Here is a 72,089-nt window from a genome sequence, read left to right as displayed (position 1 = left end):
GGGCGGCACCGTGTGTGACGCGATGTGGCCATGAGTGTGTTTTTCTGTGTGTGTGCGTCGCGGCAACGATGTAAGCATCGACGTGACGGTCTTTCGTTGTCGCGGCGAACGTGTGAATGTTCCCTGGGCGTAGTGTAAATAGAGATTGCCGCGTGCGCGCGCCCAGGGATTTAAATGGCCAATTTCATCGTTCGGTGTCGCCCGCCGAAGTTTTTAGTTCGCCCGCCGGCCGCAGTTTCGGGCAGGTGGCGCGCCGGCGACGGCTTCGCTGCAGGCCGTTCCCACGATAGGCAGGTGTTCCCCTCCGTTGCCCTTTCCCAAGCGCCAGTGACGGAGGGGAGGGAGCGGCCTAATGCCAGGGCAAATGTGTGTGAGTGTTGTGTTAGTGTGAGTGTCTCTCCGCCGCTGCGGCGGAAGTGGGGGAGGAGAAGAATGCGGCGGCCTTCGGCGGCATCCGAGGAATGTCGCCTCACCTCAAGTGCTTACGCCCCTCTTTCCCCCCCGCCCTCCCCGTCCCCGCCGCCCTGCCGACGACGCCAGCAGCAGCCATGCGCAGAGGAGTTGCGCGTGGACCTGGGGACTCTGCGCGCTCTCGGCGACCGGCTGCAGGCAGCGTGGAGCGGTGGCGCGTGGAACTAGGGGGCCTTCCACGCGCCTCCGGACGGGGAAGAGAAGACAGAAGAACGTCGCGGCGGAGAATAATGCGTCCGTGGCCACAGCGTATAAGTGGCCACGGCGCAGGTATGAAAGAGCGGGCGGCCACGGGGTATAAGTGGCCGCCTCGCATGTGTGTTTGGTACGAATGAATGATCTGTAAATAAAACCGAATGGATGAGTTGATTCATTTTTCCCTGAATGAATGATTTTGAGTGAAGAATGAAGAAGTGAAAACAGTGAAGTGGACAATAGACATAAAAACTATTCCCGACCGGCCTCACTTCGAGGCCGGCGGTGAAAAGTGGCCCCTAAGTGAGGGGCCACAAAATAATTGTAATAGCTTCAATGGCATTACTAGGGCGGCCCACACTTTGTGGGTCGCCCTCTTGTATCATCCTCTCCCACGAAAGGTGAGGGGATTTGTCAACTACTCATGTTTTGAGATTCTCATGTATTTGCAGAAATATTCAATAAACGCTTTATTGTGATCAACGCCGCGTGGGAGGAGTTTGGATACGGTGCCTGTGCCATATTGGAATGAGTGTGTGTGTTTTTCCCTGGATATCGCCGTGACGTGCCTGCCCCTGGATTGTGAGTGTTGTACCTTGCCCTGGATTGCCCCGCGACGTGTCTCACTGGCCCCCACCAGTGGTAAGCCCATCCGAGACAGTCGCTCCCCCTATCCCTCCCCTCATGGCCGAGAAGCCAACCCCGCCCGTCGCCCAACGGACTCGTCGGAAGGTGAAGGAGAGGCGCCCTCGCGACGTTCCCTACGCCCCCCCCCCCGACCTCCAGCCCTCTCCGTCGCTGCTTCCCGCAATGGACTCCGCTGGGAGCATTACCCGGTCGTGGCGGAGGACGCTGGAAGAGGAATGGAGTGCCGGGTCGTGGGATCCACGAGCCCTCGCTTCGCCCCCGATCCGATCTCCCGCCTTCCTCGCCTCCCCCCGTCTCCGCCACCCCTCCCCCATAAGTGCTCCCTAGGGATCCGCCCCTGCGTGTGCGTCGTCGGACAACCTTATCGTCGACATTGACAGCGCCCCCGCAGTGCATGACCCAGTGTTGCCCCGCCCCCTCCCCCTGGCCCCTGGTGTCACGGAACGTTGCCCTAGCGTCCGTGCATCATCCCCGGAGATTGTGTTCCTCCCGACAATCTCCCTCCCCCAACCGCGTCTCCCCCACTCCCAAGGCTCCGCAGTCACCCCCAGCTGCGTCTACGGCCTGGCGTCGCCTCGTGCGAGTGAGTGTTAATGTGAGTGTCGTCTCGGAGGACGGTGCGCAGCCGCGCCGAGACGAAGCGCTGGACGGCCCGATGTCGCCGCGTGTTTCCCCTCCCCTGTGTGGTGGCTCCCTGGAGGACGGATCGGTACCGCCCCAGGGGGCGTTGTCGGACGTCCTGGTGTCGCCGACAAGGTATTGTGACGACATGCAGCGGTTTGTGGTGGTGGACAGGTGGCGGTATCGGTCTGTCGGCACACAGAGCGACGAGCCATCTGCCCCCGCAACAGTTGCGTGTGGGGAAAGTGAGTGCTCCGGTGTCGGACACGGACGAAGTGCGTGGCCCGGAGTGCACGATGGCGGATCCCGTAGTGTCCCTCGTACCGTATTCCCCTTCCGTCCCCTCCCCCCTCACCCCCCGCTGCCACGTCAGAGATCTTAGTCCGATCTCTGACATCCCCCTTCCGGAAGAGGAGCGCGGCAGGTCCCACATGCGCGGTGCATCGTGGGAGCAGTTCCGCGTTTCCTCCGAGGAAAGGCGGCGGAGGAATCGGGAGCGGAAGAAGAGGAGGAAGAGACGACGCCGCGAGGAGCAGACGACGAGGGAGCCCGCCAGGCCACTCTCCCCTAGTGTACGCCCCCCACCGCCTCCCATTCGCCGTCCCCCACCCCCACCCATTCATCGTCCTCAACCCCTACCCACCCCTCCTCCCCCCGTCCTTACTCAACGGCGTCCTGACATGCGCCCCTACAGGGAGCTCGCACCCACTGCCCCAGTGCCGCTGTATTCCCCCAGTGAAGTGGCGCAGCTGCGCGCCCTTTTCCGGAACGGCGCAGCTGCGCGCGGTGCTCCCCTCCCGGCCCCTAAAGTGCCCCAGCATTCCCTGCAAAGGGAGCGAAAGCTGCCTCCGCGCTTTCTCCGGCAGGTGGAATCAGGGCATCGTCCGGAGGGGAAGGTAGTGAGGAGGAGAAGAAGGCGGAGAAGGGGGAATGGTGACGTCATTACCCCCTCCATCGGCGCCTTATCCGACGACGCGTGGCCCGCCTCCTGTGCCCGAACACCGTCCTCCAACTCTTGTGCGAGCTCCCGTTCCCCCCCCCCCCCGTGATGCCCCGAGTGGCCTGGCCCCCACACGCCCGGGGCTACTATCCCTGGGGGCCGCAGGAGACCGAGTGGCCGATCCGTTACGGGATGGAGGCCGAACGGATGACGCAGGCGGCCCCCTTCCCCCCTCCGCCAATGTACCAAGACCCCCCCAGCAGTGGGTAGTGAGTCCCCCGGCCCACTGCTGGCCCCCGGTACATGGGTCACCGGCCCCCCAGCCCCGGTGTTGGTGCCCCTACACGCACCCTTAGGCGACGAAGGGGAGGGGGTGTTGAGTGAAAGACAGGAGAAGTGGCTGCGTGACCTCCAGACGGCAAACGACGCGAACTCACTCTTTGCCGTCGTAAGCGAGGTCACAGCGGCAGCCGCTGTGTTCAATTCCCCTCCCAGGCTTCCCACGGTGACCCCCCGGCCCAACCTCCGCCCTTTGCCCGCTGCAGACCTCCAAAAACTCTACCGCAGCGGGAAAGGAAGAGCTTTCCGGCGGATTTGCGCCCCGACCGGAAAGCTATGTGAAATTCCACTGGCTTCCCTCAAGGCCCACTTCACCCGTCCCTCCCCCCCTACGATCCGACGCAGCCATGGCCGGCTTTCATCCCGGAGTTCCCACCAGGACGTCGAGGGAGCGGCCAGCGGGAGATCACCTCTCCGATCACACCGGAAAAGGTGATCGACCGGCTGAAGAGGACGCGGGCGTCGGCTCCGGGACCTGACGGCGTGCCCTACTCTGCATACCGGTTTGTTGACTCTAATGGCGAGGTGCTGGCGGCCATTTTCAACCGGAGTGTGGAGTTGGGGAGGGTGCCCCCGCAGTGGAAGGAGACGCGGGTCACCCTGCTGCACAAGGGGGTGAGTGAGCACGAAGTGCGAAATTGGAGGCCGATCTCATTGGCCAACACGTTGGCCAAAGTGTTCATGGGCGTACTGGCGGACCGGATGCTCCCCTGGGCCCTCCGTGGGAAGCGCCTTTCGTTCCCCACCCAAAAGGGCTTCATCCCCGCCACGGAGGGCTGCATGGAGCACAACTTTGTGCTTCAGTCGGCCATAGAGCACGCGAGGGCGAGTTTTGGACAGGTGGCCGTCGCGTGGCTCGACTTGGCCGACGCTTTTCCGTCGGTGCCCCATGACCACATCCTCCGAGTACTCCGCGAGATCGGCCTCCCGGTGAAGTGCGTCACGGTGATCGAGGACATGCTCCGTGGCTCCACGATGGCGGTAGCCGCTGCGGGATTCGATCACTGTGACGAGTGGTGTTCGTCAGGGGGACCCCCTTTCCCCTCTCCTTTTTAACCTAGCGCTGGAGCCCGTTCTGCGAGCGACATTGGAGGATCGCACTCTCCAAGGCTTTCCCATGGGGACTGCGTACGTCAAAGTCTTGGCGTTCGCGGACGATTTAGTCCTCGTGGGGGAGAGTGCGGAATCGCTCGCGGCGCTCCTGGACGTCGCGGGAAGGGCCGCCGAGTGCTGTGGCTTGACCTTCAATCCGGGGAAGTGTGCATCGCTACACGTGGACTGGCGGTGCACGACGCCACAGCGCTCCAGGGGTGTCCAACGCACCCCCTTTCCCATATGCGGCTCTCCCATCAGGTCACTCGGCGTAGGTGACTCATACACCTACCTGGGGGCACCTATCGGCCTGAAAGTGAACGCGGCGCAAGCCACGGCGCTCGACTCCATCCTCGAGGATCTCCGGCGGCTCGACGAATCGGACTTGGCGCCGTGGCAGAAGATGGACGCGGTGCACGTCTTCCAGACACCGCGTCTCGAATTCCCCCTCAGAATCGTCCCTGTCCCGAAGAAGGCCGTCCACGACTTCGACAAGGAGATGCAGCGCACGGTGAAGAAGTGGATGTGCCTCCCGACCCGCGCGGCGCGGGAAATGATCTCCCTCCCCAGGAGCCGGGGAGGGGGTGGCTACGTCCCGCTGCCGGCCCGAAGGGATGCGCTCACCGTGGTGCACGCGTTCCGGATGCTCACATGTCCGGACGTGTGCGTCGCGGATGTGGCGTGGCACACCTTGCGGGACATCATCAGCAGGCGGACGGGAAGGACGCAACGGACGGCGGTGCTGAGTAGGGAGTCGATGTGCGACTTCCTCAATGGCGCCGCCGACGACGTCGTCGGGACGGGAACGATCGCGGCGTCATCGCACTGGACCAGAGTGCGCGCGGCGACGAGGCAACTGCGGCGCTTCGTGGACATCCGGTGGGCGTGGAGCGCCGCCAGGGCGGAGTTGGCCATCGTCGTCCAGCGAGTGACGCCGTCGAGGGAAGAGATGACCGTGCCGGCCTCTGCCCGGAGGAGGCTGCACGGAATCATCTTGGCGGCCATAGGGGAGGGCTTCAGGCGCTCGCTGGTCGCGAAACCGGATCAAGGCAAGGTGATAGCGGTGAGCTCTCGACACCCGGACTCGAACCACTGGGTGTCGGGAGGTGTGGGGATCCGGTTTTGCAACTGGCACTTCATTCACAGAGCGCGGCTGAACGTTCTCCCCCTGAATGCGGCAAGAAGAGGAGCGGCCAGGAGAGACACTCGGTGACGGATCTGTGGACACCAGGAGGAGACCCTACCGCAAGTGGTGAACCACTGCTTGCCGCATGCGGACGGGTGGACCCGGCGCCACGACGAAATCATCCGTCTGCTGGTCGCTGAGCTACCGCAAGGATGGGAGGTGCGAGTGAATCAGCGGGTACCTGGCGACGAGTCGCTGCTGCGTCCCGACTTGGTCATCTGGGAGGTTCCGAGGGGCGTGATCGACATCACAGTGCCCTTCGAGAACCGACCGGAGGCCATGGCAGCAGCGAAGGCGAAGAAGATAGAGAAATACGCCGCCCTGGTCGATCGAATGCGGGTCCGGTGCGCCTACAAGATGGAGGTCCATCTCGACGCGTTGGTGGTAGGCGCACTGGGGAGCTGGACGTGGGAGAATGACTCTCCTCGCCCGGCTCCACATCCCTAAATCCCGCATTCGCCGCGCCCGACGAAAGATGGTTCTCGCGGCCATCAAGTGGTCGCGGGATATTTACGTCGGGCACATGACCGGGGTCCGCCAGTACCCGCCAGCAGAGACTCCCATCCGGGTTGCCGCACCCACCGCCGGAGGAGGGGCAGGGAGCAGAGGCGCCGCCACGGAGCAGCCTGGAGCGGGAGGCGCCGAGGACGACGCGGCGTCGGGGGAGAGCGGCGTTCCGGACGACGGAGCTCCCATCGTTGGACGAGGGGAGCCGAGTCTAAGGACGCCGAGGGACCGCGACACCCCCCTTGCCCTCCCGTAACCCACTCTGATCCCTGCCCCTGTGTAATGTGCTCCTGAGGACGTCCACTCACCGCCCGAGACGCCAGGAGCCATGTTCACATATGTATATATATTCGTGTTAGGTTAGGGCCCGTGAGATTCCCGTGTGTTTGTGTTGTGTGAATGCAAAAGTACGGTCTGGCATCGGCTTTCCATTTACGGCACCCCCTCCGAGTGTAATTAGTGCGACGGAGAGTGACCGCAATGCGTCGATTCACTCGGAGGCGGGGCAGCGTGCCATGGTGTGAATGTTTCTTGTATATATCGCGTTAAGTGAAGGGAATGCTCACGGGCAGTCAATGTGTGTGTGTGTATTTTGTGTTTTCGCTTCTTCATTGTGTGTATGTTTCCCAGCATCCTCGAGTGTATGTGTTGTGTCGGGGGCGGCACCGTGTGTGACGCGATGTGGCCATGAGTGTGTTTTCTGTGTGTGTGCGTCGCGGCAACGATGTAAGCATTGACGTGACGGTCTTTCGTTGTCGCGGCGAACGTGTTAATGTTCCCTAGGCGTAGTGTAAATAGAGATTGCCGCGTGCGCGCGCGCCCAGGGATTTAAATGGCCAATTTCATCGTGCGGTGTCGCCCGCCGAAGTTTTTAGTTCGCCCGCCGGCCGCAGTCTCGCTTAAGTGGCGCGCCGGCGGCGGCTTCGCTGCAGGCCGTTCCCACGATAGTCAGGCGGTGCCCTCCGTTGCCCTTTCCCCAGCGCCGGCGACGGAGGGGAGGGAACGGCCTAATGCCAGGGCAAATTTGTGACAAGTGTTGTGCTAGTGTGAGTGTCTCCGCCGCTGTGGCGGCAGTGGTGGAAGAGAAGAATGCGGCTACCTTCGGCGGCATCCGAGGAATGTCATCTCTCCTCGAGTGCTTCCGCCCCTCTTTCCCCCCCGCCCTCCCCGTCCCCGCCGCCCTGCCGACGACGCCAGCAGCAGCCATGCGCAGGAGAGCTGCGCGTGGACCTGGAGCTCTTCACGCGCTCGGCGACCGGCTGCAGGCAGGCAACAGCAGGCGTGGAGCGGTGGCGCGTGGAACTAGGGGGCCTTCCACGCGCCGACGGACGGGGAAGACAAGACAGAAGAACGTCGCGGCGGAGAATAATGCGTCCGTGGCCACAGCGTATAAGTGGCCACGGCGCAGGTATGGAAGAGCGGGCGGCCACGGGGTATAAGTGGCCGCCTCGCATGTATGTGTGGTACGAATGAATGCTCTGTAAATAAAACCGAATGAATGAGATGATTTATTTCCTCCCTGAATGAATGATTTTGAGTGAAAATGAAGAAGTGAAAAGTGTGAAGTGGACAATAGACAAAAACTATTCCCGACCGGCCTCACTTCGAGGCCGGCGGTGAAAAGTGGCCCCTAAGTGAGAGGCCACAAAATAATTGTAATAGCATCCATGCCTTTACTAGGGCGGCCCACACTTGGTGGGTCGCCCTCTTGTATCATCCCCCCCCACGAAAGGTGGGGGGATCTGTAAAATTCTCTTGTTTTGAGATACCGTTGTATTTGAAAAGAATATCAATAAACGTCTTATATGGGCACGGGACTCGCATGCCAAGCGTGACATACGTCGTGGGAATGATGTTTTTTAGTTTATTGCACATATTACCCGTTCCGATGGAGGAAGTAATTGTTCAGGTCCCTCTCGGCAACAGTTTTGAATGCAAGCACTGTTTCACTCCTCACAACCATGGTAGACACAGGACCTACGTGATATACAAAAGTCATCATGATCGCAAGAAGCACTATGTTAAGAGCCATCCTAATTTTGCAATGTTCTTTCAGTGTATGTGGTGTCTCCACAAATTTGTTAGTTTAAGATCTTGCAAACTACACGTTAATGCTTGCGTGGGGACACCACCAGATCCCGTAGGCCTGGCCGAGGGGGAGGGAAGGGATGGGAACGACATTGTGGCCACCGTGGCTGATAATAATGAAGGAAATGGGCAAGATATGGGCGTGAATGAGAGAATGAATGAGAGCGTGAGTGTTATAAGTATGAATGAGAGTATGAATGTAGATGTTGGAGATCTATTGGAAATAATAATGGATGAGGAACCCGAGACTAATATGAATATTGTTTTACTGGAAAATAGTGTAACCACGGTGGCCGAAGGTGCTCCCCCTACGTCGATGGATGAGGAGCCACCACCTCCATTAAGAAGATCAACGAGGAAAACTCCGGGTCCGGCAGTTGACGACGGTGCGGCGGCGGCGGCGACGACATCAGTCTCCTCACCCGCATCAAGAAGAGCAGGCCGGCGGCCGGCGCGACGCCAACCCCGTCGAGGGACGGCAAGAGGAGGGAGTGCGCCGGCGCGGAGTCCACCGCCAGAGGAGAGTCCCCCACACAACGCGGCCGCCGTAACTGCGAGCCCGCCCCAAGTTTTAAATATCCCGGGGCGGGTAAGCGAAGAAAGCGGTCGCGGAGAAGAGGTGGGGGCGGAGGAACAGCCCCGCAGTCCACCAGCGGGGCGCAGCGGCAGCCTGTCCGATGACTGCCATCTGCAGGGAGACGGAGATGGGGCGGGCGAGGAGACGACGGATGCAAACAGCCCGCCCCCGACAAGGGCTCCACCCCGAAGGCGACGACGTGCGGGGCCGGCGCGAACTAAAAACCTCGCAAACCGGCCCCAGGGAGGAGACGACGAGCGGGGTGGACAGATGCCTGCAAACATCCATGGCGCTCCCGTAAGACAGGTGGCAGTGGACTATGACGGGCTGCCAGAGGATCAACGGCGGTGGATCCAGAGGATTGAGGCGGCCTGCAAGGAAGGGTGGGGAGAGTTCGAGGAGGCCGTCGCCGCCTGGTGCAAGGGTATAACGGACAAGAAGCCGGCCCGGAGAGAAGGAGGTGGTGGCAGAAGGAGAGAGGGGGGGGAGGAAGAAGAGAGAGTCCCACGACACCCCCCCCTGGAAGAGGAGGAGGGGGAACACCGGGAGCTGAATGGTAACAGGGAAGGGAATGACTTCGGAACGGGTAACGTGCCTGCTCGCCGTGTTTTTAGACCCGGTTTGGAATGGCACGAGGAGGTGAAGGAAAAGGCTCGCAAAATCCAACAATTGTTCAGAAATAATAAGAAACGTGCCATTGATCAGGTTTTGAAGGGCCCCTCTCCGCATTGCCAAATCGACAGATGGTCAAATATTCGATCACTTTAATAATGTTTTTAATAAAGATAATTTTATTGATCTCCCCAAACCAATGAACATGGTGGAAATTAATATGCCCAGCCAAAAAAATGATTTAGAATTCTTATTAAGACCTTTCTCAGCTGGTGAGATATGGAAAAGGCTGGGCAAGATGAGCAATACGGCTCCGGGGAAAGACAACATCACCTACGTCGATTTACGCAATGCGGACCGAGGAAGCCACATCCTTCGGACAATATTTCAATTTTGTTTTGACCTCGGCCGGATCCCAGACATTTGGAAGGACACCCGCACCATTCTTATCCACAAAAAGGGCGCCAGGGATGAAATTGATAACTGGCGCCCACTAACTTTAGGGCCCACCCTAGCTAAATTATATGCTGCAATACTAGCTGATAGATTAAGTGGGTGGGCCGAGAAAACAGGGCGGGTGTCGATGTAACAAAAGGGATTCGGCCCCCGCGAAGGCTGCTATGAACACAATTTTATCTTACAAAATGTTCTAGAAGAAGTCCGAAGGAAACGTGGCGAGGTCTGCGTCTCTTTCCTCGACCTCTCTAATGCATTTGGTTCTGTTCCTCACAACCACATTTTTCGATCGATTGAATCATTAGGCGTGCCTCAAAAATTAATCAACAATATTACTGAAATGTATAACGGGGCACGCACGACAGTGAGGACGGTAGAGGGAGAGACGCAGACAATACCGCTAAAAGCGGGTGTTAAACAAGGTTGTCCGCTTAGCCCTATTCTTTTTAATTTAAGTATGGAATACCTGATCCGCAGCCTGGCTGCACAAAGGGATAATGTAGGCTATCGGGTTAACGGCATACCCATCACAGTTCTTGCCTACGCAGACGACGTTGCTCTGGTGTCCAGGAAGCCAGACGGGATGATGAAGTTGCTGGATCTCGCCGACCGGATCGCGGCATGGAGCGGGTTAAAATTCAACCCCCGCAAGTGTGCCACGCTCCATGTCGCCGGGGGGCGAGTGAGAGCGACGGAGTTTCGTCTGGGGGGCGGGACACCAGCCTCGATGGCAGAGGGCGAAAGTTACGACTATCTTGGGATCCTCACAGGTTTTAATGTAGATCAAACGCCAGGGCGCCTTATCGAAGAAATTATTGAAAACATCGACGCGCTGGACGCGTCGTTGTTGGCGCCCTGGCAAAAAATAGAGGCTCTGAACATGTTTTTATTAACAAAACTTGATTTCATCCTCCGGGGAGGTAGGGTTAGGAAGGGCCCTCTTAAAATTTTGGATAAACGGGTTAAGAGGGCCCTGAAAGATTGGATGTACCTCCCCATAAGAGCCTCGTGGGAGATCTGCCACCTGGATCCGCGGAAGGGGGGCGCGGGCGTCTTCCCGACCGCAGACCAGGTGGACATATTAACAGTTTCTCATGCTTTTCGTCTTCTGTCTTCCAGGGAGCCGTGGGTAAGAGCACTGGTGGACTCAGCAATAACAAAGACCGTAAGGAATAGAACCCGACGGGAACCAGAGGAGAGAGATATCGCAGAGTACCTTTCCGGAAGCATGCGCGCGGAGTTTGGACGATATCGTTTTGACGTGGCTTCTTTGCGGTCAGACGCGAGAATGGCGTCCAGCCGGTTGGCTGTCAAAATTGGAATGTCGTGGAACTGGAGTGACGTGAGGAGGGAGTTTGAGATCGTCATTCCAGCCCACGGCAGAGAGGTTGACGTCATCCGAGTTCCTTCAAACAAAGCGCGCATGTTGGGTAAGCTGTTGCGCGATGCTGTGCGACAACGATACCTTGCCCGTCTTTTGGCCAAACCTGATCAGGGCAAGGTATTCGAATGTATTTCGGCTTCACCTTTCTCAAACCACTTCCTTCGCACGGGCGCAAATACTAGATTTTGTGACTGGCGCTTCGTGCACAGGGCACGTTTAGGCGTGGTCCCTCTGAATGCGGCGACGAGGTGGGGTCCTAGAGATGACCTCCGGTGTAGGAGATGCGGGTGGCAGAGTGAAACCCTGCCGCACGTCTTGGATCACTGTAAGGTGCATTCGAGCGCGTGGCGGGGCAGACACGATGCTATCCTGCATCGACTCGCCGGAGAGGTTCCTCGCGAAGGCGTGGAAATCCGTGTCGATCGCACACCACCTATGATCGATTCTGCCCTCAGGCCCGATCTCGTCGTCGTTGATGAGGGACGTAGAAAAATCGTCATTGTTGACGTCACTGTGCCCTTTGAGAACCGGAAGAATGCCTTGGATGTAGCCAGGCAAACAAAATTTCAAAAGTATTCTGGCATCGCACAACAACTTGCCGATCGCGGGTACACGGTTTCTTTGAGTGCACTCGTGGTCGGGGCGCTGGGAGCTTGGGATCCCCAAAATTGGGTGGTTTTCCGCGACCTCGGAATTGCAAAACTCAACGTCGGCAGGATCACAAAATTTATGATCTCCGACGCAATCCGATGGTCGCGGGAAATTTAAGTTTCGCACGTCACGGGCAAAATTTTATACCCCACTACCCCAGCGCTCCCACCCGGCTTGGGAACGAACTGCTCTCCTCAAAACTCTAGTGAAGACGACGACCCCACCTTTTAATAAAATTTTATAAAACCATGTGTTATTTATTTATTTATTTGTGTATGTCCCTTTTTTCTGTTGTGTTTAGGAGCTTTTATCTTTTTTAGACTGCCGGCTCTATACACCGGTAGTCCGTTTTATTAACTTTTACTCCTAATCATTTCTTGTTATCCCGGCCTTTTACACCGGGATTATACTTTTTAGGCGCTGGCATTTTAAATTTTTTATTGCTCCCGGCCTTTACACCGGGAGTATTTAATTAATTTATTTATTTTCCAAATTTTAACTTTTTTATCAAGCCAGCGTCATACTTTTTAATTAATTGGTGGGCGTCTGAAGAGTGGTTCCCGTCCAGCCTACCTTATCCCAGGGTTAAGCGGAACTGAGGGGCCCTCTGAGTTTTTTTTTCTTCCTACGATCATTTTAAGATCGATTCAGTTTTATTTTTATTTTGTTCTTCCAGCATTCCGGATAGAAATTCAAAATTCAAAATTAATTTCTAGTTTTATTGAAAACTTTTTCGGCCAACCGGAATGTCAAAACCTGATCGCCCATACCGGGAAAATCAAAATTTAGACTTTTTATTTTCGAATTCACCACTCGCGTTTTAATAAATTTTATCTCTCAAACTCTCTTTTTCTAATTATAGAAACGGCGAGCAGGACATGGATAGAAGAAATAAGAAGGAAATGAAATAAAATTTCATAAAAATTGTTCAATCAAAAATATTGTAAAGCAAGATTACTATTTCAAAACAATTGTAAATTCATGAAATCACAATTTTAACAATACTGGCATGTAACTTTTAAAATGTGCAATAAACGTCTTAATATGGGCACGGGACTCGCATGCCAAGCGTGACATACGTCGTGGGAATGATGATGAAATTTTTCACTTTTAAGAAAACCTTCCGGAAAGCTGTCGCAACAGTTTCCCCACACTTTTCACACGGAAATTAGGTGAATGCAAGATTTATAAAATAACTTCCAAATATTCACCGGATCGAGTGAACATGGAAAATGACCGCCAAGCGTAGGTTTCCTCGAGAATTCCAAGTTTTTCTTGCGAATATGACGAGACAAGACGGACGCATCACGCTTCTGGTGAAATACACGCAGCATTCATCCGCGTTACCAAGGAGTCGTCGCTAACAATGAACGCCTTCCTCTGAAAGCGCAGTCGAATTTCGCGGGGGCCGTGCTGCTGGCAGATAGTTCGACCCGGAGGCCGACGATGGCGTCGGCACGCACTCTGTTTACTTCAAGTGTAAAAAAATGAGGGTCGCAAATGATGACAAAAAACAGGTGTCCTATGAAACCGTGAATTGCTTTCTTTCAGAGAGTTGCATTCCATGCCGATATTTTTTGCAAAAACGTCCGAAATTATTGACTGATGCCGATTCTTCCGTCCCGTATTCTAGCCATTGCTGACGATTTTGGAAATTTTTTCCAGTCCCCGGAGAGGACTTTTTAAGCAGCTTTGAATCAGATTCCCCAGAGAGGACTTTTTAAGCAGTTTTAAGTCTGATTCCCCGGAATTTTAGCATTTCGAAAGAAAATACATGACTCGAGTGAGTAGGATAATGCTCTCTCATCGTGTTTATTGACGTTTTCTGGACGATTTTGAGTGACTTTTTCGAGTCCCCGGAAATGGCAATTTTTTTGGGAATTTCCCAGGACGAAAGCATTCCCCCGGGAAGCGAACGCAGGACGGCCCACGAAGGACGCTGCGATCCCACACGACAGATGGCACCGTCGCAAGCCAGGTTGCGGGCTCGTCCCCCCGGGCCTGCCTGCCAAGCGCTCTAGCCGTCCGCCCCAGCTTCGCGCTCGTCGTCGACGGCGCATAAGTTTCCAACATCGGTGGTTCCGCACCCGCAAGTGGCTCTACATCGAAACTTACCCAGTGTTATTGTGTTTGTCCCTTCCCGCTGCAGCCCGAGTTTGGTGCCGAAAGTCCCAAAACTGTACGATTTAGCATTTTGGCGCCAAATCTCGGGTGCGGCCATTATCTCGGGTGCGGCCATTATCTCGGGTGCGGCCATTATCTCAGGTGTGTGTGTCGGCACACCTGTGAAATGTTTTGTGGTAGTTTTTGTGTTTGTTATCAGTGTCTGTGCGTGTGCGTACTTTGCTAAGACGCCCCGGGTGCCGTCCAGCGGCGCCTACCCGCGGCCGACTTTGGCCGCGAAAATATAGTTGGGTGCAAGGTGGTGGTGTGAATTTTTAATAGTGTGTTAGTGTTTGTGTGTTCAACGGCCTGTGCGAGTTTGGTGCTCGTAGTGTGAGCGGTTTGGCTGTTGCTGTTTGCTAACCACGTGGTTGGTGCACACGTGGCGCGGCAACATCAATCATGGCGGCCCCTCAGCCCACGCCGCCGCTTGCCGTTCGCCGAGGCGGCGGAGAGGGAAGGAGGTGAGGATGTACCAGCATCGTGACGCCATTGACCCCCCCCCCCTTCTCCGCCTGCTCAACGCTATCCCTCCCACTCCCCACGCCCCACCCTCCCTCCCCCGCGACATGGATCAATGACTCGTGGCGAGATGTACTGGAGCACGGGTTCGACACCGCATCCACGTGGGACGCCCGTGCCTCTTCCAACGCACCCACTGCCAAACACCACCCCTCCCCCGATCCTCCCCTTCTAGTTCGTTCAGCTCGCGACCCATCGTCAGTGACCGAGTGAGTGAGCCAACGACTCAGATGAGCGAGTCATTCGTCATCGAGATCGAGCCTTTCCCAGTGAGTGACCACGCCCTCGTGTTGCCACGCCCCCCTCCCTTAGCCCCCTGTCTAGCGGAACGTTTCTTAGGCGTCCGAGAGACTCTCGCCTGAGGTGATATTCGCGAATACGCATTCCCAGTGCTCCTCTCCCTCCCCCAATCACGTGTCCCCCACACCCTGCGCTCCCCGCGGACGATGGACGACCCGGCGTCGCCTCGTTCGCCACGCCCCGGTGCCGATGCGTGTGAAGTGCGTGACAGTGCTTGTGACGCCTCGGAGGACGCTGAGCAGGCGCGCCGAGAAGCGTCGTTGGACGGCTTGACGACGCCAACACGAGAAGTAGAGAACGGTCAGTCGTTGGACGATAGGTTCTCGCCACGGCGAGATGATCTGGACGGCCAAGCGTCGCCAGCATCCCGACGCACGGCCGATGAGCGCTACGTCACGATTGACAGGGGGGCGTGTCGGTCTGTCGGCACGCAGACCAACGTTGATCGTGGCACCGAAGCGATCGAGGTGTGTGTGACTCCGCGTGTGTGTGCCTGATCCGTCTGTGGATGTCGTGCAGTCGCGATCACCGGATCGAGTTATGTGTCGCGAGCTTGCGTGTCCCGTGCCCCTCGTCCCGTACCCCCCCTCCACGCCCCCGAGCCCACGAGACGAATACAGCGTCATTTCCGACGCGCCACTGCCCGAGGATCGGAGGGGCGGCGCTTCGTGGGAGCATTTTCGTGTATCATCGGAGGAGCGGAGACGGCGTAACCGCAAGAAGCGTCGCAATCGGCGGAGGCGGTACGCGGAGAGGCGTCGCGACGCAGCGGGGGAAGACGCCAGGCCACCAGCGGCATCGCCACTCACCCCTCCCCCAATATCCCAACCCCGACCACGCCCACAAGTGACGGCACGCCCACAATCACCGCCGCGCGTGTGTGTTAGCGCGCAAGACGAGCATGTGCGTTTCGCCGCCGCGCCGACGCCTCTACTCTCCGCTGAGGAGATCGCTCAGCTGCGACTTTTAAGTAGAGGCGCGCCCAGGATTTACGACGCGAGACGCGGCGGAGAGTGGGAGCGGCACAATCCGCCGCGCCTCCAACAAGTGTGGACACAAGTGAATGTGAGCGGAAGTGCGAAAAGACGCAAGAGAAGGCGGAGGAGGGGAGGAAATTCCGCGACGCCATCACCTGAAGTGCTTCAAAATGTTCCGCACCCGCGTGCGTCTTCCCCAGTGCAACACCCGGCCCCCGCCTTCCAACCAGAACCTCCTCCACCGCCCCCCGCGATGCCCCGAATGGCCTGGCCCTCCTTACGCCAGGGGCGTGTATCCGGTGGGGCCTCAAATGACTTTGGCCATCGGTCCATCCAGGGACGGAGGCGCCAGGGTGGATCCAGGTGGCCCCAATGCCCCTTCCCCCTACACCCCAGTGCCGCTCCCACATATCCCGCTCCACAGTGCCGCGCCATGGATGATCCCGCACCCCCTGCGTCACAGTACCGCGCCTTTTCTTTCGAGCGACCTTCTCTTTTCCCCTACCCAGGCACTCATTGGCTGGCGTCAGGGCCCAGCACCGAATATAAGGATAGCCCCGGGACCCGAAAAGACAGAACGGAGGAGGGAGGACAAGGAATCGGATCGCAGCGCGCAAAGCCTCGAGTCGTCACCTTCAGCAACTACGGGGGTGGAGAGAGTACATCCTCACCCCTACGCCGTACTCGCGCTTTTTGCGACTCGGTACATCATTCCAGGTTCAGACATCACAGAGGACGAATGCCGAGACAACCCCGTCTCGCCCGGAACGCCGCCCGGCAGAACGAAGCAGCACGCCAGCAGAGTCAACCCGGATGTTCCAGCCCGACGCCGCCACCGGGGACAGCACCCGCGGCCAGACCACCGACGCAGTCGCCGAGCTACGAGGACTACTACACGTGGGAAACGGAACCAGCCCCTGGCCGATCCTCAGCCCGCTGCCGCCGACGCCGCCGCAGTATGAGCTGCGACCTATCGACTTACCGCTCACCCCGTACGCTACAGTGACCAGGCTGCCGCGGCGGATCAGCGACCCGAGGGTGGTGAGAATGCTGCTCGGACCCTCACCCCAGAAGCAGCCATCCGGGAGGCCAGCACCCAGGACCAACTAGGCCCCTGCTGACCACCGCCTGACGCCCTTCAGGTATTTTCTTGTTTGTTTTAACCTACTCCATACATGGAGTAATGCCACTGTGTGTTACAAATAGACCAATAAATCGGGGTCAAACTGCAATTGGAGTTTCTGTGTTTACTTTACGCTCGTCTTCTCCCAGTCCACTCATGAGGACCCGTTCCCAGCAAGGACCCCTCAACGACCCGGAAGCGGAGGATACGACAAGGGTGCGTCGACGGCTAGGTCATTTTGCACCACTACCGCGTGATTTGATTACAAAAACTTATGTAGAAAGTGATCCACTGTATATGATGTCTTCGTAGAAAGTGTGCACAATTAGACTTTATTAAAAATGTTTATTTCTCTGAGGAACCGAAATGTACTATATAAGTTGGTAGGGTGGTCTCCTAAGGGGGCTTCTAGGTCTCCCCCTAGATTATTTCGTCTTCGCGGTACTTAACACAATCTAGCATAATGTGTCTAATACTTAATGGACAATCCTCACATTGGGGAGGTTCCTTCTCTTCAGTAAAGAGATACGCATGGGTCAGGGGGCTGTGCCCTATCCTCAATCGTGTAAGTACTACTTCCTCTCTCCGATTACTACGAGCTGAGGAGGGCCACGCTGCTATTATGTCCTGGATGCCACGGAGCTTGTTATTATTTAGAATCCTCCACGACTCCCTCCATTTTTCAAATACCGCATTTCTTAGAGATGCTCTTACGTCCTCGTAGGGAACCAGCGTTAAAGCAAACTTTTCGTCACCCAGAGCTTCGTTGGTCATAGCGTCTGCTGTCTCATTCCCAGCTATCCCCTCATGTCCCGGTACCCACAGAAAACGGATATTAAAACCCTTTCTCGTAAGGGTCAGCAGCAGGGAGTTTATTTCTTGCACGATCGGGTGCACGGGTGAGAAGCCAGAGATGGCTTGTAGCGAGCTCAGGGAGTCATTGCATATGACAAACGAGCCGCCGTAGTCACCTAGGGCTTCAAGAGCTGTCCTTATAGCATAAAGCTCCGCCGTGTAAACACTGCACATCGGGTGTAGCTTCGCTTTGATGTTCCCGTGGATAGGGGAGAATAAAGCACATGTACAAGCCGAGTTATCTTTCGAGCCGTCAGTGTAAACGGGGGTAAGGTTGGGGTTATTCCATCGGAACATGGCAAACGAACGCTGGTACTCCGAGGGAGTTGTGGAAGACTTCGGTCGAGATCGTAAAAGAAATTTCACCACCGGAGTGGGAGTGATCCAAGGGGGGTGTTCCGAGAATGAAACAGGATACACTTCGGGTAGTGTGAAATCGTTAAAACGAATGCTTACTGGTCTGGTTGATCTAGTCCTTCGGTTAAAAACATTTATAAAAACGGGTTTAAAAAGTAAATTATAACATGAATGACTCGGCAATGCTAAAATTTTTGAAACGTAGCTACAAAGCAGCCAGGTCCTTCGGTAGCATAGAGGCGGCTCACCTGCGTCGGTATAGATACTAGGGATCGGGCTGGTCCTAAACGCCCCAGTGCATAGTCGCCGACCTGCGTTGTACACTGAATTAAGTGCTTTCAAATACGTCTCACGAGCGGACGCATACACGAATGAGCCGTAGTGTAATTTCGACCGCACTACTATGCGGTAAAGTAAAATTAAGGTGGTGCGGTCTGCTCCCCAAGATACGTGGCTTTAAAACTTTAAAATGTTCAAAGACTTCAAACAGTTAACCTTAACAGAATTAATGTGCTCCTTCCAGTTCAGTTTGTGGTCGAGGGTCATCCCCAGGAAACGGACTGATTCCACAAATGGGAGGTTTCTTCCGCCTAGGTGTAACGTGGGATTTACATGGATGCCCCGAGTGCGAGATAAGTGAACAAACTTGGTGTTCTCCAAAGAGAAAAGGAAGCCGTTATTTTGGGTCCAATTGTGAAGTTTCTTTATGGTGAGCTGCGCCATGCGCGATACATTCACGACCCTGGATGATCTGCAGAAAATCGCGAGATCATCCACAAACAGTGACCCTATCACTGGCTCCTGGATGCAGTGAGCTATGTCGCTGATTGCGATAGCGAACAGCGTCACGCTCAAAACGGAGCCTTGACTTGACTTGACTAGCTTTTTATTTAATCTGGCCCGAATGAGGCCACAGTCCGGCCCCCTCTTCCCCCGGGCCAGGGAGCTCCGTTGTCAAGAGGGTAAACATTTGAAAAGAACTGTCCCGTCCTCACTTTAAAAACAAGGTTAGTCAAAAAAATTTGAATAAAAATGGGCAAACAGCCTCTAAAACCCCACTCGCGTAATACGCGTAAAATCTTACGTCGCCAGACCCGGTCGTAAGCCTTCTCTACGTCGAAGAATACACCTACTACGTATTGGCGGAGAAGGAAGGCTTCTTGGATGAAATTTTCAATTCTAACCAAGTGGTCCATGGTGGAACGGTTCCGTCTGAATCCGCATTGTATGCTAGAGAGAAGTTTTCGACGCTCCAGCCACCAAATGAGACGTCGATTCATCATTCGCTCCATTAACTTGCACAGGCAGCTGGTGAGAGAAATCGGCCGGTAAGAATTCGGATCAGCTCGGTCTTTTCCATGTTTTGGGATGGGAACAATGACGGACTCCCGCCAGGACGGAGGAAATCACCAGTGGCCGAGAGCTGATTTAAAGTTTCAATGACTTCCAGCAACGCCGATTCCGATAGATTTCGGAGTATGGCATTGTGGATCTCGTCGGGTCCTGGAACGTGCCGTGGGAGTCACGGATGGCAGATTTCAGCTCCCAAATGGTAAATGGAATATTGTAATCTGCCGTCGTTTTAGGCTCGTTAAAGTATATTGGAACGTTCTCGAGCCGTTTCTTGAGGATCGTAAAAGAAGTAGTAGTAGTAGTATTTGTGTTTAGGGTGCCTCGACAACTAAGGTCATTTGCACCACAGACAATCTATAAAAACAAAAATTTTAAAAGATGCATTAAAAAAAACATTTAAACATTCATAAAAGTTTCGAAATAAAAGGGGTTGTCAAATTATAAAAAGTTTGGAATTTAAACACTGTTAATTAGCCCGGTCTCTATTAAAAACTTTATCACTCGGCTGACACTATCAGGGTCGTCTCCTAGGATGTGCCCTAGGTCTCCTCCGATGTTCAGCCGATGGCGCACAGAGCGGTATTTCTCACATTCTGTCAGGAGATGTCTCACAGTAATGGGAGAGTCGCAAACATCACATAGGGGTGGAATTCTCTTCGGTGGAGAAGTACGAGTGGGTCAGATCGCAGTGCCCAATTCTCAATCGTGCGATTGCGACCTCCTCCCTGCGATTCCTCCTGACAGACGTGGGCCACGCTGAGATTGCCGGCTTGATAGCGCGCAGTTTATTTCCGGTAAGAAAGCGCCAGGTCTCTTTCCACTTTTCTAAGGCATCTTTTTTGTGGTCGCCTTCAAATCTTCATATGGTACCAGCACAGAATCAGCAACGTCGTCCTGGCTGGCTGCCTTCGCGGCCGAGTCGGCCTTCTCATTTCCAGCAATACCCACATGTCCAGGAACCCACAGAAAACGGATTTTCACTTTTTTCCGAGCAAGGGAAAGTAGTCTATTTTGAATTTTCTCGACGATTGGGTGACAGGGAGAAAAACTGGAAATGGACTGCAGGGCGCTCATGGAGTCGCTGCAGACCATAAAGGACGCGTTGCTACACTTAATACCATCCAGAGCCATCTTTATGGCGAACAGTTCTGCCGTATAGCCGCTACACAACGGACTGAGCTTGGCCTTGAGGGTTCCATGGTGAGACGAGATCACTGCACACCCGCACGCACGCTCCGACTTCGATCCGTCCGTGTAAACAGGAATGAAGTAGTAGTAGTATTTTCTTTAATAGGGTGCGTCGGCGGCCAAGGCCATTTTGCACCACTCACTGACTGGAATTGATAAAGGGGATTAGGCCCGTTCTGAAATTAACGTGTCAATAATTCAATGTGTCAATCAATGAAGTCGGGGTGTCGGTGCATTACTTCCTTGAAGCTATGCTGGTATTCCGCGGCAGTTGTCAAAGATTTTTGATTTTTGTGGAGGACAAAGCTGATTTGTGGAAAAGGTACCTGCCAAGGTGCATTTTTCGAATTCCCAATGGGGTACACTTCTAGGAGTATAAACTCACTGTCCAGGATAAAATTATTAAAAGTAATACTTAGGGGTCTAGTTGCCCTAGGCCGCCTGTTAAAAATATTAATAAAGCGTGGGTTAAAAATAAATTTAAAACTAAGGTGCCCTCTCATTGTTAGAATTTTAGCAACATAGTTGCACATAAGGATGTTTCGGCGTACAGTCAACGGGGGCTCCCCAGAATCTGAGTTAACACTCAAGACCGGAGAAGTCCTGAAAGCTCCAGTTGCCAATCGAAGCCCCGCATTGTGAACCGTGTTCAAAGGTCTCAAATAGCTTTCACGGGCAGAGGAGTAGACAAAACATCCAGTCTAATTTCGAGCGCACCAATGCTCTATACAAAAAAAGCATCGTGGAGCGATCGGCACCCCACGAGTAATTACATAGATATCGCAGGATATTTAAAACTTTCAAACATTTGTTTTTTAAAAACTCAATGTGCTCACGCCAATTAAGGCGGCGGTCAAAAATCAAACCTAGAAAGCGGGCTGAATCCGTATAAGGTAGAATTCGGCCGCTCAGGCGAAGTTCTGGTGGAGGAACATGTGCCCGCTTACGATGGAAGTGGACACATTTCGTTTTTCAACGGAAAAACGAAATCCACTTCGATTCGACCATTCCCGAAGTCTGTTAAGGGTCAGCTGGATGACCCGTGCGGCACTGGCAATTGTGGACGATCGACAGAAAATGGCCAAGTCGTCCACGAATAAGGAGCCCATCACTGGTGTTCTGACGCATTCTGTAACGTCATTTATCGCAATGGCGAAGAGTGTGACGCTTAGTACAGACGTAAAAGAAGCTTCATAGCATTCGTCGCTGCTCACTTCGAAGAGTAATTGGCCGAATACGTTCCCTATCGCAGCTGGAGAAGTGATAACCTTTCCTTCGACTTCTAGGAAGGATATACCTAGATGCTGGCTGCTACCCGATATGCTCCTCACCTTACGCCATACCTGTTCAAGTGGAGTCCTGTGGTTGACACCGGAGACAAAATTCATCCAAGAAGTCCTCTTTGACTCCTTTATTACCTGACGCGCTTTCGCTCTCAGTCGCCGAAAAGCGGAGAGATTATTTGCTGTGGGATACTTGTTGAAAATTCGCAGAGCTTTCTTACGTTTCTTAATGGCTTTTGCGCAGGTTTCATTCCACCATGGCACCGCATTTCTTGGAAGGATGCTTCGAGATCGTGGTATGCTAATTTCGGCGGTTTGAATAATGCTCGACGTCAAAAGATTTACGTTTGCTACACAGTCGTTGTTTTTATCCCACACGTAGTTAAAATTTGAGTTAAAACAATGTCAATCGGCTTTCCGGACAGTCCAACGGCCTGATCTAATAAAATCGGGGTTAAAATTTTGCTCCCTTTTGATTAAAAGGAGAAAGTGATCGCTCTCACTAAGGTCCTTATGCACAGAGAGTGTGAGTTCATTGACCAAACTAGTCCATAAAATACACAAGTCAATGGAGGAGAAATCGCCGCTATAAGAGTCAAAACGGGTTCTCTCGCCATTATTGAGTAAAAATAAGTTAAAACCACTAATAAAACTTGATAAAATACGTTCCCTGCGGTTGCACTGTCCTGGGGTGCTTCCCCATAGACGATCGTGAGCATTAAAATCTCCGAGTAAAATAAAAGGCTGAGGTAGCTGGTGAACAAGGGATTCTAGATTAAAACGGGTGACGGGTGCACCCTCCGGCAGATGAACGTTGCACACCGTTATCACCTCGGGAGCGTGCACCGTCACCGCTACCGCTTGAAATGGTGTGTTAAGATTTATTCGGGAGGTGTAAAGTGCCTCCCGATCAAAAACCGCCACTCCACCATGGGCGCGTTGGCCGCTGGTATCGTCCAGTCTAAAATCGTTTAAATGTTTTAAAAATCCCTTGTCCGTGTCCTTAAAACGCGTTTCCTGCAAACATATACAGAACGGGTTAAAATCTCTGATTAAAATTTCGAGCTCCTCCTTGTGCCGATAAAAACCGTCACAGTTCCACTGTATAATTAAAGCCATTAAAAATTGATAAAAATAAATTAAATAAATAGATAAATTAAAAACTGCCAGAGGGAGAGTCAACGCTTAATGCGTGTTCTCTCTTTAGCCTTCGCCCGGATAATTTCTAACTCGGAAATATATTCGTCTTCTTCCAAAAACTCTGGTTGGCGACCAGATGGACCCGGGTACTGAGACTTTCCACGCCTGCTTTGCGTGGCCGCGGTGGGTGTTGTGGTTGGGTTCTTCTTTGAAGAGCCCTGACTAGCATCGCTTTTTTCCGGCGGTGTGCCCTTCTTAGTTGCCGGCTTGGTAGCCATATCCGGCTTGGCTTGTTTTGTATTCTTAATCGTATGTTCTTCCTTCTTTTTCTCTTGCGTGTCTGTATTATTATTTTTCTCACTATCTACTACGGCAGCATAAGAACGGGAGAACGTAGGCGCGATAAGTGTTCTGTATTTCTTTCGTGCTTCATGATATGGCAGCTTTTCCACGGTCTTTATCTCCTTTATTTTTTTCTCTTCTCTCATCTTGGGGAAATCTCGGGAGTATACCGGATGTGGTCCCTCGCAATTTACACAGGTTGGTTCAGAGGTGCACGCGTCACCTTGGTGTTTCTTTGCCACAGCATGGGCAGGTGGCCTTGCCCTCACATATGGTAGCGATGTGGCCGAAACGCTGACATTGAAAGCACCGCATGTGACCAGGGATGAATGGCCGTACGGAAACAGATTCGTATCCCACATAGACTTTGTCAGGGAGTTAGTCACGACAGAAAGTGAGGATGACGGACGTGCTGTTGATCAGCTCACTGTTCCTCTTTGTTTTAAGACGGCGGCAGTCTATTACACCCTGAGAAGCCATCTCACTCTTTATCTCATCTTCAGAGACGTAGAGCAGGTCGTAATGCGAGATGACTCCCCGACATGTGTTGAGTGTTGTTTGGTGCACCTGGACCTTAACAGGTATTTCGTTAAATTTTGTCATTTTCAATAGCTTTTGGCTTTGTTTCGTTGCTGGTTTTAATTAACAGTGATCCATCCCTTAATTATTTCGCAGATTCTAAATCACCGGGTATCGCTGCCGACAGAACTCGTCGTATTAGAAAGGGAGACAACTTTGTCAGGGTCTCACCATCATTTGCACATCTCATAACGAGAAATTTCCGACAAGCGGTAGACTTACTTTCTCCCCCGCCCACTTCCGGACGGGATCTTTTCGTCGGAGGAAGAAAATAGTTATCCATGAACTCAAAACAGAACTTCATCCCCTGGGGTCCCCACCCGCCACGGAGCCACACATTCGGGACGCCACACCGAGATCCGGGGTGGTCGCCAGGGCTACCCAAGGGATATAGGAACCTTCGAAATGGGGTCTCTTTCGGGTTAGAACCTCCAGCGCGGTGGCCTTCCGAACCCACACTCCTTCGGCCGCCCTACGGAGACCCCCATATCTCCAGCACTAACCCGTCCTGGCGTATGCTCGGAAGGAGCCGCCAAGCTCCCCAACCGCCAGGAGCCCATTGACCGAGCTGGGCTCTTCTCGGCCGCCCGTTTTGCGGGGAATCCAGGGCCGAAGTGGGGATTTGAACTCCGGCCCATACCGGGTTTCCGACGCCCAGCTGGGTGCTGGAGAACTCACCCACCAGGATCCCTTTCTCCCCCACGTACGGGTCTCCACGCACGGCAAACACGTGGGTGATTCTGGACGCCAGATGTTACGGCTACTCATCACAGCAGAGTCACATGCTGTCTGGACACTATCCGAGCGAGCGACGGGGTTTTTTAACGAGTTTGTCTCCTCGGTGGGCTCGGGTCCGTGGGGGCGCGACTCCCCAAAGGCGCAACCCCCTCTTCCCCCCGTGCGGGGGACTACTGCCAGAGAACTGTAGCTGTATGTTAAACTGTATCCGTGATATTATATGCCAACCGTGGTGCATAAGGTACTGCTGCATGGAAGTGAAATTGCAAAAGAAGCGATTCTTCCCTTGGGACAACTTTCAGAAGAGGCACTTGAAGCTCGGAATGAGGACACATACAGTGGCGGAAAGAATTAACGCAAAGCTCATTGGCGTCTGAGAGCGGCCAATTCAGAAACTACTTGTCTTCAAACATTTTACCCTCGTAATGCTCTCATACAACCGGGAGTTTTAAAAGCAATATATCCCTTATACCGGGGAAATAATCATGGTAGTTAGTAGTAGTACCATGGGTTTAGGGTGTTTATTTCATAGTTTTTAGGTTGCCTCGACAACTAAGGCCATTTGCACCACTGACAATCTATAAAATCAAAGTTTTAATAGGTACATAAACAGGCATTTAAACATTCGTTAAAATTTTGAAATAAAAGGGGTAGTCAGATTATAAAAATGTTAGAATTTAAACACTTAATAATCATGCTCGTCGCATTATGACAAGGCGCAAAAGATCTGTCCTACGCCACTACGTGTCCTACGCCATACTCTCCGAAGTGTACTTCGACCTCGACTCACGTAGAATGCAATCTACTCTCGTCGGGACATCAGTGTACACAGACGGCATATTGGGTATTTAGACTGCCTTAGAACCCAATCATTCCGGTGGTGTATTGGGTTAAGTATCGTGCAACAAATCAGGGGTCCCACGGATCAAGTCCCAGTGACGGATGACTTGATGCTGCACACACACTTTAAACATTGTTCTGATCTTAAAACTTCGCAATACCTTTCACAAGGTCAATAGGATATTGCATTGTTATTAAATTCTTACGCGCTTATTTATTTGTTGAAATTCGACTACTATATTGCATAACCATTAGGGCAGTTGACTGTGGAAAGAATTTTGACTACCATTTCCGCGTCGGCCAACCCAGCTTCAAGGCCCCTAACATTGTGAAAAAATAAAAAATGAAAAAGCAGGAGCAATTTCCACAATTTTACGCTTAATAATACTACCGGTTTCACTTCTCAGCATCATCAGGTACCGCTGATTACCGCAGGTACCTGATGATGCTGAAAAGCGAAACCGGTGGTATTAATGAATGTAAAATTGTGGAAATTGCTCCTGCTTTTTCATTTTTCATTATGTCACGTTTCCACTCCATCTCGCCTGAAACCTCAGACTATACTCCTAACATTGGCTGTATGTTCGATGTGTTAGTTAGTTATTGTTATTTTTAGGGTGCGTCGACATCTTAGGTCATTTTGCACCGCATCATTCCATTCGTAAAAATTCATTTTGGGAGGATCATGTCATAAACCTGAACCTGAAGGAATCTGGATATTTACTTCCTCGGAATATAAAATAATAGGTGAGAAAGTTGAGTGCATGAATACAAATTGTGTAACGAGGTTAGATTTCATTCAGCAGACCAATAGTTTTCAGAAATTTTATTACCCGACTAAGACGTTCAGGGTCGTCACGAAGCATATCGTTTAGTCCTCCAACAAGGTTCATCCTATATCGCAATATCCGATATAGGTCACATTCCGTCAGGATATGTCTCACACTGATTATAGAGTCACATTCCTCACAATGGGGCGGGATTTTCTCTTCTGTGAATAGATTGGAGTGAGTCATGGCGCAGTGCCCTATCCTCAGTCGTGTGATGACTACCTCCTCTCTCCGAGTATTCCTGACCGAAGAGGCCCACTCTGACACGTCAGGTTTCACACTACGGAGTTTGTTCCCCGTTTGGGAACACCAGCGTTCTTTCCACTGATTTAGAACGATTCTCTTCCACGCTACCTGGAGATCACCTGCAGGTACTGGAAGTGTATTGCATTCTATATCGGATAGAGCCTCCTTCGCCGCTCTGTCTGCCTTTTCGTTTCCGCGTATTCCCATATGCCCTGGTATCCACATGAAACTGATTTTCACACCCCTCATTTGGAGGGAGTGGAGGGCAACATGAATTTCGTTTGCATTGGGATGCGACGGAGAGAATCGGAGTATGGTTTGCAGAGAGCTCATTGAGTCAGTGCAGATGACATAAGGTGTGCCGTTTTGATGGATTCCCTGAAGGGCCATCCACAGAGCAATCAATTCAGCCGTGAAAATACCACACAGAGGGCTGAGCTTCCGCTTGATGACACCGTGGTGATTTGAGACCACGGCACATGCACACGCCGAATCAGTTTTCGACCCGTCCGTGTACACGGGAATTAACTCTGGATTGAGGGCTAAGAATTCGTTGAAGAGCTGCTTGAACTCGGTGGCCGAGGTGGAACTCTTGAGACGTCTGTGGAGTTGCGTATCGCATAACGGTCTCGTCTTCTCCCATGGAGGTAGTCTAGAAGTAGTAGCGGGGAATAGTACGGGAACGTTGAACGGACATTCGTCTAAAAAGTTTCTTAGTCGTACGCTTACTGGTATGGTGGCTTTCCGTCGTCGGTTAAATATTTCTAAAAATCGTGGTTTGAAAATGACATAATGCGCTGGGTGATTTCTCGTCGCTAAAATTTTTGCAGCGTAGTTGCACATTAGAAACTTCCGTCGCGTTTCGAGAGGTGGTTCACCAGCTTCAGCACACAAACTCAGGATGGGTGACGTCCTGAAAGCCCCAGTTGCCAAGCGCAGGCCAGCATGGTGTACGGTTGATAGTGGTTTCAGGTAGGAGTCACGTCCAGACGAATAGACTATGGACCCGTAATCTAATCTGGAGCGTACTAGTGCGCGGTACAATAAAATCATTGAGGAGCGATCCGCTCCCCAAGTCGTTCCAGTTAAAAACCGTAAAATATTTAAAATCTTCAGACATCTCTCCCGCAAGTCTTTCGTGTGTTCACGCCAGTTTAGCCGTCGGTCAAATATCATCCCCAAGAAGCGATATGACTCAACGAAAGGGAGTAAAGCATTGCCCAGGCGAAGGTTTGGTGGGAAATGAATCCCACGCATACGGTGGAAATGCAGGCACTTAGTTTTCTCCGCAGAGAATCGAAATCCGTTTCGCTTGGACCACACGTTCAGCCTGTTGAGAGTAATTTGCAACTGCCGTCCTGCTGTTGCAACTCTAGACGAACGGCAAAATATTGCCAAGTCGTCTACAAATAGAGAACCCATCACCGGTTCCTGAATACAGTCGACTACGTCGTCAATAGCAATGGCGAAGAGAGTCACGCTTAAAACTGAGCCCTGGGGTATGCCATTGTCAAGTGAATAAAATTGTGACAGATGCCTTCCTGTTCGTACCTTAAAAACTCGGTCGGTTAAAAAGTTTTGAATAAAAATCGGCAAGTTCCCCCTAAAACCCCACGCATGAAGCCTGTCTAAAATTCTCCTCCGCCAGACTCTGTCATACGCCTTTTCTAGGTCGAGAAAGACTGCTACGACATGCTGTCGAAGGAGGAAGGATTCCTGAATAAAATTTTCTGCACGGACGAGGTGATCTAATGTGGATCGACCTCGGCGGAAGCCACATTGAATGTTTGAGAGAAGCATTTGCTTTTCCAGCCACCACATGAGTCTCCGATTTATCATTCTCTCCACGACTTTACATAGGCAGCTTGTGAGGGAAATGGGTCTGTAATTATTCGGGTCAGCTTTTTCTTTTCCTTGTTTAGGGATAGGTACCACTATTGACTCCCGCCATGACGATGGAAAATCCCTATCAACCCAAAGTTGGTTTAAAGTGAGCAGAACTTCGTCCAATGCCTTTTCCGGAATATTACGTAGGAATGCATTATGTACCTCGTCCAACCCTGGCGAGGTGTTCCTGGTGTCTCCGATGGCGGAGGTGAGTTCCCACAGGGTGAACGGGTCGTTGTACGGAGCATCTGTATCTCCTTCTAAGAAGGAAAGGCGAGAGGCTTCGTGTTGGCGTTTACGGTGGAGAAAGGAGCCGTGGAAGTTATCGTCACTGCTTGTGTTGGCTAGGACCTGCCCAAAACCTTCCGAAATGGCGGGCGCTGTTGTCAATGAATTGCCGTCAATTTTCAAGTAGGACACGTTGTTAGGCTGTCCCGAAGCTAAAATGGATTTGACCTTGCGCCATACCTGCGCAAGTGGCGTTTTATAGTTAACACTTACAATAAATTCCATCCATGAGATCCTTTTAGCCTCTTTCACCACACGACGAGCTTTGGATCGCAGGCGGCGGAAAGAGGCCAAGTTTGTTGCTGTGGGGTATTTATTAAATATTCGAAGAGCCTTCTTACGAATACTGATAGCTCTGGCACATTCATCGGTCCACCATGGTACTCGTGGTCGTTTTGCCTTACCTCGAGATCGCGGTACACTTACATTTGCAGCTTCTATGATGGCCGAAGTTAAGAGCTCGATGACAAGGCGTCATGCGCGTTGAAATCTCCAAGCAATATAAAGGGCTAAGGAAGTTGGCGGGTAAGGTTCTCCAAGTTGCACCTTGTGACCGGCGCACCCTCCGGTAGGTAAACGTTGCATAACGTTATAGTCTCCGGAGCATGGATTGTCACCGCTACTGCTTGAAATGGAGTGGTCAAGTGCAATTGGGAGGTGTAAAGGGTCTCCCGAATAGCAATTGCCACTCCACCATGGGCTCTTTGACCACTGGTGTCGTCGTGTCTAAAAACATTAAAACCCTTTAAATTCCTTTATCTGTAGCTTTAAAATGCGTCTCTTGGAGACAAACACAACTAGGGTTAAAATCACGAATTAAAATAGTAAGCTCCTCCCTGTGTCGGTAAAAGCCATTACAGTTCCACTGTATGATAAAAGCCATTAAAATAGGGAATAAGTTAAATAAATAAACTAAAACTCGATCACTAGGCTAGAGGGAGACTTAACGCTTAAAGCGTCTCTTCTCCTTAGCCTTCGCCCGGTTTATCTCTGACTCCGAGATATCATCTTCATCCATGGATTCTGGTAGGCTATGTATAGCCTTACCAGATGGACCGGGGGACTGGGACTTCCCACGCTTGTTTTGCGTGGTCCCGGTGGTGCCTGAGTTGGCGTTCTTCTTCGAAGAATCCAACACGGCGTCATTTTTCCCTGTCGGAATGTTCTTTGTTACCGGTTTAGTAGCCTTATCCGGTTTGGCTTGGTTGTTGCTGTTGTCCGTTGCTTTGCTCTCTTTCACGTTCTTTTTGTTTCCTTGGCTTACATTGTTTTTATTATTATTAACTGAGGTGTCTACTACTGCAGCGTACGATCTTGAAAAGGTAGGTGCCGTTAACGTTCTGAATTTTTTGCGGGCTTCAAAATAGGGTAACTTCTCCACAGTCTTGATTTCCATGATTTTCTTCTCTTCCATCATTTTTGGACAATCACGGGCGTACACTGGGTGTGTACCCTCGCAATTGACGCAGGATGGATCTGAGGTGCAGGAATCGCCGTCATGTTTATCTTTGCCACAGCGTGGGCAGGTGGCCTTGCCCTGGCATCTTGTAGCAATGTGGCCGAAACGCTGGCATTGGAAGCATCTCATAGGACTTGGGATGAATGGTCGGACTGACACAGATTCGTAGCCCACATATACCTTTTCGGGAAGTGTCGCGTGAGTATGTTAGGATTACGGATGTGCTATTTATCAGCTCGCCGTTCCTTTTAATTTTTAATCGGCGACAGTCTATTACGCCTTGTGGAGCCATCTCCGTCTTAATTTCATCATCGGACACGTAGAGGAGGTCATAGTTGCTGATTACACCCCGGCAAGTGTTAAGGGTGCGGTGCACTTGGACCTTGACAGGGATATTATTAAATTTCTCTAATGCGAGTAATTTTTCACTTTGTGCTTCGTTTGTTGTCTGTATTAGGAGCGTTCCGTCTCTTAATTTTTTGGCGGATTTTAGGTCACCCGTCACTGTTGCTGAAAGGACTCTGCGTATTAAGAAAGGTGACACCTTAGTAAGGGTCTCCCCTTCGTTTACACATTTCATCACAAGAAATCTGCGGCAAGCGGAAGCTATATTTACTCCCCCGTCCGTTTCCGGACGGGATCTTTTGGTTGGAGGAAGATTGATTGTCTCCATGAATGCGTGAAGAAAAATTCATCCCCTGGGCTCCCCACCCACCACGGAGCCACACATTGGGGACGCCACACCGAGATCCGGTGTGGTCGCCAGGGCTACCCAAGGGATATAGGAACTTTCGATAGGGGGTCTCTTTTGGGTTAGAACCTCCAGCGCGGGGGCCCTCCGAACCCACATGCCTTCGGCCGCCCTACGGAGACCCCCATATCTCCAGCACTAACCCGTCCTGGCGTACGCTCGGAAGGAGCCGCCAAGCTCCCCAGCCGCCAGGAGCCGATTGACCGAGCTGGGCTCTTCTCGGCCGCCCGTTTTTCGGGGAATCCAGGGCCGAAGTGGGGTATTGAACTCCGGCCCATACCGGGTTTCCGACGCCCAGCTGGGAGCCGGAGAACTCACCCACCAGGATCCCCTTCTCCCCCTTGTACGGGTCTCCACGCACGGCAAACACGTGGGTGAATCTGGACGCCAGATGTTTCGGCTACTCAGCACAGCAGAGTCACATGCTGTCTGGACGCTATCCTAGCGTACGAAGGGTTTTTTGACGAGGTTGTCTCCCCGGTGGGCTCGGGTCCGTGGGGGCGCGACTCCCCAAAGGAAGAGATCACCCTCTTCCCCCCGTGCGGGGCCGTGGACAGCATTCTAGCCTTGGAAGAGTTTCAGATGAGCATTGCATATTACCCCGATTATAGAGGATTCATGATTCACATTCATTAGCTTCTCAATGTCAATTGAATTGACATTGTTTAAATGGGTTATTATTTGTAACGTGTTAATGTTTATGTTGAGGGAAACTTTTTCAGATCAAATACCTCCATGAGCAGACCACGAATTATTTGTGCCGTGATTTGGGGGATCGATTGTACACAACGAAATTATTGCCATGCTCATAACGGATGAGTTGCCCAGGGGCATATATATGAAGAGGATAGCAATGAAATGCTCTTCAGAGGAGAGCTACCCGCGGGTCATTGCACTTGTCTTTGGTTAGTGATTACTTATTTCTTATAGTATTAGTCCCTTATTTCGTATACTTAATGCATACTTAATCCATACTGGGTGATGGTGTATCTCATGTATTTATTCATTTTTTGTAATTGGGTCTTAAGTGAAAATGAAATCACGCTCTGATCGACCGGTGGACTTGGTGACGGTGAAGTGGAGCATGGGAGAAGGGCTCCGCCAGGCTCCACTGAGGGGGGGAGGGATCTTACATGCTCTAACAGCCGAAGAAAACTGTGATTATGCCTTGTGAATATGAGTTGTGACTATGACTACTGTGTATATATTTTTTACCTAATGGTCGTTAATTAAAAAGTTTAATGGTCGTTAAAAAAAAGTTCAACAATGAAGGAGATGCTGATGTAGCAGCTGTGCCTTCCTCTTGAATACTTTGTTGAATGAAGACAGCTGTTACTTTCCTGAAGAGGAGAGCAGTCGCTTCGAAAAATTTTCTATCATGAATTGTCTTTCGCCTAATGTCTCTTGGCCCAGGAATGAATGCAGAATATTGCCAGGCACGAAAACAGGTATGATTTCATTTCATAAATTTCTTCCCTTAAAGTAAGGCAGGGAAAATGCTGAAAATATTTTATTCTGTGAAAACAAACTATATGAGGTTCAAGGGTTGAGTATCTGAACCAAATAGGTTAATTGCATGGACTATTTTAATATTATTTCTTCCAGATACATATGATGAAGCCTGCCAATTTGATAATGCTGCCATCGAAACCAGTGACTCTTGACATCCACAAACCCCATGGTCGTGTCCTCCGGAAAAAGAAACCTAGAAAGCGGGTAAAGGAGCACATTGCAGAGGAAACGTCAGAGTCAGAAATGGGGGAGAGAGCAAATGGGAGAGGTATTTCACCTCCTCCAATATATGGTAAGACATGAGTTTTATGATTAAGTAATTACTTCAATTCAGGGTTTTTCCAAAGTTTTAACATTGACTTCTGGGTCTGAGTATTGAATACGTTAATTTTGTTTATTTGCAGTTAAAATCACTGATTCCCATGAGCCTGCTACGCAGTCTGAATCTCATGACATGCAAGACTCGTATCCAGTCATGATTTTGCCCGGAATTGGCAATGAAAACGATGAAATAGAGGTGGTGATTGACCATAGAGAGGGCTTCACCATGGTGCAGCGACCATCAAGAGATGGAACTTGACGCTGCACAAGCAACCATGGAAATGTGGAAGAGAAATTTAATGCCATTCTCAGTATGAGCAATTAATATGACATTTAACTTGAGAGATTGATATGAATAATGATGAGTAGAGAAACATGTTGTAGTTCTTCAGTTGACTGTATGATTGTATCTTTTTCATGCTAATCAGCACTGCAGTGACACTTCACTGAGTTTACTGGGAAATATTAGGGTTCTGTAATATGCACAACTCCGAAAAATCTACTAAATCTGGAAATTTGTGTAATAGTGCCCTTAATAATCCCTTTAAATAGCTGAAAATATTCCTCAAATTCATCAATAGCCTGTTACCTCTTTTAGACAAACTGGTGAACATGGAGCTGCAGATAGGTGAGCCAGCTAGCTTGCTATCATTGCTGGCTAAGGAGGGTGGTAACTCACTACCTCAGATAAGCCATTCCATCGAGAAGACCTTCCCATAGAAAATAAACTGTTAAGGAGTTCGAAGAACTGGAATGTTACCCGAGAAGTGATCCAGAACTTTTTGAAAAAGTGGTAGGTTTTGCTTTTTTTTATTTTATGCTTGTCGACCTTAAGAGTCAGCTGCTTGAAATACAAAAATTCCCGGTACAAACTTTCAAAGATAAGGGGACAACAGTGTGGAGAAGGCAGTGTTCAATGTATATAAATATTTTTTTAAATATTTTCAAGTGTAGTAGTAGTGTTTATTTTATAGGGTGCGTCGGCGGCTAAGGCCATTTTGCACCACTCACTGACTGGTATTGATAAAGGGGATTAGGCCCGTTCTGAAATTAACGTGTCAATAATTTACAAGAGGTATCATTTATATTTTATTGAAAAGTCGAGTTGAGTGTAGGAATGCTATCAGTCGGGAAATGTTTTCGGGAGTGTCTCCTAGTACCTCAGCTAGGTTGACTCCGAGGTTGTGATTCACCCGTGCAGTACGATATCTTGCACAGTCCGTCAGGATATGTCGCACTGTTAGTGGACAATCGCAATTTAAGCATTGGGGCTGTATTCTCTCTTCGGTGAAGAGGTATGAATGGGTTAATAAGCAGTGACCAATTCTTAAGCGTGTTAAAACCACTTCCTCCCTGCGGACATTTCTTATAGAGGTCTGCCACGCAGTTATTACGGGCTTTATTTCCCGAAGTTTGTTATTTTGGATTTCGAGCCATTGCGTCTTCCAATTTTGTCTAATCATACCCCTCATGGCATTCCCTAAATCTTCCGCTGGCATTAACTGAAAATCTGTATCCGGAGACCTGAGCGCATCTTTGGCTGCAGAGTCTGCTTTCTCATTCCCTGGTATGCCCACATGTCCAGGGACCCAAGCGAAGCTTATAGTGGTCCCTTTTTTACTCAGGGATAACAGAGTGCTTTGTATGTCCTGAACAATGGGGTGACAAGGAGAATAAAGAGATATGGATTGGAGAGCACTGTAAGAATCTGTACAGATCATAAATGACGCAACACTGTTTTTAATGGATCGGAGAGCAATCCTAATGGCAGTGAGCTCAGCCGTAAAAATGGAACAGTACGGATGCAATTTTGCCTTGAGGACTCCATGATATGGGGATACCACAGCGCACCCACAGGCGGTATCCGATTTCGAACCGTCAGTGTATACGAACGTAGATTCTGAGTTTTCGGCGCGGAATTTCTTGAAAAGTTGTTGGTATTCTCCCGGCATAGTAGTAGATTTAGAGCAGCGAGTAAGATCAAGTCTCAAAGCTGGCCGGGGAATTAACCACGGCGGCACGTTGCTGTACCCAGTGGGGTACGTGGCGGGCAAGGTAAAATTGCGTTCTGCGATTAGGTTTCTGAAGCGAACACTTAGAGGTTTAGTGGATCTTGTCTTTCGGTTAAAAAGGTCTAAAAGCAGTGGGTGAGAAATAATGTTAAAACAGGGGTGGTTCGGCGCGGATAAAATTTTTGTGGCATAATTGCACATCAACGTCTCTCTGCGATTGACTAGGGGAGGCTCTCCTGTATCGGCGTAAATGCTCAAGACAGGGGAGGTCCTGAAGGCACCGGTTGCTAAACGCAGTCCCGTATTATGAACCGTCGAGAGCGGTTTCATGTAGGTCTCACGGGCGGATGAGTACACAATCGATCCGTAGTCTAACCTTGAACGTACTAATGCTCGATACAGCATAAGCATTGAGGTACGATCCGCGCCCCATGTCGAATGTGACAGAAACCGTAAAATGTTCAGAACTTTGAAGCATTTGTCTCTTAGAGCTCGGAAATGTTCGCGCCAATTCAGGCGCCGGTCCAATGTCATACCCAGAAATCGGGCGTTCTCAACGTAAGGAAGCTCATTACCATTGAGATATAGGGACGGTGGGGCTTGTACACCCCGTCCTCGGTAAAAGTGAATGCATTTCGTTTTCTCAGTAGAGAAACGGAATCCATTCCTCTGAGACCAAACGGAGAGCTTATTCAGAGTCAGCTGGATCAGCCTAGAGGCATTCGTTAATTTTGATGACCTGCAGAAAATTGCGAGGTCATCAACAAACAAGGAGCCCATAACTGGGGAGCGGATACACTCGGTCACATCGTTTATCGCAATGGCAAATAGGGTCACGCTCAGTACGGACCCCTGGGGTACTCCATTTTCTTGTGGATATAAGGTAGATAGATATTCACCTATTCTAACTTTAAAAACTCGGGCATACAGAAAATTTTTAATGAAAATAGGTAGATTTCCTTTAAACCCCCATTTATCAAGTGTCTTCAGAATTTTGTACCGCCAAACACGGTCATACGCTTTCTCTAAGTCGAAGAACACGCCAATTACGTTTTGCCGCAAGAGAAATGCTTCCTGAATGAAACTGTCAGTCCTGACGAGATGGTCGGAGGTTGACCTACCCCTTCGAAAGCCGCACTGGATATCCGAAAGAAGGTTCCGCCGCTCCAACCACCAAACGAGACGACGGTTGACCATTCTTTCCATCACCTTGCATACGCAGCTGGTGAGAGATATCGGTCTATAGTTGTTTGGGTCCGATCCATCTTTTCCTTGTTTAAGGATGGGTACGACTATGGACTCCCTCCAAGGGTCTGGAAAACTACCCTCTGACCAAATTTGGTTAAGGGATCGCAGCATATGGGGGAGTGCTTCTTTGGGAAGATTTCTTAGAAAAGCGTTATGCACCTTATCTATTCCTGGTGAGCCGTCACGGGATTCGAGGATGGCGGAGGTCAACTCCCACAGAGAAAAGGGGTCGTTGTAAACCTCGCCAGAGTCTCTCGGGTTAAAGGTAAGAGGTATCGTCTCATTCTGCTCTTTCAGTGTTCTAAATGGTTCGTCGTAGCTGCCGTTACGACTCGTCTCCGCAAGTCGACGTCCAAAGCACTCGCTTATTTCGGGAGGTGTCGTCAGAACTCGGTCAGTCTCCTTCAGGGATGAAATTGCAGGGTTGTGGTTAGAGCCAGAGATGCTTTTAATCTTCCTCCAGATGTTGGATATGGGAGTCCTGTGGTTTATAGAACACACAAACTCCTCCCACGAAGCTTTCTTGGCCTCCTTAACCACTTGCCGAGCTTTCGCTCTGAGGCGCCGGAAGGCGGTGAGATTTGTCGCCGTAGGATATTTGCTAAAGATTCGGAGTGCCCTCTTTCGCACCTGTATAGCTTTTGCGCACTCCTCGTTCCACCAAGGAACTGTGGGCCTGTGAGATTTGCATTTAGAACGGGGTACGGTGGAATTTGCGGCTTCTAGAATGTTATCTGTGAGTACTTTTATGTTCCCCACACCATTCACATTGTCGTCGTGGTTAAAATAAAAATTTCTTTTAAAAAGAGACCAATTGGCCTTGCGGACAACCCAATTGCTTGGTTGAGTCGGACGGTGGATAAAACCGCCACCTTTAGTTATTAAAATAGGGTAGTGGTCGCTACCGCATAAATCTTTATGTACGGACCACTCAAGCCTAGGCATTAGGCCACCTGTCGTAATACTTAAGTCGATACACGAGAAGGTACCGTTGAAGCTGTTGAATCGAGTTTTTTCACCGGTGTTTAGTAAAAACAAGTTAAAGTCATTGATAAAATTTGTGACTATGTGTCCCCTTTGATTGCACTGAGTTCTTGAGCTACCCCATAGGGTGTCGTGTGCGTTGAAGTCACCCATTAAAACATAGGGCCGAGGTAACTGACGAACGAGGGATTCTAAATTAACTCGACTCACAGGTGCACCTTCCGGCAGATATACGTTGCAGAGAGTAATTGCCTCGGGTGCGTGTACTGTCACTGCAATTGCCTGCAGCGGAGTGTCCAATTGCACTCGTGAGGTGTATAGGGCCTCCCGAATAGCAATTGCCACTCCACCCTGGGCTCGCTGACCACTGGTGTCGTCAAGTCTAAAAAATTTAAAACCTTTTAAAACGGTCTTGTCTGTCAGCTTAAAATGCGTCTCTTGCAGGCATATGCAGACGGGGTTATAGTCTCTAATTAAAACAACCAGCTCCTCCTTGTGCCTATAAAAACCATTCATATTCCATTGTAGAATAAAATTCATGGTTTAAATTGTTAAAATAAATAAATAAATAGGTTAAAATCTGGAAATGTACGTATGTACACAGTGAGCGGAGGATCAACGTTTTAACCGCTGTTTCCTCTGCTTTATCCTGGCCTGGAACACTTCTGTGTCCGAGACACAGAGGTCTTCTTCCATGGCATCATATTGTTCATCTTTAGAGGATGTGGGTGGGGGTGTTTTATCCCGCTTATTCCCAGCATCCTCAGAAGTAGATTTTGGGTTTTTCTTAGGGGAAACCGCCTTAGAATGACTTTTCCTGTCTGTGACTTTATTAATTTGCTTTTCTGTTTTTTTTTGTTCTCGTGTGGGCATCTTCGTGCTCTCAATGCGAAAATCATTATAAGTCTGAGTAGAGATGGTACATGTAGTTTTTTTAGTGGTGGTTGCGACTATTTGCGAATACGATTTTGAAAATGTTGGGGCCATCTGTGACCGGTATTTCATTCGTGCCTCGGAGTAGGGGATTCTTTCCAGGGTCTTTATTTCCATTATCCTCCTTTCATCTTTCATGACGGGACAATCTCGGGAGTACGATGGATGCGTGCCCTCGCAGTTGACGCAGTAAGGCTCCGATGAACATTTCTCACCGTCATGCTTGTCCTTGCCACAGCGCGGGCAGGTGTTCTTGCCCTCACATCGCGGTGCGATGTGGCCGAATTTTTGGCATTGAAAGCAATATTTTCAAGTGTTCAAAATATAATTTTTAAATTGCTTTTTAAATAATATTCGCCTTTTCCTGTCAAATTTAAAAAAAGAATATGTGCAAAAAATTAAGCCATTTGTACGTATCAATATGCATGTTAACAACAAAATGATATCACTTTAAAAGATAACACCTATTACATAATTTTAAAATCTTGAAAAAGTCACGGATCTAGCCATTTTGATTTTAAATTTGAAATAATATTTAAATCATTTTTCAATATTCTTCTGCTACTCGGGTAGTAGTAATTTTCTGTTGTCCCACTTATTGATCCACTTCTGTTGTGAATCTTTGTTAATGACTTGGCTAATATACATTCATCATTGCATATGTCTAATGTTTGCAGACAATGTAAAAGTATGTAAAAAGTGGGACAACTTGTAAATATTGTGTCCATGTACTATCAGATTTAAGCAGTCTGGTCACTTGTTCACGTGGCATCTCATAATGCATGATAAGAGACTGACGTGCATAATTTCATTTTTGGTCAGCAAGCAAAAAGAGTTATCAATGTGTTTTATATTGTATTAATTTCGATAGGTAGATGTTCTGACAAAAAGCCAGTTAGAGGGACGGTACCACAAGCCTCCTACTTCATTGGATTTCACTGAAATGTGAGTGATCATATTCATCATGTTACAAAATATTGAAGAGTGCTGTTAACATCGAGTATTGCTTCAACATTATATTACTGTTGTACTCTTCTTTCAGCCCTTGTTGCAGCAGCTTTTAACCTTTGGTGCACTTCATTAGTAGAAATCATGTCCTTATTACAAAACTTCCCAGGAAGCAGCCTTCAAGCAGATAAAAACTGTTTCTTCTGCCGAAGCCGTATTATCGGATCCAGCTCCAAAGGCAGGTGATTCGCAGGCCAACCAGCTCGTAAGAAAACCACCTCTGACGGCTGCGTATGTGCGACCGGGGACACGAATTTCAGCACGTAAAAGTGAACCTAGTGTAGGAATTACTTGTATCGACAATCCTACTCCCAATCTTAAACGTGAGTCTGCCGCTGCTATCCCCGCAGACAGGTGTAGTGATACTATCGCAGTTAACCAAGCCACCGAAGAAAATAACTATGGCTTTACTCGTGTGACACACAAACGTTATCGCCGTCCTCCTCCATCTAGGGGTACTTCTAACAAGATCTGCTCTCTCTCGGGCATCCCAAAGCGCTCACACATTCACATTTGGAATCTTCCTCCTGACACAACATGCGCCTCGGTGCTCCAGTACATTAAGGAACAAAAGCAAGAAATAACCGAATCATCTATAGAGATCGAACAGCTAAAAGTCACTCGTGGAGACTGCCTCATTTCGTGTCTCGGTTAGTAGTGAACTCGGTGACCAGCTTCTCAGTGCTGAATTTTGGCACGAAGACGTGTGTTTCGGGAATTATTTTTTCCCAAACCTCGCCAAAAAGCGCCAACGAGATAGAGCAGCATTTAAAGGTACTCCACATTAACATTCAATGTGTACGCAACAAGACCCTTGATCTAGAAGTTTTTGTGAGTGACCATAAACCAGACGTTCTCTGCCTTAACGAACACTGGCTTTCGGCCGACGAAGTGAACACTTTCCATCTGCCCGGCTACGTGTTAGCAGATTTTTTTAGTCGATATATGCTAAAAAATGGTGGCGTCTTAATCCTCGTATCTCGGAATTTAAGATACATCCCTGTGAAAGTCCCCTATGATAGGCTGAACGAAGAACAAGTGTTTGAATCTTGCATGACTAAAATTGAACTTGACAAGAGAGAAATTTATTTAGTGACCGTCTATCGCTCTCCTTCCAGCAGTTTCAATATTTTTCTCGACAAACTATCCGAACTTCTTGAACTAATTCATAATGACGTTGAGAATCCTTTTCTTATCATCACTGGGGACTTCAATTGCAATGTTCTTCAAGATTTTAGAGAAAAATGGGAATTGTTAGATATTCTTTCTTCTTTCTATCTGAATATCACAAATGATGAACCGACAAGAGTTAGTCATACTTCCGCGACCCTCATTGATTACATCTGTACGAATTTTGACCCGATGTCTGTTGAAACTAAAGTTGTTGTGTCTCATATATCAGATCATTTCCCATTACTTTGCAAAATTGAAGTTAGTTCTTCAAAAATGAGTTTAACCTCATATAAGAGACTCTTCTCTGAAGAAAATATTATCACTTTCTGTGAATTGCTAAATTCTCATGATTGGTCTAGCATTTATCACATGTCCTCTTTTGATGACAGCTTCAATCTTTTTTACTCATCATACCTAGAGTACTTCGACTATTGCTTTCCCATCTTGCCAGTAAAAAGTAGAAGTTATTAAAGGACAAGCAACAAAAAACCTTGGGTCTCGCAAGAAATTCGCAACTTATCGAGGTATATGAAAGACATGGCTCTGTACTTCAATGGTAAAACGGACCCCACTGATAGACGCGAGTATACTGTCTTGAAAAAGAATTATAGGTATATCCTTCAGAATGCCAAGAAGACATACAATAACCAAAGAATTAATAATGCTGCAAATAAAACTAAAGAAATTTGGAAAATTGTTAAAGAATCGAAACATAGCAAGAGTAATAGGTCAGACTTTAAACTCTTGAACTCCCAGGACAATACCATTTTGGATGATAACTTTCAAATGGCCTCTGCCCTCAATGATTTTTTTCTGTCACATCAACTACCCAAATTGAATCAACATACTAAATATTCCCGAACAGTAACACCTTGTAATTCCTTATTTCTTCAGCCTTGTTCTGATTCAGAATTAAGGAATGTTATCCGGAAACTAAGCAATAAGTTTACTGCTGGCCTTGATGAGATTCCAATGGTTGTAATAAAGCGTTCCTTCCATGCAATCATGTCCCCATTATTATTCTTGATCAATGAATCTTTACGGTTAGGCATTTTCCAGGTCCACTCAAAGTAGCAAAGATCATCCCTCTGTACAAAGGTAAGGGCAGTCGACAGAGGATGAATTCATATCGTCCAATCTCTCTACTGAATCAGTTCAGAATGATTTTTGAGGTAGTATTTTATTCACGTCTCATAGCTTATTTGGAATCTCTAAAATTATTATCCACCGCCCAACATGGCTTTAGGAAATCAAGGTCTACTACTACTGCCACTTACCAGGTTGTGAATAAAATATTAGATGATCTGGATAACAGACTAGAATCACTTATTCTCTCCTTTGACTTTTCTAAAGCTTTTGACTGTGTCAATCACGGTCTATTACTGCAAAAACTTGAAATGTTTGGAATTAGAGGTGCAGGCTACAAGTGGATTGAGTCTTACCTGAGTGATAGGCGACAAAGTGTTGTCCTTAGAAGGGATGGAACCAATTTTATGTCCCCTGAGAAAAAAATTGTCATGGGCGTTCCCCAGGGCTCAGTTCTGGGACCAGTTCTGTTCCTTTTATTTATAAATGACCTCCCAGATATGTTTAAATATGTACCAGGTGTACTTCCAGTATTGTACGCTGATGATACCAATGTTTTAGTGTCTGCCACATCAATGGAAAGCCTGACCTTAAAATCTAATGATGCAGCACGTGTCTTACAAGAGTGGTGTAATCAAAATTCTCTCCTCCTCAATGTGGAGAAATCTAATTTAATTTACTTTTGCAACAAGAATAAACAGCAATCACAGATCTCTGTCAAGACTGATGGTAAACCTATTCCACAAAACCTCAGTTCCTCTTTCCTGGGTGTAACTCTTGATAATCAAATATCTTGGGAGGAACATATTCAGAAGCTTCGCAGTAAATTGAGTTCTGTCTGTTATTTGATCCTGTCTATCCGAAAAACTGTAGATATTGATGTACTATTATCAATTTATTATGAATTCTACTCACATGTAATGTTTAGTATACTCTTCTGGGGCCCTAGACCCAATTCCAAAATAATCTTCAAAATTCAAAAGAGGATACTGCGTATTATCGGCAAGGTGCCTGTTTATGCTCCATGTCGCCCTCTTTTTAAGAAATTCAACATTTTACCTCTCCCCTGTGTATATACCCTAGTAGCACAATTTGTGTTCAGAGTATGCTCAGGGCATTTTCAACACATATGTAAGATGTGTTCAACATAATTTGAGCACATGCTGAGCATATGTAAATGTCCGGCAAGGCATATGCTCAACATATGTTCAACACAAGTTTTCAACATATGCTCAGCATGTTTTCCACACATGCTCAACATGTGTTTTTAACATATGCTCAGCATATTACCCACTTATGCTCAACATATGTTTGTAACATATGCTCAGCATGGTATCCAATTATGCCCAACATATGTTTTTAACATATGCCCATCATTCTCCCAAAATATGCTCAGCATACCCTAGTGAAAATATCTACAGGATTTTTTTTCCAATAGTAATTTGACAATGGGAAACATTTGTTTCTATAGGAAATTTTTATGTTCCTACAGGAAAATTTTATTTTCCCATAGGAACCTAAAATTTTCCTATAGGAACAATCATTTCCCATTGTCAAATTACTAAAGGAAAAAGAAATCCTATGGAGATTTTCACTAGGGTGAGGTTGCATCCATTTATCCCCCTTATGAAAAGTATTCCCTTACAACCTTGCAATACCTATAGATGCACAAATTCTCTCCTTTTTACCGCTCCTGCCTTTCACTGTGGACTTAGGGCATGATGTCAGACCTACACATTGCATTCACTCAAGTTATCAGATTAGCACTTTAAATTGAAAATGTTTAATCATTAATACAACTAAATTTGGTCAAGGATTTGAAATCGCCAATGTTAATTTAAAATTTATAAATGATAAGCATTCGACAGAATGAAGCATTGATGGTACTGATTATCATGTTGTCTAACCCTTCAACATCCTCTTTAGCCCTGTCATCGTACAGCTCTCACCAGCTCCACTGCACATGTGCATCTGAAAGCATTACACTCCACACTGCTAGATTGCAACGTACGAAAGATTGAACGAACAAGGAAAAGGGCTAAGGCATGTTTTAGTAACATTAATAAGAATATTGATACATAGGTGGTATCATGAGCCACTATAATGCTTTAGCCCAAATTATTTGTAATTATTAAAGTCTACTGCCACTTTATCCTTTGATGGAGCTCCTACGGAATATGTAATCAATTGGTAGATAATGGATTACATAGGATATAATAGGAGAATCAAGTATGACATAGTTCTGCAATTTGATAATGAAGTAGATTTATTCTAATAAAAAAACATAAGCATTTAACATTATCAACAAATATTTCAATCCTATTCTTTTCCTTGATTTCTCTCAGTCTTCTTCAGGCAGCACGACCATCGTAGCCACTCCCCAGTTAACTCAAGAAAGGCACATTTATCAGCACTGCTAAACATAAGACAAGAGTGGAGAGCATCTGTAGATTAAAATAAACAGAAATCAATATTTATCCACTAAACAAGCACTAAACAGCAAAAAATTATTACTTCTTTAACCTGAAAATGGTGAATATTGACATCTTTCATGAATGGTAAATTAACATTAAGTTGCAAAATTTAAAATTTGCATGAGACAGACTAAGGAGAGGAAGCAGCAATAAGGGAAGTATTGCATCATAAGTTCACACAATATGTAATGTAAAAGTTATTCATGTCAGCTAGTGTATATACATTGGTCTTAAATATCAATAATCCTACAATACATTTCCATGTAAGTCCATCAACATAATACAATTATTGAGAGCTAGATGAAGATAATACTAATAGATTAGTGAGGTCATGAACATTTTAAGACACCGATTCATTTCCATGCAAGAGGGTGAAGTTCTTCAAAAAATAAAAATGTCATTTTTTTGCATGACTAAACAGACATTTCTCATTAACAGATTTTGCATTGCTTAAAATATGTAATGAAATATGGAAAGCAAGAAAATTATGATGAACCTGAGAGTATCATGTTTAACAGAACAAACGTTTGGTTCAATTGACAACATTAAATTTAATTCCACTATAATGTGGAGCCTTATATTCCATAAAAAATCGCTTAAGATACACATTATGTGACTTTGGTCTCTAATTGTCCATGAAATTATAAATACCAATGGGCATATGGTGTATGTCTTGAAATCCGTGAAACCCAAGCAATATATATGCCAGATTTGGTTAGTATTTGAGGCACGAACCACAGGAATACTGTAGATACTGCAAATAAACTCGATTATTTTTGTCCCCTTACTTCTGAGTGAATCGCCTAAGTGCTAAAGTAAATTTTTAGTAATCTGATGGAAAAACTGACGATAGTACGTATCATGCACTCCTTTTGAGCCATCCCCATGGGTTACCTATGCCAATTCTTTGTTTCGTTCCCTCATATCAGAGTGCAACTGTGTTAACATGATTCCTAGTCGAGACTACTCATATTTACTGTTAGCACTTCGCTGCGACAGTTATTCACAAAATAAGTTCGTTAATGATACTTGGTTACACATTAGTTAATTATGCCTCAAAATGATACCATGAAAGAGAGGGCTAATTCATCATCCAGCGATTAGTTTAGCATTCATGAAATGGTGCTGTTATCATAATTTTATGGCCTTGTTGCAATATTAGCATGAACAAAAAAAAAAGAGTTCATGAATAGATTCACAAACGAAATTAGAACAGGCTCTAAGCCTTGACCAAGAATTTATTACTTCCTTCACATTTTATTGTGGCTATGATTGATTTTGATCGAACATTTTCGCACTCACTCGGTTACATGCATCATATTCGATCCAAGTATTTACATTGGGCAGGAATAACTTAATACGGCATTTACGACCACAATTGGTTCATAAATAGCCATTGAGAACTTTTACCATACCACACAAGAACAGTTAGAACTAAAATAGTAATATCATACATTCATCCGCTCATAAACAGCGATTGAGAACTTTCACGATATCACACAAGAACAGTTAGCACTAATTGTAAAATAGTAATTTCATATATTTTTCTACCAATGTACTTACATTCCATGCTTCTAGATGATTCCGAGGTAACTGGGCTCTCTCCTCTTGTATAAAGTAACGTAAACAACGTGCGATTTGAGCAATGAAATCATAGCATCATGAACACACACAACAACGTCGACGCATGCGTCTCGCTCTTCAATTATTTTTAAATTATTTTAATCAGGGCCTTGGTTAAAATTATGAATTGATATACTTGAATTAGAATAAACTAGAACTAGATATATTCCTTTACATTAATTATAAAACTAGCATGCAGTATTCGAATCCTGATCGCTGATTTGTCGATGAAATATTTCACAGAACGCATAGATATTTTCTTGAAAATATGATTAACATATTTCGTTGAACACATGTGGAGCATATGTCTACGTATATATGCTCAACATATTTCGTTGAACACATGTGGAGCATATGTCTACGTATTTATGCTCAACATATTTTGTTGAACACATGTGCAGCATATTTCTATGAACATATGCTCAACACATCGTCTGAACATATGCTGGAAATATTTCGAGCATATGTTGAAAACATGTGGTTTTAAACATATGCTGAACATATTTTCAGCATATGCTAATGTTGTGTGCAAAACATATTTCCCTGACATAATCTGAGCATATGCTCAACATTTCTTGTGCTACTAGGGTATGTATGCTGTAATTGTCTGTGCAAAAAAGAATCTTTCGAATTATGCAACAAATGGTGATTACCACTGTCATTATACAAGGAGTTCTACAAGCCTCCATCAAACATTTACAAGAACCAAGAACTCAAGTTATGCACCTTGGCACATGGGCCTACTGCTATTTAACAAACTCCCACCAGAAGTGAAGGGAGTCAAAAACATATATATCTTCAAATCAAAGCTTCGTGAGTTTCTTTTGAAAAAGTTATTTTATTCTGTGGATGATTTTCTTCATCCATAACACCTTGCTTTTTACATGATGTATGGTAATACCTTGTAGTTTTTTGTATCTGTGTATTTTTGTACCATAATTGACGTGTCCTATATTTGTGAGAACAAATCGCCGGACAAATAAATTATTATTATTATTATTACACCTCTGCATGGCCAAATAACCTTGTAACCATCAGTCCCCATCGAGTTCTGAATTGAATACACATCAGAACTCCACTCATTACATAATGCTTAAGTCTATGCAGTGGCCGTAGGAGCCTAATGAATTCAAATATAAAAATCTTTAACCAAATTATGCTACTACCTCTTTGGATGCTTCAAGTAAATCATTTAAAGCCTAGTCATGCACTGCTTGAGTCCCTATGAGGCTAACACGTTCCAATGAGTACTACAATTGGAACATTTGTGAGTACACACCCTTTTAGTCGCCTTTTACGACAAGCAGGGATACTGTGGGAGAATTCTACATCCCCCTACCCACAGGGGAGCAATTGCAAACAGCTGTCCCACAGGAAGTAGTCATTCTCCTCTCCATAACTCATTGGGCTATCCAAGAGCATCTTTAATAAATGAAACCAGGCATTCCTTATTGTTAAGTGTTTCTAATAAAGTGAAGTGATTCTAAGAAAAATGGTTCTCTCATTACAAACTTGCAAAACCAATAAGCATTTGGAGAAAACATAAGCAGTTGGAGAAAACAAACCCATTACAAGTCTACTTCACTAATATTTTTGTGTATTGTTTATTACAAGTAATAATTTACACAATATTTTTTAATGTTTAGGGTAGGAAAGTATGTATGTATTAGAAATTGAGAGGCAACAAAATTGATACAAGAGTTAATTGACTATTATGCCTTTTATTAACCAGTGCCGGAATGGTTTTCCAGCACCATGACTCCCTTGTTCACCAAGTTCTCAGAATTGCCCAAGGGAACAAAATAAAAAATTAATATTAACACTTTAAAGAGTAAAGGTGATAAAATAAAGTCATGAAATACAATTATCCTACATACTCCTACAGTAAATACCATTCCAACAAAAACCAGAAGTGAATTATAGTTTCAGTCAATGAAGCTTAACACATTAAGGGAAACACTGTCCAGTGTGTCGAGGAAATAAAAATATACATAGATGGAAAAATTCATAAATGAACGCACATAATATGCAGGTAGTCTTTATTAAAACAAATTTCATTCATATTAGTCCTGAGGAAAGAAAAATTAAGAGGAAAGCCTCGGTACAAGTTCCGCTGTACATAATTTTGTCCTCTACTTGCAATCATGGACCCACAACTTTGTGTAATAGCAAAATTTGTCCGTATCAATTACAAACAGTGTTTTGAAATTCCAAAATTGATAAAAAGTAAATATTAAAGAATCCATGTGCCTCCTGCCTCATTTTTGAGCAAGATGCCAAGAAAAAGTCACGCAATTTTCCATCTGATGGTCACACAACACTCCAGGGGACACTGCATTTTCATTCAAGTTTGACTGACACCCAGTTATTTTTTCATTAAATTTTCATCAATCACAGCTGTATTAAGCTTTCCAGCTGACCAAGTGACAATTTCCAAACCTTCAAATGCAAGCCAGAATGACATATGATGCATAAGATGTGATCTAGTAAGTGAGGCAAATCTAATAAATAATTTGCCATTAAACCTAATGTTCTTCATAAGAATGCCAAACTTAAACATGTAGCATGATTATTCCCCCATTGATATGAGCATTAAAAAAATACCAACAGGATTCAAAGTTGGCAGCAAAGGAAACAAGAAACATTCTTTAAAACTGTCTCAAACATTTAAAAAAAAACAGCAAGTCATAACTTGATGCTTTGATATCTAAAATTTCTAGCATCTCTGCTACGATAAGAAAGAAACAATTCTATCTACTCCAACGATAGTGACATGGATGACAGCCCTTTACCCCTCCATGGCTGTAGGTATGGATTCTGTTGTACCTCACCAAAGTAAGGGTTGGTGGTGATATTTGGTGGAACTATATAACAGGAAACAATCACAGATATGTACACTAACATTGTATGATACACACACTATTTTTTGTTAGCCCCAGGTTTTGACACTGAACGTTATTTGTGTAGTTCCTCACAATTACCTTAGAGATATACATATATGAGGTTAGTGTACCTGTGATTATTTTTTGTTTTATCTCTACAAAAATTTCCAACTCCGAGAAATCCATCATCTATCACTAAAAATGCTCCTATTGAAATACCACCCTTACCTTAAGAGCAGGAATGCTCTCAATCAAAACATTCAATCTGACTAGAAACTATCCCCTGATACTGAAGCACTGCAACTAAGTACTCACACACACAGGTAAACTACATAAGAGGCCTGTGAATTGAACAACTACCAAGATCATACTAAAGATGACTAGGTACCAATTCTACTCCAGTGTGCTATCTAAACCAATGCCCTCTTATATGGCTTGGTATCAATTATGTCAACTTGGCTTACAGTAAACTCTCAATTATGCAAAGCAGGATATTACAAAATTTTTGATAATAAGTAGTGAAATTGTGACCCCAGCGACAAGCCTATGGTAAATACTATTAGGCATTCGGTTATAAAGCACAATTCAAAAATCCTAAATATTTTGAAATCACAAACTTCAGGCTCTGTCCCCTTGAGCAAATGGAATTCGATTATACCAACTACAGGCGGTCCTCGACTTTCGTACACTCGACTTTCGTACAATTCGCACTTTCGTACGCTCAAAATCGACACCTTTTACTTGACTTCCGTATGCTAAATTCAGACTTTCGGACGTTGGTCTGTAATTTTTTTAAATTCCCGCAATGTTTACTGCGCATCCCAACATTCAATTGTTTCAAATGGCAGGATATGAGAATAATACGAATGTATACAATGAAGGGAATTGTTGGTAGCTGACTCTAATCTAGGTGATTTATTTGGGAGAGAGACTGCCCCTGCTATGGGCTCCTCCATCAAGAGAAAAAGAAAGCCTTCATTGGAGACATTTTTCAAAAAAGTTGACTAGACATCAAATAGCTTTCAATAAAACTAGTAAGATCTTCTTTCTAATTGATTTTTTTGTTTGAGTTCTGTTTAATTCATGTACACCTTCAGCAACGAAAATGCACAAAATATCACCCGAATTCAGTTTCTCTTTTGTCTTTTTTGAATAACATGCAAAATATACACAATCACAAATGTCACCTGCCAAATGTCGAATTTTGGTGTAAATATTAAAAGGTATCCAGAGTGCGGGTTCAACAACTACATTTTGTTATGCTTCTTGATATGTCTCTTTATTCATAGTGGACGTAATAAGTGGAATGTCAACTTAAACAGCAAGAGGAAGTTTCACTCGATAGCCAACGGAGTTCTTGTTTTTTTAAACTTTTATTTACATTTTCTGCATATGTTCTAAAGAAATTAGATGATTTGAGGAATTTTATTAACAAATTATTAAAATTTAGTGAATTGAAATAAAAGCCGTGAAAAAAAAGGTTTTATTACGTATATACAATTCTTTTGGAACGTAACCCCTAATTAGTATGGAAGTCAATGGTTCGACTTTCATACATTCGACTTTTGTACAAGTTTTCGGGAACGCATTGTGTGCGAAAGTCGGGGACCGCCTGTACAGCAAAAACATCAACAAAACTACTGTATGTAAAAAAAAGCAAGATACTCGAGTTTGAGGAGCTCTAGCGTCTAAACGAAGCAATCGATTTCAATGCAATAAAAAGCATACGAAAGAGAATTTAGTTCTACGTTATATCATGTACTTTAAAAATTCTTCGGCTAAATAGTATTTCCTGTACTTAATTTTTTCTCAAAAAAGTACCTGTTTTTTGTGCGTAAAATCAAGATGCCCAACTTTGAGCGCTTGGCATTCCCGTCGTTTTCGTTCCTATAACTTGAAATTTTGATATAAAGAAGCCACATCTATTACTAGCAGTTTGCCGAAAACAAATTGTTTATACTACAAAAATTAACGGTTTTGTTGTAAACAACGCAAACCTCTGCTAACTTCGAAACAAGTGAGTCAATTGAAAATTGATTGGTACTGTTGTCTTCCGTAGAATGTTAGTAATGTATATACATACGTAGATCATACACGTTAAATGTCAGCAGTATATTCAATATCTTTGTATATTTATTTTTGTTGTTTGCTCTTGTTGTCGCCTTCTCCCTGCTTGACGGGGATGGCCTAAACAAAGCAACATAAAAGAGAAAGTCTCTCGAAGTCGTGCGCAGTTACTATGTAGCGCATCGTGACTCACAGTACCCTAGCAGTTAATGAATCATTCGCTGGTTGCTTTAAAACGTTTACCTTTAGGGATGATTCGACTATTGTTAGTGCAGATTCCCTTGGTGAATCATGCGTCCAAGAACGGGTTTTTCGGAGACGAAAGTTCAAATGGTATTGAGTGCAATTTTCTTTTTTTGCTGCGAAGCAGAAAAAAGTATGGACGAAAGATATCCTGTGTATCAAACTGTGTCTGATTGTCTTGGTATCAGCTTGATATCAGTGAAAAGAGTCGCGGCTAAACAGAAGGATTGTGAAAAGGAGAACACAAGTGGTGATCTTGCTACGGCACAGAAGAGGGTTCGTCTTTTGGGAAGGCCGAAGATCTTCATCAACAACTTCACGATTGGAGTAATAAGGAGGACAGAGCACGGTTTCTATTTGAGGAATATGTTTCCTACGTTATGCAGAATGATGGATCACCTGCTAGATAATGTTCCCGATTGCCCACGTTTCTCTCTCCCAAAGTTAAGATCCATTCTGTTAGACATGGGATTTAGGTACAAGAAGTTGAGCAAGAAGCCAGTGACGATGGAATCTGTCACCATTGCAGCAACTCGCCACAACTTTTTGCGACGAATTAGATGTAAGACACCTTCTGGAGCTGGTTAAAGAGTAATCATTTTGCACATAGGTAGTGAAGATGGTTTTCTAAATGGTGGTGAATTGTGTTTTTTCGGCCGTAAGGGTGGAGATGATTACCATTCCAAAATGAATGCCAAGCATTTCGAGGAATGGTTTCGATCAATTGTTTTGCTGCTACCGCCGAAATCAGCAATTGTTATCGACCAAGCACCTTACCACACGATGATCGACCCCGAGACCAGAAATCCATCGATGGCTTGGAAGAAGGCGGATATAATTGAGTGGTTGACAAGGAAAAATTGCCCGCTGCCTGACGATAGTGAGAAGTTTGAGACACTTACGAAATCCGCATTGATTAATCATGCCTGACCATATTTTGTTCCTACAGTCCGAAAGTTAGAGACTATTCTCAAATAATTGAGGAGTGATGTTCAGTTAATTTGGACACCAGTTGCTCATTGCAAGTTAAACGCAATCGAACTTATATGGGCATTTGTCAAAAATAAAATAGCCAGGGTTAATTTAGCTAATGCAGCTGAGAAGGGGATTAGTGTGAACGTCCCCCATCAATTGTGTTTGGACGCTTTGAAATCAGTGACACCAGAGTTTTGGGCAAAATGTGTGGCACATGTACAAGATATCGAGAACAAGTATTGGGAAAAAGACCATTTAGTGGAAGAATTCACATAGAGTGATCGAGTAGTGATCAATTTAGATTCTGACTCTGATCAAACAGACATCGATCAAACAGATGACGAAATTCAATCTTATGAGGATTCCAATTGAATGGTTTGGAATATTTCTGAGCGCAATGATAGTGTATGTATGTAAATAAATAATAGAATAGTAACTGACGTGTGGTAATTAACCACTAAAATCACTTTTAAAGCAGCCTTTGGTGGTCCAAAGCCCACATGAGAAATGCTGATGGGAATTGACTCAAATAGTTTTTTCACCATCCGATAAAATTTACGCTATTATGGCTTAGAATTTACGTCGTAGAAAAGCATTTTGATGAAATGCTCAGCCCAACCTGACCTTAAGTTTACCTAAAGGGTGCAACAACGATACTTTCATCGTGCGAGTCGTTCATTTAAAGGAAGCGCTCCCTCTGCTGAGTCGGTGGCAACCACGGGCCTCTTTTCGCCTCCCCCTCCCACGACGGAGCTGCCGGTACGCGCATAGAAACATCTAGATAAATAATAAGTGTTATTGACGTTATTATTGATATTTAATATACAATTCATATGTGCTTGCATTACTAACATTTTACGGAAGACAACAGTACCAATCAATTTTCAATTGACTCACTAGTTTCGAAGTTAGCAGAGGTTTGCATTGTTTACAACAACTCCGTTAATTTTTGTAGTATAAACAATTTGTTTTCGGCAAACTGCTAGTAATAGATGTGGCTTCTATATATCAAAATTGCAAGTTATAGCAACAAAAACTGCGGGAATGCCAAGCACTCAAAGTTGGGCACCTTGATTTTACTCACAAAAAACTGGTACTTTTTCGAGAAAAAATTAAGTACAGGAAATACTATTTAGCCGAAGAATTTTTAAAGTACATGATATAACGTAGAACTAAATTCTCTTTCGTATGCTTTTTATTGCATTGAAATCGATTGCTTTGTTTAGATGCTAGAGCTCCTCAAACTCGAGTATCTTGCCTTTTTTTACACACTAAGTTATTCTGGAGAAAGCAGCAAAAAAAAACAGTGCTTCTGACCGTGGTGCTTTGAAGTGTGAAATCGTAAATGATGGTGCAACTACGGAGGGAAATGGTTCGCCTAAAAACTTACGGTAGGAATTGAGGGGAGGTAGAAATTCAGTAGGTAGTAGAGGTTCAGCAAAAATATCGCAGCTGACACAATTCCCCTATTTACGTGACTACTCGTAAACATCACGTTGACAATACTTCATAGTTTGACATGCGAGGAAGATCACGCAGAGTATTTCTTACACACCACCTTAAACCCTTTGACATTGAATCATACCAAGAAAACATTGAAAGTCCATAAAATTCCTTAAATTTCTACGCTCTTACAGATTAATAAGCTGCCTCATGACAAACTTTCGAATCAACACATGGAAATAACAGGAAGAAAATTAACCCTCTTAATGCAATCCTTCTTCCTGTAGTACTGGAAAGAAATGCGGATAGTATTTTGATAAAATGTAGCCATTACAAAATAAAATAACAATACAACGGTATTTAATTACATATACATAAGCGGTTTTTTTAATTGACGAGGTTAAACTGGTTTATATTGACAAAATATTTTTATATTTACTGAAATGAGTTATAGCAATGTGACAGGTGTTAGCAAATAAAATAATGCACCACGTATGAGCCGATATATCAGCCCACGGCACTTTTTGCACGAGCAGCAAAAGCCAATATGTATATCGGCCCACCACACTACAAGGGTTAAGTCACTCAATGATACATGAAATATTTAGCATTTTTAAGTTCTACTTCAGAGACAACGATACGTTTTGGTGAGGGGAAAAGGACAGGTAAAAAACTGTGATTGTAAATGACAAGAAGTGGGGAGAGGTAGAAAGGATATCACCGATGGTATCATTGTTAATACTTGAGCCCATAATGAGGGCATAATGGCTCCTCTATTGCCAAAGTTAACAGGGATGTGACGATTTTGTGTCTGGCTTTTTTTTTCTGAAAGTACTGAATCCTACCGTATGGACTTGAACTAAATTCATGAGAGAGAGTGCAGTCATGACAGCAGTGATGACAAAGATGAAAGAGGAAAAAATTCCACCACATAAAAATGAATTTTACGCAGCCCTCCGAACATTAAGAAATTTTGACAATCAGGTGGACAATATGGACTCCCAATTTAGTTGCCATTTAAGCAAGTTGGACTCCATGGTGGAAGCAGCGATAGAGAAGAGCAAAATGGAAACCAAAAAATAATTTTTCACGCGCCTTGTAACGAAAGGGCACTTCCAACTGTAACCATGAACTTTACTCCAGCACTCTTCTTCACTCCCCCAATCCGATAGATCTTTCTTTCCAAAACCTTTGTTTACCCTCCCTTTTTGTTGATCTTCCTGACACCCAACTTACACATCCCAAATCCTCTACCCGTACCACTTCCCCCCTCCCTAGGGTGATGGAGCTTGGATGTTGATTTTTTTCTATAGATACTACAGTAGGTTGAGCAAGCAGCCAGCAAAGAAATTAGGAAAAGGTTGAGGCACAAGACTTTAGAAAAATATTTTATACAGAATGATTTTGAATTAAAATAACTTAAAAACAGCTACCAGATATTTTTCATTTAAAAAAATTTTTGAAACCTGTCAATTTTTTAATATATTTTAACTTCCTGAAATAATCTCATTTCCAAGCAATATGGACTGTTTTGGCCACGGTAAGCCTCACAAGAGCTGACTGTATACACGGCGGGGATGGTCCTATACTCATATTTGTAAAGAGGTATGTGAATGAGGGATAAGTTGAAAACCAGATTACTGATTGCAGGAATTTTTGTACTTCCTCTGTGTGAGTGCCTAACCAGTTATGCTACTTGAAGATCGGCAGATCACTGGTCCATGTTCCATCAGAAACGCAATATTTGGTAAGGGGATAGGGAGTCCATGAGGAGAGGAATCCCGAAGGAACGTGGAAAGGGTAGGATAAATAGTCCCAGCATTGTGGAGAGAAAAGGGGGGGGTAAGGGCATAGGTATTCTTTTCTTTCGAAGGGGAAAGGCTATTGAATAATAGGCATTGGTATGGAATATTCGGGAGGGGTTAATGGGAAAAGCACTCCTTCCTCTTACTTATTTCAGTGAGACAACTTTGTAATTTCTTATTTCCTGTTTGTGATTTTTTTCTAAGCTCACCATTATTGACGTTATTTTTCATAAGGTGCTTTAGGGCTTATGTTCCCAGAGCAGATAAAATATACCATTTCATCATATAGCATCCCAGGGATAATGACCAACTGCACCTGAAAAAAAAAATGAGGAGAATGAATTCATTAGTTTAAGCCAAGAATTGATCCTGCAAAATCAACTGTTTACTCAGCAAAGAGAACAGTTACAACATGGCCACAAATTGAAAAGTTGTGAGTTGATTATTTTTCATTTATCCTGACCTGAATTTAGAGGATGTAACATATGGTTTAGCAAATAAAATTGAGGATGCAACATTAAAAAATTTTTTAAGAGTAAAAATCTCATTACTAGTCAAGTTCTTGCTAGGAACACTGAAATAATCACAATTTCAAAGCTTAAAATCCCAGCTCAAAAAGCGGGTGAGTAAACTTCTTAAAATCCCTCTATCCTGTGGAATTAAATTTTGTGAAGACTGATAAATTTGGAACGGACAATGGCATTACATACACTGAAAATCAATATAATTAGACGAGAGATTCAGGCTGACAGTGAATTTAAAGAACACTTACACAGCAGAAAGCAGACCAGGACCAATATTAGACTATGAAAAAACAAGCTTAAAGATGTGAAGGAGTTTAGCTACCTAAGAAGTCAGGTAACCAGTAATGAAAGAAACAAAGAAATCAAATATCATCAATGAAGTGGGCTTTCTATAAAAAGAAAAATCTCCTCACCAGCCGAGAATGCCAACATAGAAGTATGAAAGCAATCATTAGATGCAATTATTAGATGTATGGAGCATGTTAATTTATAGGAGCATATGGAGCAGGGAGGCATGGACAGCAGTGGAGAGGTCAAGATTGGCAACATTTCCATGATAAAAACACAAATGGTAATTTCCACACTATTTAATTCAACACTTAATGACCGACCATGGTTTCAACACTTTGTGTCATTTCAAGCTTGATGTTGAAGAATTTTTAACATCAAGCTTGAAATGTCTTACATTTATATCTTTTTTGCCTTATATTTATAACTTATTGCATTACCAGGGCTTTTTCAATCCAAATATTGCTTTTGAATTTCTATAATTTACACTTTCTTTAGAATAACTAAGATTTTTCAAGCATTGTGGAATTTTAAGCAGATTTCTAGCATCAATAATAACAAATTTAGAAAACACAAGGTACTAAGACTACCTCTAAAAGTTTGTTATTAGCAACACTACATTTTCAAATAAAAATTGTCAACACTTGCAAAAACAAAGAATTCATTTCACAATATAAAAAATGGAGAATGCAACCAGATCTTTCTTCACAAAATCCACTGACAATAATACAACTTCACGACGATTTCTACAGTGAGGAGGATCATAAATGATCAGGGCCAATTGACAAGGAGAGGCCCTGAGGTCTCGCATAGCTGGGTCTCAGGCAGGGCCTGAAGGCTTCCAACCATTGCTACCTCAGCTGTCAGTTTCCCTGTGCCAGCTTTAGCCAACATCCGCTCATTTGCATTGAAAAATCCAAGTCATCTAGTGCCGACATTTGATGTTTCTCACATGCAAATTCTTGCCAGCTATTGTAGCCCACAAAAGGGTTAAGCATCGCATGGGAAATTCAACAGAAAAATAAAATATTTTCAATTTCATATTTCTCACAGGTTAATTGAAAACCACATGCTTCATGCTTTGCCTTGATACTGCGGCAATTTCAAAGGCCTCTATACCAAAGTTATTTTATGCCCTTCCTAAAGGTAGACATTTCAAAAGCCCCTACAGATGTAAGGAAACTCACACGATTGAGATATAAATTATTACCAACCTATATTAAGTACTAAGTACTAGTAAGTATAATTTCAGCGTTGTCATGGGAAAGGTAGTAAGTCACTAACAGTATATTTAACAGGAGACAAAAGAAAGAGGTTTGCCAACAGTGAGAAGTTTATATTAGTGTACAAATTTCATAAATCATAGCAACTGATATATTGTACCAATAGGGTATCCTTCATCAAAGAAAACGATAGGTATTGATTGCGATTCATTACCCACCATTAATGTATTCATAATATACAAATTATTTGGTTTTAGAAGTTTCAGGTTAGACGAATGGCAATGGTCAATTTTAACTGCATTTGAAAAAGGCCAGATTGGCACCCATACGATGCCACTCCACGTGACGTCATAGGGACCTAGTTTCTATACGAGTAGATAAGAGTTTTACATAGTCTGAGATTACCAAAGCATGCATGAGGTACAGAGCTCAGGGAAACATCTCTTAATGATCACCTATTAAAATTGCCTAAGGGCGGAAAGTTTCCTTTGCTCGATAGGTATTAATAATCATTATTTAAGCTAAGCACTACCTGCTAGCAGGGTACTCTATGCTACTGCCATGCTCGGTAGCAAGCAGCCTGCATCGTAGCGGCATTCATAGCTTCACACCCAGGTGGCCTCATACAGCAGCAGCCACGTCAAACGGACTATTCCCAGCATTCATACTTAGCCGTCACGTTTCGTGCTCTTTTCACATTTCATTTAATTGCGAAAAATAGATATATACACATTTAGAAATCTAAACGTGTGAATTATGTACTCCAGGAGTAATAATATTTTGATTTAGGCAATTTAAAAAAATAATAGGAAACCACCCAATTGACTATCTACCTTAACCATACCATTGACATTTTGATTGACAGGATTGGATTAGGTCAAATTTCGATTTTTTGCAAATTGCTACCTTTCCCATGTCAACGCTTCAATTGATCAATAATAATGTCATTGGTCAACATGCCTGAATTTCCAGTTTCATTGACACTTCAAACTACAGCAGATCTTAATCACTGAAAAAATGATTAGCACATTTTGAGGAGTGGACATTGCATTATGTCTCGTGGAAAAACTTAGTTCATGCTAGTGTTCGTTATTAATTTTTAATTGCTAAAATTAAATTATAATTATTGACGAGATTAATGACACTTTGGGGTAAACTTGTACCTTCTGGATAAATATGTGAATCACAGATGGTGCCATTTTTTGGCTGGAATCTCAAATTTACTTAAAGGTGAAAATAACTTGCTTTCTTCCTTAACATTTTCATCATTAGTCATTAAATCTTAGAATCTTCAACTTCTGGATCACAGGCAAACTGATACACACAAGAATTTTATTTGTGAATTGCCGAGTATTGACCAAGTAAAGGTTCAGCTGGGCATTCAAGTAAGTGTGTATATGTTGCAGTTAAGTTCAGTCATGCACACCAATTAAGTGATAATTTATCAACCATACTCTCCAGTATTAAATAATTATAATAGTTTAGTAATGATTCTTAGAAGCACGAACTCCGAAAAATGCATAAATGTCCACCTGGGTAGTAGAAGATTTGAAATAACTTCGGTACGGAATTCATTGAGTTAACATTTCGAGCCTGATATATGACAGCTGTGAGATTGGCAATGCGGCTCAATCTTCGCCACAACAAGGAGTTGGACATACATCTTTAATTCTAAATTACGGCCTGCGTTTAAGACTACCATTTATTTAAGTCCTGTATGGTTTGGGGGAAAAACGAATTCTAATATCAATATGTTCAGCAAAACATTTCTCATAATTCATCACTTTTGTCAGACCTGGAAATATATTGGGGCTCTAAACTCATGTTCTTTGTGTCACTCCTAGATTTCTTCTCAATGTTCTTGTTCAAGCAATCTAAGCCTAGCGCACAACCTTTGTGTCTCTTGCGGCTCCCATCTTAATTCGCTTAACATCTAGGTACGTAACACAATCTGAACACCCATAGCATTTTTTTGACAAATTGTGCAGCTTTCCTTTGTATTTTATTCAGTTCATGGATTAAGTCTTCCTGCACCGGATCCCATTAGCTCACTATATATTCAAGGTGTGGTCATACCAGTGCAAAATAGCACCTCCCTTTTACTTTCTCATCCAAAAATCTTCCCACAATATGCTTGATGGATCTTAACTTCTTCAGGGCTATGCCGCAAATATTCCTTATGTATGTTCCCCATGAGAGGTTCAAATTTATCATAACTCCCAGGTACTTCACTTTACATTAATACCATCAACAGCATCAATATGATTACAGTTAGACAAACTCTGCAAAAAAAATGCACTGCCAATTTCCTCAGATTAGGTTCGAGTCCCCCCTCCTGGCTCCACAAATGAACGGAGCTTAAATCCGATGATAGATTTTCACAGTCAGAGTGATCATTAATTTTCCGATCTATCGCCTATATCTATCATCTATAGATGATGTCGTAAAATGCCGAATTTTACTGTTAATTAAGGAGCTGAGGTCATTAATGTTTATAATTAACAAAAGGGGACTGATTACGCTTTCTTGTGGAACACCTGATGTCACTTTAAATACATTAGAGCTATGTTATTTTGTCGAGAACTAATTTTTGTCTATGATAGTTCAGAAAGTTGCGTATCCAGCTTACCACTGTGTCGTTTAATCTGCACGACTATAATTTTTATAATTCATTGTGATGTACCATGTCAAAAGCTTCCTTAAAATCTGGAAGCAATGCATCAACTCGTCTTTTCGATTCACCAGATTTGAGAAAATCGTGAACAAAGACCACGGGCTATGTTTTGAATGATCTACTTCTTTGGAAGCTGGGCTGATAGCCATGAAGGAAGTTAAGATCCAAGAAAGTCATGATATTGCTAACGACAATATTTTGTATCTTGCCTATAATCAATTTTAATGAGATTTGACGATAGTTGCCACGGTAATATCTATTACCCTTTTTGAATTCCGGTGTAACGCTTGCAATTTTCCAGTTCAGTGGTAACTTTCCTTCAGGTTTTAGTTAACCATTGAATAATCTTCTTAAATTAATCAAAAGTTTTTTCCCACTGCTCATTGCCTTCTGTACTACTACAGCAGACATCCAAGTAAACTTGAAACATTCTTTTCCAGCAAGTAAATAAAATAATCCGCTTAATGGAGGTAAATCTAATGCTAATAATAAGCCCGCTCAAGTCTTGTATTAAAATGCCATTATCCTGGTGCTTTGGCATCCAATTTTATTTTTCATAAAGATCACAGAAAAAATTGAAGGAGTGTGAAACTCATGCACGGACAATCAGCAACACTGGTAATTCGCGCCTGGATAAAGTCTGTTGTACCCCCGAAAGCATTGAAGAAAGATCCGAGGTTTTCCTGGCATATGATGATGTTGAAGTTGTTTCAGGTTTCCCACCGGATGAGGTTCTCCATCTCTTCTGACGTGTTGATGGCCGTGTTGTCCATCGTCATCAAGACCTGACGATGATGGACAACATGGCCATCGCAATATCGGCAGAGATGGAGAACCTCATCTGGTGGGAAACCCGAAACAACTTCAACATCCTCCAAAAGCATTGCTACTGATGGACAATGCCCTTTCCCATCCAATTTAAGACAGATATGTTCTAATAATCAACAATTTGTTAACCCCCAGCATCACAAGCATACTTCAACCAATGGACAAAGGTGTCAATTGCATCAATGAAAAGGAATTAGCATATTGGTCTTCTGAGAATGCTATCCAATTAAGAGGAAAACTTAAAGAACTTCTGGAATAAAATAACAATATTCACAATGTCTCAGGCCTGGTCCTTGGTGAAACCTATCACGCTAGTCTTAACTTGAACTTGTAAAGGTGCCTTCCCTAGATTAGAGGCCTATATATAGTTAAGGTGAGACAGGGGTATTTGCTCCTCCGTTCTCCCAGAAACAACCTCCTCCTATGGCACTGAAGGGAGAGCAATACCATAGATGGAGGAGGATGAGCAAGCAAAGAGTCACAGTTAGCCTAAAAGGGACTGATGAAATAAAACCTATTTCAACAAAGAAGCAAGAAAAGCCTTGGTGCTTTACAAAAATATTTTGTCAAGAAAACCTTGCTTGCTGACTTCAAAAAGAATAATTGGATGTAAAGAGAGATTTAAAAAAACTGTAATTCAACTACAGACACAAATACAAGGATAAAAGAAATATCTTCCTCGTGCTGCGTAATGATACAGTCGGATCCGGATTTAACGTCTTCGCATTTATCGTTTTTCCGCATTTAGCGTTTATTTTTTTGGGTCCCGATTCATTCCCTATTAGGACAATGTAAAAATTATCCGTATTTTGTGTTTCCGCATTTTGCGTTTTTCCGCATTTATGGTCGTAAAAATTTGTCCCGCTCAAGATTTTTTTGCCCGATTTAACGTTTTTTCATGACGGTTCAACCAAATCTTCGAATTTATGCTCATCAACAAGAAAAGTCTCATGAAAGTTTACCAAGAGTCGATAGAATCTACCGGGGAACGCTTCTTCAACCGCTTTCTTCCGCGAGCGCAGCGCTGCGACCTTCAACTCGCAAGCTAGGTGATTTGTCTTCTCGTAATGTTTCGCTCCCCTTCTGATCCAAACACCAGGCACTTTTTGTATCAGATCCGATCTAATGGAGCAAAGTCATCCCTTAATAACCTCGAACTACCTTATCCTTCACTTCTTGAACTTGACTTCGATGAGACGTGACGACTGATGACACGAGTTATCCTCCGAGGGCCGCTACAATAATGGTTTTCTCGTAATGTTTTCAATTGATGGCTTATGCCCCTTTCAACTCTACTACCTACGGGCAGTCGATTATTAGCCCAATATTTTTTCAGTCGGCTACTTTCTCTTTCCAAAAGAGGAGGCCCAATATCAATTGCGCAGTTCACTAGAAGATTCTTTCTGTAATCCATTCCAAGGTCAGTTTCCACGGAGGAACAGCGAAAGAACCGAGGAAGTGTTTCTCCTGTCATGATCGTGAGTGAGAGCATTCTTTCCCTAAGGAACAACATTATTTTACATCGTAATTTAGATATCCAGGAGCCAATTTATCGACATGCAGCTGGTTGATATCGCTGTCGATTCAAAAATATTTATCTGGTGCTAATTAATGTCAAAAGAGAATGACAATCGGAGTTTTGACGAACTATCACGGTCCATGACTCTAAATAAATCGCTCATGCTGGAAAAAATCACCGCATACTCACGGTAGAATAGATGAGCGCGGAAAAATACGAAAATCCGGCAGGTATCCCTTGGTGGTTGACTTCGACATCATAACCCTGACGAAATTGCCAAACTCCAGAGACACTAACAATTTTTCGGATGAAATCCAGTTCTGTTGAAGATTAAACCTTGTCACTTAACAGAGTTTAGCTAATCGTTATTCAAGGTCCAACCAAATTGTATTAAAAGCTACCGAGAAACGAGGCGAGTCGGAGTCAAGGTGATCAGCGCGCCGCGTAAGCAACTTCTCCCGGCTCCATTCGACCGGCATAAGGCCGCGGATATATGACAACGAATCTGGTGTTATCATCGAGTTGAATCACCATCGATTTGTACGCATACTAGAAATAAGATTCTACTTTTTTGGATGACCTCGAAATCCAAAATGTGCTCATAGGAGGCTTTTTAAAGGCTCATAAATCCCTTGTTTCGCCGAGGCAACAGAAAACGTTAAGTTGGCAAAATTCCAGAAAACCTCCCTTTTACTAAATATTCGGTAGTTGAGAATTCGGGATTAGCGATCTTCTGCTGTCCCTTTATTTCACTCATTCCTCATGATTTTTCGAGTACCTACCTACACCTTTTCTTATTATATTAGAGATGCTATAGTCACCTACATGTCACTTTTACTGAAAAAATTCTAAATTTCATCGAGACCTCTGAAATATGCATAAAAATGGAATTACTAATGTCCATAATAATAATCCGAGTGGGAATGCTTTTAAGTTGATGTTTATTGGAATTTTCTTAAAATATTTCATTAAAACAATTGTCATCCTCTCATTACTTATTTTTACTACCCATTTTTTTAGCTGATTCCTGAAAAGTATTATCCAACCTTCATAGGGCAGAGAACATTTCATTAAAGAATTTTTTGCTGCATTCAGCACCTTGTAGTTACTTGAGATAATATTTTTTATTCATAAAAAGCCATTCCAATCATTACAGACCCTAAAACCTGAAAAAAATGGCAGGTCCTCATTTAGTGTTTTTCCGCATTTAGTGTTTTAAATTTTGTCCCCCCTGAAAAACCTTAAATCAGGATTCTACTGTAGTTAGCATAAAAATTTAGAAAATTTTGCCGGCCTCTGTGGCGGCAGGGTGAAGTCCTCACCTGCCAAACAGGAGGTCGTGGGTTCGAGTCCCACCTGAGTATATTACCCCTATCCAGGGCATGGTTGTTTGTGCAAGTTAAAACTGTTAACATGTGAATAACCCAGATGTAAAAGGCCGTATAGGGCTGTTTTCAGTAGTATGGAAATAAAATAAAATCTATAACGTTCACATTCTTTTGCTTCCACCTAATGTCACGAGCAAAGTTCAACCATTGCATGTAATAGGGTGGTTTCCAATTTTTTTTTTAATTGCCTTAATCGAAAGATTTTTACTCCTGGAGTATGTATTTCACAGTTTTAGATTTATTAATGACGATAAGTATTTTTCGCGATTAAATGAAAAGAGAAAATTTTCAAGCATGCAAAAACACAACGGGTAAGTATGAATGATGGGTAATCGCCGTGTGACGTCAGCAGTAGGTGACCTTGGTACGAGAGTACCGCGCCCGCTTCGATGCAGGCTGCTTGGTGTGCATGCAGACGACGCACCATCTGAGAGGATACCTTCAACACTTCGAGCAAAAACTATATTTCTCAAATAAAAACTCAACAAAAAGTTTAACCTGCACTCCAAATACACAGTATCTGAGATAACTGCTTTGTAATGGATCTTCCAAGATTTTTAAATGCATTGACAAAAGTGGTGCACGTCTACTTCAATATAAAAAATGTAATAGCATTGTTAACGATTGGTTATGGTACATACAGAAGTGAATATAATGAGAAGAACAATTAATTAGAGGAAATTTATTGTATTTTAATCATAGCAAAATATTACGCAGGATGGATATTATGTCGAAATGTATTAAATTCATTAAAAATTCTTAGCAGCATTCTGACAAGATTTGGGGGTAGGGCTAGAGGCATATTCCCTTCTTTCAAAGGAAAAACAGAAATATCGACTTGTATTACGACACCGGTGTTGAGTTACAATAATGTAAATATTAACTGTTGGGTCATAATACCTTCACGATGTGACTCCAAATAGTTTTCATACAATAATTAGTAATTTATTACGACTGGCAAAAGAAATTCACATGGCTCTAGCCGCCTCGGATCCGCATCGTAATTAATAATGATTGAATACAAAGGCTTATATCATGATTGAAACAATAATGCAATGCCTTACCTAGGCACTCCTCTACACTGAACAACCTCCTCCCCAAAGTCCTTACATCCAGTGATTCACAGCGTCTGCTGAATTACTTGAATGTCCGTGGTAGCATGGATGCCAGCAAAAAATCTACACATAAAGTGTGTTTTGTGCAAAATGTCATACTACAATGCTTAAAACTAGCGGAAAATCATTCGTCACGGTTCCACTGAGTGAGAAGAAGAGACTTTTGTGGTTTGAAGCAGTCAGAAGGGATTATACAACCCACAATAAAAATACTCGCTTTCATTGCTGTAGAGACCATTTTAAGGTTAATTATCGACGAAGTGGAAGTAAAACGAATATTCAAACACGGAGAGGAGGTTGGTTCACATTGAAAAATTACTTTGATGATCTCCACCACCATGGCCATATCGACTTTCGGTAAATTGTCCGAACCTTCTCTAACAAAGCCAGACTCCGAGGCCATTGAGCTTGGCATGAATAACCTAAGTATTTAGTGAAGTTAACTTTTCACGTCAATATTAATTGAAGGTACTCAATTGAAACACAAGTTACAACGAGAGTACAACACTTACAGCCTTCAAAACAAGACAGTGCGAGAGAATCTGTAACGGCATATGTATTATAATATAACAATACAACCGGCATACAAATTTCGTTATTCATTTTTATGCGCAATGCATGCATGCGCAAAGAAATTCCGAAGTCAAAGAAAAGCAGAGCATGGCGGTAGCGCAGAGCACCTTGCTGGCAGGTAGCGCTTGGCTTAAATAAGGACTATTAATACCTTACCAAGCGAAGAAAACTTTCTGACCATAGGTAATTTTAATAGATTATTAATAACAAATGTTTCCCTGAGCTCTGTGCCTCATGCATGCAGACGACGTGAAACTCCTATCCTCTCGTGTAGAAACTAGGTCCCTGTGACGTCACGTGTAGTGGCCTCGCACGGGTGCCATTCTGGCCTTTTTCAAATGAGGTTAAAATAGACCACTGAAATTCGTCTAAACAGGGATATCTAAAACCAAATAATTTGTATATTATGAATACACTAATGGTGGGTAACGAATCTCAATCAGTGCCTTTCGTTTTCTTTGATGAAGGAAACTACCCTATTCTGACATTTGCGAGGTCATTATGTTGTAGAGCACATAACTGGGCTTATTTTTAATTGCTTTCTATAAATTTTTGCAATTTTGATTTGAATTTAACATTGAGGACATGGATGATGCATTTTTGTAGAGGAAAGAGGAATGGCTGGGGCAAACATAGGCAGATGTAGGGGGTCACGGTGGTATGTGCCCCCCTCCCTAGATGCTTAGAAGATAGACAAGATTTTTAATACAAATATTAATGAAGTTCATATTTAATATAAAAATTGTAAATATTTCCATACTAATACCTTTTATAATAAAATTGAGAGTATACAGGCATCCCCCGAGTTACGTAAGAGATGTGTTCCGGCAGACTATGCGTAAGTCGAAATTTACGTAAGTCGAACCTTTGCGTTGGAGCTTCAGAGATTGCTGTATAACAAGTTGTATCGTACAGGAATGAGCGCAACCACATACGCCACCACATCCATCGCTAGAACTGCAAATTTTCACGTTGATTGCTGACTTGGGATTTATAAGCGATTTTTCTACAGAAATTAATGAAATTTCCTTCGAGGAATGACAAAAATGGGTCACTTTGTTATTTTTAGCACGTAAAAAACTCTATAACTATTCGATATTTTTTCTACCATAGGTTGTACGAGCGAATATCTACTTCTTCGCGCTCGCATTCGAAAATTAACGTAAACATTTGAAATACGGCTATCGCTTACGTAAGTACGGATTTACGTAAGTCGAGACATACGTAACTCGGGGGATGCCTGTATTTCTTAACTAAATTGTTGCTTGTAGTTTTTAATCCCAAATATGAGAAAACCGTTTACCTGTCCGATTCTGGTGCCCCTCCCAGAAAAAAATCCTGAATCCGCCCTTGGGGACAAACGACAATGACTTTGGCGATCACCTAACTCTATTTGGAATTTCATCATAAAAATGGACTATGTATCTACTGATGATGATGCCAAAGTATGCTAAAGTGATGCAGATATCAGGGACAACATTGGAGTAGGGACCAGCCAAGATAGCAACGAAGATGAGAATGACACAGCTGTTCCACCGAAAAACCACTAAGTTATGCTTGATATACAATGCAGCTTTCAGAGAAGCTAAAACATTGACAACCATATTTCAATTTTCATTTTTCAAGAATTGTAGCACTATTACTATAAGCGATGGAAGGAAAGCAATATAGTAAAAGGTTCCAGAACATAAAAGACCTGCACCTCATCTTTAAAGATTTGGAAATGGGAAATGACACAATCCCTACGAAAATACAGTAAAACCTCTATACGTAGTAATGGAGGGGACCAAAATTTGGGCAAATGGAGGTCCACTATAGAGAGGTTTTAGTTATAGGTCCATTTTTTCATATCCTTTGGAAATGAAAGGAACTACTGTCTTTTAAACCATTATACTTACGCGTTCAACAAACATGCCTGCATTACTGAACATATATTCATCATCGTATATTTATTTAATAATTGCAGAAAGCGAGCGCTATTGTGTGATTTTTACCATGATTCAAGAGAAAATAATGTGAGCTCTCTTAATTCAACAGTCACTTAAAATTATTAAGATAGTTGGATACCTTTTTTCTTATTTACTGTTGGGCATGCTCTCATATGGAACAAAATGGTTAATGGTTAATGTGAAAATTACAGCATGTTAAAGGTGTATAAGAAAAAAAAATAAGCATGAAACATTTATCACCAAAAATGTCATTACATGTATGTAATCGTGGCTGCATTAATGACCTCTAGTTGTCTTGGTACGATTTGTGGAGGTAGTTTGGCCATCTCGAGGGTGTCTCCTTGGTATGATAAGTGGAGGTTTTACAAGATAAAGAGGTTCACTACATAGAGGTTTGCCTATAAATTTACATGTAAATCAGACAGGACCGTAGGGGTGGTAAGAAGTATGGAGCTTTACAATGTAAAGAGGTTCACTACATAGAGGTTTTACTGTATAATGGTGGTTTATGAGGAAGAAGGGAGTGACTGAGAAGTAAGTTAGGATAGAAATGGACATTGATGAGGGAACACACATCCGGGTTAGATGAATTGTGAGAATGAGCAATTTCCTGTGACAGTACACAAGGGATCTACGCTCAGTCCTTTTCCGTTTAGCCTTATTTTGGATGTCCTCAGAGAGAACGTAAGGGAGCAATCCTCACAGTCAATGCTGTTTGCAGACTTCATGGTGTTGGGGGGAAAGACCAGAGAGGAAATACAGGAAAAACTGTAAAAATGGAGGGCAGCGATTTAAAGAGGGAGTTTCAAGACCAACAACGAGTCTGCATGCTGTCAGTAATGTCATGTAAAGTACAAATTGAAACTTATTGAAACAAACAAACAGCCTCAACAATGCTGGGCATATGAATGGGTACCTTGGGTTAGACAATTCCGTACCTCTAAAGAACCGAGATTACTATCTTAGCATTCTGGTTCCCTTGTGGCCGTTAGTATTTTCAGCACAGTCAGCCCTAGCTTCATATTCTCCTAACTTTGTATCCACAACTCTGTTTCTCCATTGCCCTCTAAAAAGAACTGAAATTGGCATCATGAGTGAAGCTAGACATAAAAAAAGAGGCAGCAAATTGAAATGATTAGGCCTACACGGCTAGTGAAAGTGAGTGACATAAGCACTGAAAATGAAGCATTGGAGTAATATTTCACCAGTGGACTCCAATGAATAGGGTGGTTTCCTATTATTTTTTTATTGCCTAAATCGAAAGATTATTACTCCTGGAGTACGTATTTCACGCTTTTACATTTTTAAATGGCGATATCTATTTTTCGCGATTAAATGGAAACTGAAAAATTTCAAGCGCGCGAAAACGCGATGCGTAAGTAGGAATGATGGGAAAAAGTCCATGCGACACATTTCTGGTTCCCCCTCCCACCTTGTGAGGTGACCTTGATCGAGGCTCTGAGCGCTGATAGGACGCAGGATGCTAGCGGGTAGCTGAGTACCTTGCTGGCTGGTAGCGCTTGGCTTAAAAAAGGTTTATAAATATGTACCTTATCAAATGAAGAAAACTTTCCGACCTTAGCCAGTTTTAATAGGTGATTATTAAGACATGTTTCCCTGAGCTCTGTGCCTCATGCATACATTGGTAACCTCAGACGATGTATAACTCCTATCCTCTCGTGTAGAAACTAGGTCCCTGTGACGTCACGTGGAGTGGAATCGCATGGGTGCCAATCTGGCCTTTTTCAAATGAGGATAAAATTTGACCCTTGCCATTCGTCTAAACCGGTATTTCAAAAACCAAATAATTAGTGTATTATGAATACACTAATGGTGGGTAACGAATCGCAATCAATGCCTTTCGTTTTCTTTGATGAAGGAAACCACCCTATTGTGGGACTCATCCGACTCAAAACCATTGGACTCTTTAAGATTCCTTTATCAGGGCATGTGAAAAGAATAAGGTGTGAGCTGGGAAATGCTCCCATGTTGTAAGTTCCAGACTCGACTGCATCGGTACCCACTGAGGATGAAGAGGAAAACAAGAGACCATGCTTCCCAATGGTCAGAATCCAACTGCAACCAGCCGAAGCTACCAAATTTTGTCGACCATTTTGAGTTAGCCCAGCTTTAATCATCGAAATTCCTGATGGAGAAGCCAGTGATTACTATTACTATACTACAGCCGGTAATCTGTATAACAGAAGATTTTTGCAGAGTTTATTTATTTTTAAGAGGTTAAATGCCCCTTTCAGTGATTGATTTACAGTTTTCTTCTGTAAAATATTTCATTTTGTGAATTGGGATATGTAGACGTTGTGATTTCGTACAACTGAATACACAGCAGTAACTAACGATGCATATATATTCCTCCAACTTTCCGGACTTTAACAGATGGATGGAAGTGCCGAAAATAACTTAAAATCCACCCAAGAATATTTTCAAATTGATTAAAAATGAGAGATAACTGTTTATTATCTTACAAATTTAGACTCTTTTAATTCAATCAGCTCCAACCATAAGGAAGAGGAATTCTACCTGCGTCTTTAATTTACATGAGCACATTTTGCAGCAGCAATAATCAACGTGCCGCTTCCAAGACATTTCTTCAGCTGCAATTGCTTCATCTCTGTAAGTCATGGAAGCAGTGACTGTATCCAAGAGAAAGAGCTCTCTCCATTAAACAAAAAGTGGAGTTATTGCAAAAATTGGATTGAGGTGTTAATGTTAGAAAGCTTCGTGAGGAGTATGGTGTCGGAGAATCAACCATTTATGACATAATGGGACAGAGAGGAAAAACTTTTGCAGTTGTTGCAGAGTCTGAGTCCTTGGCCAGAATTTCCAAAAGAAGAACCATATGGGGGCCGAGTAGCAATGAAGTGGACAAGTTGGTGTACGAATGGTTCCAGCAGTGACAAAGTGAAGGTGCTCCAGTTTCCTGAGGAATAATAATGAGAAAACTTTAATGTTCCCACAAGCAAATGCAAATCACTTCACCTAACTACTAACAACTGGGTGGCAACAGAAATCCATATCACCAACGCATTCCATATCTGAAGGATACTGGAAATAAACCGTAAGCAGATGCAGCAGAGGAGTACATCAATGAGTTAACCAAGTTGGTGGATGAAGATATACTTTCACCAGATCAAATTTATAACATGGACAAGATTACTGTTCTTCCCATGATGAGAAGACAGCAAGCAAAGCCAAAGCACCAACAGAAAGAGTCACCATCGCAGCCTGTTCCAACGCTGCCAGGAGCCATAAATGTAAGCTCATGGTCATAGGCATGTGCAAAACCACACATATTAAACAGGACACAACAGTCCCAGTGATTTACAGAGCAAATAGGGCAGCATAGACAATGCAAGAACTATTAAAGGAATGGTTCCATAATAATTTTGTTAAAGAGGTTTGAAAAAATTTCATGGCTCTTGGAATGCCAGAAAATTCCACAAATTTCATTATTGCTGGACAATTGCCCTGCTCATTGTCCTGGAGAAACTTTCATCAAGAAGAATGTTATAGTGTCTTTCTTTCCACGGAACTATGCTTCTCTAATCCAGCCACTTGATAAAGAGATAATAAATAATGTTGTCAATGTTATAGCATCACCATCAAAGAGAGGTTATGAAAAATACTATCAACTGCGACACCGCTCTCTAATACAACATTTCTGCAGCCTCAGCAGGAAAATTTTACAATTGAAAAAAATTCGATTGAAGATTTTTTAATTGAATAATGACAAATGAAACAAATTTTAATTGAATAATGACAAATGAAACAAATTTTAATTGAACGGTTCAATTGAATATTTTTAATTGAAAATATTCAATTGAACGGTTCAATTGAATATTTTTAATTGAAAATATCCAATAGAGAATGGACCTAAAAATATGATTTGCAAGTTCTATTTCTTAATAACTTCATAAAAAAATTCAGACAACCATGTACATACATATTTAGAAAAGAAATTCATCTGTGGATGAAAAATTTCATGATCTTCATTAATGGGACTTTAGATATAATAAATGCATACCAAGCTCCAATAGTGATAGGTAGAACTTGATTGCTATTTTTTAATGAAGAGATATAAACCAACCAGCAAGGAAAAAATCCTATGCCAGGGCACAGAATTTTATTGGTCAGAAAACCAATGTGATGCTGTGTAAGAAATTCAATGATCAACATTATAGATTTATAGGTGGGCATATTATAATCTTTGCAATCTCACCAGTATTTTCAGGTTAGAACTGCTGACCTGAGTTAGCTCGAGTGGTTTTTCGGCCTAACTGTTGTCATCCAATATCAAAACGCGTGGAGGAATTCTGGAAACTATTATCACACTACTCACCCCAAGGGCCCTTAAAAGAGCAGTTAGGCAAAAGAATACCTTTATGACTATCTCAACAGTCACTGCTGTAATGCAATTTAATTATATAATCAAAGTCAAAGACACTGAGCATAAATTTAAGTGATCACATAACCATTCCAATATTTGGCAACTGTATGGTTTTATCAAATCGCCAATTTTTGTCGGATCTTCACCAAAATTAGTATGCATAACTTATTACACATTCTAAACAATCCTAGTGGAGGGCAAAAGCGCTTAGAGTACAAATAAAAATTTACTAATTCATTACTTATCTTTGTGTCGGATGGGTAACTTATACGTTGCAGGAGCCATCATAGATGAGAAAAGACGATCGAAAACAAACTGTTGTGTTTGGGTATAGACGGGGCATTATGTGCCTTGTAAAGCATGCAAATTTTCCTCTCTACATTCTGTAAAATCCAAGCGAATGAATGGCTTATTCCTAGTGTTCAGTCGTAGGACCGGAGGGGTGGGTCAGGTAGTGCACGGCGGAAGCCGTAGGTGCAGCTTCTTTCTAATTTATGTGTCGACTGACTCCGACAGACGGGCTTATGATGGCATTAGCAAAATTATGTGGGTGGGTCGGATTATGCCAGGGCGGGTCGAGGCATGGTTTTTGTATTAAAAACATTAATTCATCCCTCAAAATTATATCAAAACCCTCTGATACAAACTAATTTGTTCACCTTAGCAAGTTTAGTTTTCTATCGTCTTTTCTCATCTATGATGGCTCCTACAATGTATAAGTTACCCATCCGACACCAAGATAAGTGATGAATTATTAAATTTTTATTTGTACTCAAAGCACTTTTGCCCACCCCTAGGATTGTTTAGAATGTGAAATAAGTTATGT

At 44.5% G+C, this 72,089-nt stretch overlaps 3 protein-coding genes and 2 long non-coding RNA genes across 7 annotated transcripts in view; 4 read left to right on the top strand and 1 right to left on the bottom strand.

Moving 5' to 3' along the window:
* The first annotated feature begins 4,331 nt into the window (after positions 1-4,331).
* LOC124160699 (uncharacterized protein T26G10.4-like) lies at positions 4,332-5,519 on the top strand. Its single transcript, XM_046536717.1, has one exon. It carries the CDS (start codon positions 4,332-4,334, stop codon positions 5,517-5,519), a length of 1,188 nt encoding a protein of 395 aa, XP_046392673.1.
* Positions 5,520-10,189: 4,670 nt separating this feature from the next.
* Positions 10,190-11,884, top strand: LOC124160638 (uncharacterized protein T26G10.4-like). Its single transcript, XM_046536588.1, has one exon. The coding sequence runs from the start codon at positions 10,190-10,192 to the stop codon at positions 11,882-11,884; it is 1,695 nt and encodes a 564-aa protein (XP_046392544.1).
* A 3,408-nt stretch (positions 11,885-15,292) lies between these two features.
* Positions 15,293-16,735, top strand: LOC124160564 (serine/arginine repetitive matrix protein 1-like). Its single transcript, XM_046536473.1, has one exon. The coding sequence runs from the start codon at positions 15,293-15,295 to the stop codon at positions 16,733-16,735; it is 1,443 nt and encodes a 480-aa protein (XP_046392429.1).
* A 14,806-nt stretch (positions 16,736-31,541) lies between these two features.
* Positions 31,542-41,327, top strand: LOC124167884. Of its 2 annotated transcripts, XR_006866786.1 has the most exons (6): positions 31,542-32,436; positions 32,594-32,792; positions 32,905-33,132; positions 33,250-33,614; positions 38,870-38,943; positions 39,041-41,327. It is a non-coding gene; the product is annotated as an uncharacterized LOC124167884 (long non-coding RNA). The 2 variants fall into 2 exon arrangements; XR_006866784.1 differs by having other exon boundaries at positions 38,870-41,327.
* Positions 41,328-53,627: 12,300 nt separating this feature from the next.
* Positions 53,628-72,089, bottom strand: part of LOC124167875 — a 20,297-nt gene continuing 1,835 nt past the window's right edge. For both annotated transcript variants that reach the window (XR_006866779.1, XR_006866780.1), the window contains exon 4: positions 53,628-55,093. This is a non-coding gene — a long non-coding RNA (uncharacterized LOC124167875). The remainder of the gene's footprint in view (positions 55,094-72,089) is intronic.

Source organism: Ischnura elegans, chromosome 1, assembly GCF_921293095.1.
Source record: "Ischnura elegans chromosome 1, ioIscEleg1.1, whole genome shotgun sequence".
Lineage (NCBI taxonomy): Eukaryota > Metazoa > Arthropoda > Insecta > Odonata > Coenagrionidae > Ischnura > Ischnura elegans.
Note: the sequence above shows the minus strand (reverse complement) of the source record. Positions and strands in the feature narration are given on the sequence as shown.

Bases quoted from the DNA above. Each gene is read 5' to 3' on its own strand.
- LOC124160638 (XM_046536588.1), top strand. From the start codon at position 10,190: ATGGAATACCTGATCCGCAGCCTGGCTGCACAAAGGGATAATGTAGGC.
- LOC124160699 (XM_046536717.1), top strand. From the start codon at position 4,332: ATGGGGACTGCGTACGTCAAAGTCTTGGCGTTCGCGGACGATTTAGTC.
- LOC124160564 (XM_046536473.1), top strand. From the start codon at position 15,293: ATGTGTCGCGAGCTTGCGTGTCCCGTGCCCCTCGTCCCGTACCCCCCC.